This window comes from Arachis stenosperma, chromosome 5 (assembly GCF_014773155.1).
Source record: "Arachis stenosperma cultivar V10309 chromosome 5, arast.V10309.gnm1.PFL2, whole genome shotgun sequence".
In the NCBI taxonomy this organism is placed as follows: domain Eukaryota; kingdom Viridiplantae; phylum Streptophyta; class Magnoliopsida; order Fabales; family Fabaceae; genus Arachis; species Arachis stenosperma.
Window position 1 is genome coordinate 126,751,160 of NC_080381.1, and position 72,089 is coordinate 126,823,248.

The 72,089-nt window shown below is 34.5% G+C and overlaps 6 protein-coding genes and 1 non-coding gene across 12 annotated transcripts; 2 read left to right on the forward strand and 5 right to left on the reverse strand.

Annotated features, from left to right (window-relative positions):
• Window positions 1-10,158: 10,158 nt before the first annotated feature.
• LOC130982080 (uncharacterized) lies at window positions 10,159-16,721 on the reverse strand. Of its 4 annotated transcripts, XM_057905936.1 has the most exons (10): window positions 16,033-16,719; window positions 14,679-15,450; window positions 13,590-14,214; window positions 13,261-13,432; window positions 12,723-13,074; window positions 12,190-12,300; window positions 11,636-11,987; window positions 11,262-11,487; window positions 10,947-11,168; window positions 10,159-10,632 (listed from the first exon to the last, which is right to left on the reverse strand). In XM_057905936.1, exons 1-10 carry the CDS (start codon window positions 16,593-16,595, stop codon window positions 10,488-10,490), a joined length of 3,540 nt encoding a protein of 1,179 aa, XP_057761919.1. In that variant the 5' UTR covers window positions 16,596-16,719; the 3' UTR covers window positions 10,159-10,487. The 4 variants fall into 4 exon arrangements, 2 of the variants coding, with proteins under 2 accessions (XP_057761919.1, XP_057761920.1); XR_009087080.1 differs by lacking the exons at window positions 10,159-10,632; window positions 10,947-11,168 and having other exon boundaries at window positions 11,266-11,487; window positions 12,727-13,074; window positions 16,033-16,721; XR_009087079.1 differs by lacking the exons at window positions 10,159-10,632; window positions 10,947-11,168 and having other exon boundaries at window positions 11,266-11,487; window positions 11,636-11,990; window positions 12,727-13,074; window positions 16,033-16,721.
• A 5,241-nt stretch (window positions 16,722-21,962) lies between these two features.
• LOC130981342 (uncharacterized) lies at window positions 21,963-29,456 on the reverse strand. The gene is made up of 3 exons (XM_057904936.1): window positions 28,770-29,456; window positions 22,381-22,602; window positions 21,963-22,256 (listed from the first exon to the last, which is right to left on the reverse strand). Exons 2-3 carry the CDS (start codon window positions 22,579-22,581, stop codon window positions 21,963-21,965), a joined length of 495 nt encoding a protein of 164 aa, XP_057760919.1. The 5' UTR covers window positions 22,582-22,602; window positions 28,770-29,456.
• LOC130983417 (U6 spliceosomal RNA) lies at window positions 29,094-29,196 on the reverse strand. Its single transcript, XR_009087410.1, has one exon. It is a non-coding gene; the product is annotated as a U6 spliceosomal RNA (small nuclear RNA).
• Window positions 29,457-31,186: 1,730 nt separating the features above from the next.
• LOC130979963 (uncharacterized) lies at window positions 31,187-38,674 on the reverse strand. Of its 3 annotated transcripts, XM_057903538.1 has the most exons (10): window positions 38,428-38,674; window positions 37,954-38,141; window positions 37,821-37,876; window positions 36,392-37,616; window positions 34,182-35,535; window positions 33,507-33,786; window positions 32,999-33,106; window positions 32,634-32,912; window positions 32,025-32,168; window positions 31,187-31,857 (listed from the first exon to the last, which is right to left on the reverse strand). In XM_057903538.1, exons 4-10 carry the CDS (start codon window positions 37,596-37,598, stop codon window positions 31,669-31,671), a joined length of 3,561 nt encoding a protein of 1,186 aa, XP_057759521.1. In that variant the 5' UTR covers window positions 37,599-37,616; window positions 37,821-37,876; window positions 37,954-38,141; window positions 38,428-38,674; the 3' UTR covers window positions 31,187-31,668. The 3 variants fall into 3 exon arrangements, with proteins under 3 accessions (XP_057759521.1, XP_057759522.1, XP_057759523.1); XM_057903539.1 differs by having other exon boundaries at window positions 37,817-38,141; XM_057903540.1 differs by lacking the exons at window positions 37,821-37,876; window positions 37,954-38,141.
• Window positions 38,675-41,747: 3,073 nt separating this feature from the next.
• Window positions 41,748-42,311, reverse strand: LOC130981343 (uncharacterized mitochondrial protein AtMg00810-like). Its single transcript, XM_057904937.1, has one exon. It carries the CDS (start codon window positions 42,309-42,311, stop codon window positions 41,748-41,750), a length of 564 nt encoding a protein of 187 aa, XP_057760920.1.
• A 6,660-nt stretch (window positions 42,312-48,971) lies between these two features.
• On the forward strand, window positions 48,972-50,474 carry LOC130981344 (uncharacterized). The gene has a single exon (XM_057904938.1). The coding sequence runs from the start codon at window positions 48,972-48,974 to the stop codon at window positions 50,472-50,474; it is 1,503 nt and encodes a 500-aa protein (XP_057760921.1).
• An 11,325-nt stretch (window positions 50,475-61,799) lies between these two features.
• On the forward strand, window positions 61,800-65,802 carry LOC130983293 (transmembrane 9 superfamily member 3). The gene is made up of 7 exons (XM_057907511.1): window positions 61,800-62,166; window positions 62,737-62,777; window positions 62,898-63,480; window positions 63,576-63,713; window positions 63,822-63,978; window positions 64,080-64,564; window positions 65,319-65,802. Exons 1-7 carry the CDS (start codon window positions 62,012-62,014, stop codon window positions 65,536-65,538), a joined length of 1,779 nt encoding a protein of 592 aa, XP_057763494.1. The 5' UTR covers window positions 61,800-62,011; the 3' UTR covers window positions 65,539-65,802.
• Window positions 65,803-72,089: the final 6,287 nt, after the last annotated feature.

Here is a 72,089-nt window from a genome sequence, read left to right on the forward strand (position 1 = left end):
ATTGTGCACTTTCCTCCTCAACATCAAATTCAATCTTCTTGGAGGGGTTTTCTTCAATTATAAGTTCCCAAGGGGGTTCCGCATCTCCTAAGTCTTCAACCACTTCTTCCTATTCTTCAATGACCATAGGTTCCTCCAATTGTTCTAACACAAAGTAGCATTCCTCATTCTCCACCGGAGTTTCCAATCTCTCCTTCATGCTATGCTTTTCAATTGATTCTCCACATGTAACCATGGGAGTGCCTTGAGTACTCAAATATTGGGAGACTAAATTGCTTACTACCTTGGTCAAAGTAGCCATAAATTCTAGTGTCTCCCTTTGCATTTCTCCTTGCCCTTGAAGTATAAGGCTAAGGGTTTCATCCATTGAAGATTGGAGTGGATAGGAGGGTTCATTGTCTTGGAGAAAGGGTTCATTATAGGAAGGTGGTTCTTCTTGGTAAGGTGGTGGTGTGTATTGAGGTGGTTCTTGGGAGTAGTAATCTTGGAATTGTGGTTCCATGTATGGCTCATATGGTTCAAAAGGTGGTTGGTGTAGTGGATATGAATCATGGTCGTTTGGAGGTGTTTGGTGAAAATAGGCTTGAGAGTGTGGTTGAGGCTCATGTTGAGGATATGACTCATAGGCATATGGTGGTGGTTCTTGAAAGTCACAAGGTGATTCACCATAGCCATTGGATTGGTATGCATCATAGAATGGCTCTTCTTCATAGTGCATTGGTGGGGGTTGTTGCCATGAGGATTGATCATAAGCATATGGTTCCTCCCACCTTTGAGTATCCCATCCTTGATACACATCTTCATTATAGTCCTCATTTCCTACAACATGTTTATAACCAAACTCATAGCCAAGGTGAGAATTCATGATAGCAAGAGCAAATAAGAAACAAAAACTAATAAGAGATAATGAAACAAATACTAAGACTAGCAAAGACTAACAAGCAATCTAAAAAGCAAGCTATTCACAATATTCACATATATACAATAACCAATAACATAACACCATTGCAATTCCCCGGCAACGGCGCCATTTTGACGAATGGATTTTTGATGGTTTAGAATTTCACTAATGAAATCTCGTTGTAAAGTATAGTTTCTAAACCAATCACTAATCCTTTCATACAAAAAGTTGTTTGTCACTAAAACAAACCCCTAAAATTAATAAACCGAAGTATTCAAACCTCGGGTCGTTCTCCCTAGGAATTGTAATGAAGTGTCTTGTTATTGGTTGAGTTATTTTGGGGTTTTGACAAGAGGCATGAAAGATAAATGGCAAGAAAGTAAACTAACAACTATAAAAGGCTCTTGGCAAGGTATGAAAATTAGAAGTCCTATCCTAGTTATCCTCCTCAATTGTGATGAGAATTGTTCATTGCTACCACTTAGTTAACCCTTACTAAATAAAGGAAAGTCAAGTGGATGAATTGACTTGAGCCACAAGTCCTAGCCAACTCCCAAGGAAAGACTAGCTTTAGTGCACTCCAAACCAATTAGCAATCTCTCCAATTATCAATCAACAAAGGAATTAGATAACTCAAGTGTCACTAATTACTCTACCTAGGCCAAGAGGAACAAAATCTACACTAAAACTAAAAGAGACATTTTAACAAACACATAAAGTGCAATAAAAGTAAACAACATAAATTGCAAGAATTAAAGAGAGATCTAACTACAAAGGCAAGAGATTAACAATGGAAAAGCAAAGAAGAACAATTATTATGAATTACCTCTTATTGAATTGAAAAAATGTAGAGGGAACAATACTAGATCTACAACAAAATATAAGAACAACATAAAGGAAATTGCAATAAAAGAATGGAAGAAGAATGAATGTAACAACAAGGAATTGAGAAGATAGAAGTAGAAGAAGATGAATCTAAATCTAAATCTAAGAACTAAACCTAAACCTAATCCTAATTCTAGAGAGAAGTGAGAGCTTCTCTCTCTAGAAACTAACTCTAACTACTAAACTAAACTAATGGTTACTAACATGTAAAAGTATGAGAGTCTCCTGATTCCCCTTCAATCCTTGGCTTAAATAGCATCAGAAATGAGTTGGATTGGGCCCACAAGGCTTCTAAAATCGCTGGCCACATGTTGCTTTAAGTGAACTAGGTGGCAGCAACGGCGCGTGCGCGTACTTTGCGCGTGCGCGCCACCATACGTGTAGCAACCATGGCAAATCTTATATCGTTTCGAAGCCCCGGATGTTAGCTTTCCAACCCAACTGGAACCGCATCATTTGGACCTCTGTAGCTCAAGTTATGGTCGTTTAAGTGGGAAGAGGTCGGCTTGACAGCTTTCCGGTTCTTTCATTTCTTCATGAGTTCTCCAACTTTTCATGCTTCTTTCTTCATTCCCTTGATCCAATCTTTGCCTCCTAAACCTGAAATCACTTAGCAAACATATCAAGGCATCTAATGGAATCAAGGAGAATTAAATTTAGCTATTTTAAGACCTAAAAAGCATGTTTTCACTCTTAAGCACAATTAAAGGAGAAGTTATAAAACCATGCTATTTCAATGGATAAATGTGGGTAAAAGGTTATAAAATCCCCTAAAATCAATACAAGATAAACCGTCAAAACGGGGTTTGTCACTCAAGCCCTCCTTAAAGTCTTTTCCTCACCTTATCACACCATAATCTCGCTCAACCTCACCTCATCCCCGGCCGTCTCATCTTTTTCGTCTCGCTAAACACGGTGCCTTTTCTTCGTCCCCTGCACCGTCGCGTTTTGGCTCGTAAGTCGTTTTCTTCATCGCGGTTCCATGCTCAGCAGCTCCTTGCTCTGTGTCGTTGTCGCCGTCATGGCGTCCTCTGACAGGTTGGTAGTCTCCTCATTTCTCACTTCTCTACGTTCTGCATTATGTGATCTCTCTTTAATGATACTGGTCTTATTTCAAATATTGTATCGAATACAAATTTTAAAAATTCCAACGTATTTATAAGAATCGGACCGGATTGACCGGGTCAACCAAAAAACTGATAAATCTATCACCTGGTCAGTTCGGTTGAACAATCTGACCGAATAAAGAACAGAACCCAAAAGGTTGAACCGTTCGATTTTGATGAAAATCGAAAAATCGGCAATTTGTGTAACCCGACCGATTCAAAACTCTTTTTTTTTCTTTACCAAAATGACGTCGTTTTGGGTCTTAAAAAAAAATACTCAAATATACCCCAATACTCTATTCCCCTTAACCCTAATCCCCCAATTCCTAAACGGCACCCATTTCCCATAACCCCTCAAAGCTCCAGCCCTCTTTAAAGTCTTTTCCTCACCTCATCACACCATAGTCTCGCTCAACCTCACCTCACCGCCGGTCGTCTCGTCTTTTTTGTCTTGCTAAACACAGTGCCTTTTTTCGTCCCTTGCACTACCGCGTTTTGGCTTGTAAGTCGTTTTCTTCATCGCGGTTCCATGCTCAACCGCTCCTTGCTCTATGTCATTGTCGCCGTCATTGCGTCCTCTAACAATTTGGTAGTCTCCTCACTTTTCACTTCTCTACATTCTGCATTATTGCTGTTTTTTTTAGTTATTCTGTTTATATTATATTGTTAATTATAACTAATTGAATTTGTTGATTCTTGATTATGAATTTGTTGAATTTTTTATTATGAATCTGTTTAAGTTAATGACAGATTGATGTCTTTTTTTATAGTTATTTTTGTTGATGTTGCTGTGAATTTAGGATTGCTGAATAGAAAATAGGTGATGTGAATTTGTAATAGTTGTTGTTTTATATATTTACTATTTCATATTGTTTTAGAATGGCTTCAACAAAAACACCATCCTCACAAGAACAAGCATCAATTGAAACCCAAAAAGACAATAGACCAAAAACCACATGGAACCATTGTAAACAAGTTATGGAATTTGGAAAATTCATTTTGTTATGTATATTGTGAGAGGTTTATTAGCGGTAAAAAAATTCATTGGTTTAAGCTTTCATTTAACTAGAAGAGGAGGAGATATTGAATCCTATCAAAAGGAATTCATCGGCTTAAGCTTATTAGTAGTACCAAATACTAATTGATTTCATGTCTATCTTTATATTAGTTATTTTTAAAATTTGAAACTTGGTTGTTCATAAAATATTAATAAAAATATGTATTTTAATTTTTTTTTAATTTTTTATAATTTTATATTTTTTATTTACACAAAATCGATTTTATCAATTCAACCCGTAATTTATAGATTGAATCAATAAACTAACAAACTAGTAACTTAACCGATTTGATTATCGATTCCCTTCTTACAACTATGCAATCAACTCCAATCTCCTAACCAACCATCAGTTAATTTTTTTTCCCATCAGTTAAAGTAACACTCAAGCTTTTCAAAAGTCACTCAAAACATAACAAAACAACTCTACAATTGCCACTTGAAAAACCCTCATCCTTTTTGTTTATTTAAACAACCCCTACCCTCCCCTCATTGGCTTTGATTTCCATAATCTACCATTCATTCCCACACACACATATGCACAAATTTATTTCTTATGGGACAGGAATACTCAAAGGCCATAGCAAAATATATAGCTAGTTTTATTATTCACACATTCTGCAAAAGCTATAGTTGCCAATTGCCATGGCCTGTGAGTGTAGCTTTGCATATAACCAATTTGTGTGGGTAGACTGTAGATCTACTATGCAACGGTGATTTTAACACATTTTTAATTAGGCAGCGTTAGTCAACTTGTTTTTTGTTTAATCTAAAATCATTTTTTAATGCAAGTTTAGGGTTTAGAGGTACTTAGAATTAAAATTTAAAATTTATACTTAACATTTTAAAATTTGGAATTAAAAAAAAAATTGCTGCTACCTGATTAGACCGAGTATTTTTGTATAATCGTCATTAATTTCATAGTTTGTATTTTGAGTTATACTTCGAGATAGAAGCGTTACCTACCCTGCAAAGCGGGCTTCTGAAACTGAACCAACAATATCACCTTTGGAGCAATCTTAAATGGATGCATCTTCCTCAGAAACGCAATGGATGCACAATTCATTTATGACTGCTCCAAACGTGTAATTGTTGGATCGATACGTCTCCAGATCCACCTTTGCGTTTTTATCTATCAATCTGCGGATGTGGCTATGCTAGAATCTTTGACTTTGTCAGCATCTATACGCGTTTTCGATTAGCGATGCAGTGAGAGAGAGAGAGAGAGAGAGAGGAAGATGATAACGAAGGAATTCTTCAGATCTGGACATTTTATTGGGAAGGAGAAGGTTCAAGAATGCTGAATGCACAGTTCCATTAGCTCATTCTAGGAAAAAGAAACAAGGAAGTAGGGGTTCATGACCCAAGCCCAATTCTCTCATGAGCCCAGATGGAGGAGTCAGATCCAAATCTGCACACCCAACATTAAGAAAATGTCCAAGACCAAAAAAGAAAATATCACCATGACCCAAAAAAAATTTGTCTCCCGTTCTCCATTCTCATCACGGATCTCCGTCTCCGTAGAAAAGGAAGATATTCACGATTATCTAGGAATATTATTAAAAAAAAACACACAATTTAATACAATTCAACAAAGTTTAACATAAAGTAACACAATTTAAATACAAATTTTTTTGGTTGTTTTCACTATTTTCTAACCCACAAAAAATTAATCCATTGCAAATTTGAGGTCCCCTCAAAAAGTTTGTTGTCAAAATTTGAATTTCAAACACTTGTTTAAACATACGAGTGAATTAATAACTTGACCAATTCAAATTAGTTCGAACACAATTTAATATAATCCAAAGTAAACATTGAATATTTAACCCACACATTAAAAAAAAAATAAAAATAATTTTTAACATATAAAATAACATAATTCGCCTTAATAAGTGAGAACATTTTGTTAGAGGTAGATAATTCTAATAAAGAGTCTAATTATTTTCATCTGAACATGTTTTCTTTTGACCATTAGAAGTTGAATGGTAAAATTTGATTTTGATATATTATAAATGTTATTTTTATCTAAAAGTGTTCCTATTTTCTTTAGGAAAAAATCCTCTAAAGTAACAATATTAGTAAAGTGTTAAATTGATGCTTTAATCACTTTTAAATTTGTAATATTTATTATTTGTAAATTTTACTATCTTAATTCAATGGTGATTAATAATGTACTTTTATTTCTAAAGTGACAATATAAATCCCTTTCTTTAAATCATTACATTTTCTTATAAAAGTATGACTAAACAAATATTTTTATAGGAATATATTTTTGCCATCTTTATTAAAGTAGATACCTTTTTTAAATTCAAATTCGCAGAAATTTAACCGATTTCCATGAGATAATTAATACCAATACCATATCCTTGTCTCTATAACCAACATAGAATCCACCCTACTTTTATTAGCAAGTAGTACAAAATTAAATTTTAGTCCGTTTCTACCTATTTCTATAATTATTAAAATTTAATAAATAAAATTAAATTTTAAAATTTATATAACTATAATCATATATATAACATAAATTAAAATAAAAATTAAAAAATAATTAATATTATTAATCAATTTACTAATTATTTTATATATATTACATATAATATATAAGACAATTTACACAAATAAATTATTTGAAGATCAAAATTACACTAATTTTTTAAAGTGAATTAACTTACATGCATGTCTTAAAGTAAATCTATGCAAATTGAAACCATTAAACTCGATTTGCACATTTTCAATGTAAATCGAATACGCTATAATGGAAACACATGGTAAATCGAATCAACTTGATTGGATTTACTATATATCTGTTATATCAATGCTAAATCGAATTAACTTGATTCGATTTACTACTTCTGCAGCATATACATGTAAATCGAATATAATTGATTCAATTTACTACTTGTACATATTATTGACATAATTGTTTATTTATTTTATATTAACTTTAAAATATAAATGTCAATAAAAATACTTCCATTTGAATTCAAATAAAATATTAAAAAAATCAAAACGAATAAGAATAGAAATCCAATTTTTGTGTTTTAGTTCAAATTTCAAAAAATCTGTATTTTTGTAAATTTATAAATTTAAAATAGAACAATAAACAATTTTTAAAAATTCATTAAAAATCATCCTTTGACCCATTAACATATAAAAAATTATTATTGAGACTCTTGATGTTGAAAACATTAATATAAAGTATAGTCCTACAACTCTACAAGGTGGTAATTTAATTGATATAGTATTTTAATTATTTCTTAAATTACATATTGTATAAATATAGTTAGTCATTTATATTATATAACTATCTGTTACTTCTAACTCTAAAAAAATTCAATTTTTAACTCCTATAATCCTATGCCATCTTGAAGGACTATGCTTTATATTAATTTTTTCAATATCAAAAGTTTTGGTAATGATTTTTTAAATGCTAATGAATTAAAGAATGATTTTTAATAAATTTTTAGAAATCGTTTATTATTCCGTTTTGAATTCTTAAGTTTATAAAAATGTAGAATTTTTGGAATTTGAACAAAAATACAAAAACTAGATTTCTATTTTTATACGCTTTGATTTTTTTATATTTTATTTAAATTCAAATAAAGGCATTTTTTATTGACATTTATGTTTTAAAGTTAATATACAATAAATAAACAATTCCAATTATCTGTACAAATAGTAATATGCTGCAGAAACAGTAAATCGAATCAGCTAGATTCAATTTAAATGTAGTTAGTGCATTAGTAGTAATTGATTTAATTTATATAAAGTTAGTGTAAATCGAAGCATTTACATAAAATTAGTGTAAAAATGAACATGCATATAAGTTTTTTCATTTTAGGACATTAGTGTAATATTGCTTTTCGTTTGATTTGTTTGTGGGAATTACTCTATTATATATATATGTATCTGGGCGAGTAAAGGAATATATTACTTAAATTTGACCCTGACCCGTTCCGTCCTATCCAAAATCTCGTCCCACTAAAAATTCGTCCCGCATTGGATAAGGTAGGGGTAGGTCCTTGCAGATTCTAGTAGTGTTATCATCCTTAATCTCAGTAAAACCCTGCTTCCACATTTTCAATAATTATAAGAATTTTCTTGTTAAAAACTCGGGATAACTACTAGTAACACAGAATATTAAAAGCCTCAACAATACCCGCCCAATAAGACTCACAACCATAATGACAATATGACATATTAGACAAGCATGGTATATAAAAGAGGAGTTAATACTCGTATTGGTATCTAAAGTTGCACTCGCACCTCAAACTTATTTCCAAAATTTCAATTTATTCATTTTAATCCTCAAAGTTGACATTTAAGATTCTCGTTAGTCCCTTAACTATTTTTTATTAATGACATGCTGACGTGACATATTGACGTAGATGATTAATTCTACGTGTCTAAACATGTTAATGTTAAGACCTACATGTAGGGGTATTAAAAAAAATTAGTTTAACTAAGTTGAACTGAAAATGAACTAAAACTACTTTAAATAAACTAATTTTTTAAGAAAAAACTAAATTGAAACTACAATTTTTTTTATAAAAATCAGTTTGTTAAAAATCAATTTTCATGATTCAGTTTGATTATAAACCAAATAAAATTGGTACCAAATTTCATTGCAATAATATCAAAATTAAGCTTTTTTTCGATTGTTGATAGCGTAAAATTAGACCGATTAAAAAATAAATTTAAATTAATATCTTTGAATAAAATTTAATTAAATTGATAAATAAAAATTAAATAAATATTATTTAAATTATAACAAATTACACCATAGATACTTTTTTTATTTTGGGATTAAATTTTTTATACCTAATATACCATTATATCGACGTATCAAAAGGTTTCGCACATATCATTTTTTAATTTAAAAATTTTTAAATAATTATTCTAGGGACTGAGTCGAATATTTAATTAATCATACGAGTCGAATAATACAAGTACGTAATATTAATACACATATCTAGGAGATTGAGTACTTGAGATATGTATTTAATGTGTTTTGCATTATAGTACCTAAAATGTATAAAGTTACATATATCAGTAAATATTCTGTGCGTTATGAATTTCGGTAAATAATATATTTAATTAATTTAAATAAAAATTTTAGGAAAAAAAGAGATGGAAGAAAAAGAAGAAAGAGAGAAGTTAAAATTAATTTTTTATATGTTAAAAATTAATTTTAGCGTATAAACTAGTTTAAAGTGATATTATAAATTGGTTTAAAACCAATTTCTATATAAAAAAGCAGTTTAGTTCAATTTCTAAACTATTTAAAATAATTTGATACAGTGATACTATGGCCTTAACACAACTTGGAAACTGAAGTTGAGAAGAATTATTTCGGAAGCAAATTCTACTTTTGCTATTCATATGTTGGTCGGGATAAAATAGTATTCCCAGTCTCCGGAGAATTTGGTGAGAAAATTCAAAGACATGAGAAGGAGAGAATGAATTATCAAGATCCCCCATATTTTCAAAGGGAATAGAAGGCCGAATTAATTAGCTAAAAAGAGTTTAAATGTCAATTCGTGTGATAAGAATGAATGTCTATTTATATGGACGGCTCAGTTTTTTTATGATAAAAGGTACAAGTTCTCAAAATGAACCAAATTTAATAAAGTTTGAAAAAGTAATTTTTGTATACATATAAAAGCATGGTGACATACAACAAACACTCTTCTCTCTTTTTATACACTGCAACATATACTTAGTGAATATATATGAATCATTTATATTATATTGATATAATAATATTGGTAAATATTAATACTAGAATAATTTATTATACTTTTTTATTTTATATTTATTTTCTCTTCTTTATTTATTTGTTTCACAACACATTTTTAGTACAAGACTCTGATCAAAATTTAAAAAAATTCAGATAATAAATTTTCATTATATCAAAACTCTCTCATCTTGAATTTAATGCTCTTAATATATCTGAAAACAACTACTTATCATGAATATTAAATACGGAAATTCATCTTGATTTAATAGATCTTAAAAATACCATTAAGGCTAAAAATAAAGCAACGCATAAGATTAAAGTCAAAGCCATGGTATTAATTGCTTTTAAGAAATCATGAAAAAAACCCGGCTAACGCTACTCTATTTTCTGAAGCAAATGTGACAAATTATAACCACAGAATAGATAAATGACAAGGTTTTGATAACAAAAAAATTTATGTTAACAAAAAAGATCGCACTAAAAGTGAGATTTTTTAAAAAGAAATAATAAGCAAAATAAATCAACAGAGGATACATGTTTTCGTTGTGGTGAAAAAGGCCATTATGTACAGGCACGATATTTAGCAATCTTACCCAAGGATGACCTCTAAAAATTTTGCATGGCCATTGAGCAATTTTTACAATTTGCATCAGAATTTACAAGTTATGACCTTGAAGCATCAATTGCTGCTCACTAAAGCAACAATTCACAATATCTGGGGAAGGTTCTGCACATTTTGCAAACCCCCACAAATCTTAACGCAACTCTCATAAGATCCAGGCACAAACATAGAAAGAAATGTCACGATTCCTGTAGAAGGATCTCATAAATGTCAGTTCTCAGATTCAACTCCTTGTCACGCATAACTTCCTGCAGATCAGATAGCTCTTTCGCAGTAAGGACAGAGTTCAGTCTGAGAAAGCCATCCAACCATAGTCTCTTTGACCTGGTATGCATATTGAAATAAATATATAAATATCACAGGAGTAGATACAAAACAGGTACCAGGCATGCTTGCCCACAACACATTTCAGTAAAAGGTAAGCTTCAAGATATTGGAAAAGTTCATATTTCTAGGTCTGAATTCTAAATTAAAAACATTTGGGTTAAGGATGAGAGTCTAGTGATATGCTTATAGACATAACATTTTTGGGGGTAAAGTCCTAAGTTCATTAACACTCAACTCTAAAAACTAATTATTTCTACATCATCTAAGGCAACAGTTTATATCATTCGCACATCTAAAACACAAGTTCTCACCAGGGGCACGCATGGATAGCACGGAAGAAAACACGTCGAGCTGCAGAAGGATCCTTTACAATGTCCATTTCATACGCAATGTAGCATCGCCATAGTACCACAGAACTACTAAGTTTATCAGAACCCAACGCCCTTTCAAACAACCCACGGATTCTATGCCGTGAACCACCTCCAGACATCTCATACGATAATGCAAAAAGCCAGAGAACAACAGATGGTTTCCTGAAGATTTACATTTAAAAAAAAATGAGTGCTTTAAAAACTCATAGCAAAGTTTGAAAGTATAATACACAGAAAACTGAATAAGGATGTTACTTGTAACAATAGCCATCAAGCACCCGCCGCACTTTATTAGATGTTGTGTACAGATGGCCAACCTCCACTACACCTTTAAGAAGTTCTGGACTGAAGGGATACATCTGGAGTCCCTTGGAGATGGACTCCCAAACTTTAGCCAGACTTGATTGGCTCTGATGTCTCTGAAGCATCCTTATGTAATAGTTAAACAAAAATTCAAGTTGATAGCTATGGCTTCTCGTTTCTGCAGGTAGCAACAAAACAGACAAACAACATAAGCAACAAAGTCAACATGTATTAAGGAATATACAATGTCAGTTCCTGTAACAAGACAAACTGCATCTGTATGATATGTTTTCCTGACAAGAAACTAGCTACTAAAGATGCATAACCTGGAAGCACAACTGCAAAAGCTTGATCCATAACATCAATGCCTGCATCCCACCCAGAGGTGAGCTCCTCAAACAGTGCAGCGGAACATATTAGAGCGACAGACTGATCATTTATTATACCACGAACCCAAGATGATCGTACAGTTCTCAGTTTTTCCTTAAACCCTTGACGTGCTCTAAGTTGATGCAAACTTGTTGCTTGACTTTTAAATGGGCTATATTTTGTATCACTACCCAAGCATGACAATATATGTATTGCTCTATGTGAAGATTCACGATCATTATCAGATTTATTTGCAAGCTCCATCTCAGCATACCAGAAATATAAAAGAGGAGCATTGGACTGTCGTTCCTACTCCATAAAGTAAACAAAAGCAATTACAAAAAGAATAAAGTCTTAGGCATAATACCTGTGTAATACACAGAATCTGCATTTAATTTGTTATATTATAAGACAAACAGGGTCATGATCAGAGGATAAGATATCATCATTAAATCCAAAAACATAAAAAAATAACAACAAAAAGCAAAGTAGGATAAATACAAATACATACCACAGGAAGCCCTTCCACGGATAATAATGCCATGTCAAACACTTTTCTTGCATGATCAATGTTACCATAACTTGCCTCTCTTTGAGCATATATACCACATAATAGAACATCCTACATTAACCAAAAATAAGTACAGATAGTAAGAAACAGGCAGAGTAACAAATACTGTCCTACATAAAATTTGAAAAGCAAGGGCCTCTAAGATATTGTGAAGAAAAGAAAATGAAATAAAAAAGGATTTTATTATTTTTATGATTTTCACTTTTTACTTCACAAAACCTTGAAAAGAAGAACACTGAAAATAAAAACTAAACATGCCCTAACATCACTCTATTTTTATTTTCGCTTTTCCTCGTGGTATGCTCTTCAGTGTAACAAACAAAAACATAATGTTGATTCATCATAACAAGTATATCATTATATCAACAAGGATAGTTGTAATATAATTCTAGTAGATACTAACTCTTCTGTTTAGGAAGACACTTATTCATGTTACAAAAAAGAGAAATTGAGAGGAGAGGAAAAATGAGTACCTGCCTATCACTTTTTAAGAGAGACTTTGCTAAAGCTCGACATGGTGTAACCATGCAATTAGAAGGATTAATTTTTGTTACTAATAGCTCTTCAGAAATAAGGACAGCTTCTTCCAATATGTGATTACGTGGAAAAACAGTCAAGAAAAGTAAGACAGCATTGCGTAGAAATTTCATCATATCAGCATTCCTTGAGATACTGCCTGATAGAAAACCAAAACTGAAATCAGTAGGACTGCTTTGTTCTTTTGTCAACACTTCATGGGTGCTTTTCAACTTCTCTAACATAGATTCTGGCAGATCCTCAAAGCTAAGGACATTCTCTGTCCAAGTTGGACTGTTTGACGAAACCCTACAAAAGCAAGACAGGCAAAATGAGTAGCATTCAACTGGTTAAAATACAAATAAGCCCAAGCCACATCAAAGTAAGGAAGGACCCATCATACTATGCGAATCCTAGGTTTTGAAAACTGATCCCACAACCAACTGTGATGCAACCTAGGGAGTAGGAAAGGATATATAAGACCAAGAAGATTACAATTGAGATATCTTCCCACCATAGAAGTCAATGAACTGGGATACCAAAGATAATCGAGCCTCTGCTGTGCTCAAGGAGAATAGGTACTCATTCACATCTTCATATAAGACAGTTCTCAACAGTTGTTCATCGGCTTCTGCTTTGGGTGTTCCAATAGCAGTAGAGGTCATATCTGTTCATGGTTAATCAACATGCTAAAATCAGCACAATGTACGCATTGCATGGAGAGAATCAAGAAAAATTCAAGCATAGAAAACATGTCGTGTGTGCACACACTATGTAGCAATACTGTATAGGAGGGACAAGTGAATAAAGAAGGAGAACTCTACCAGATTTCGTATGCAGAGGCATCCACTGATCACAATCTCTGGAAGATTCTACTTCTGACCATTTGATCCAAGTTGAAGCATCATTCACTTCACCACCATCCCCAGCATTGACATCAATTCCTAGCATTTTCATCAAAGTTTCATTATCAACTTCTGGCTCAACATCTTCATCTTCATCTTCATCCTCATTATCTTCCATAACCAAATCATCATTGACTTCATCTTCAACTTTGGCAGCAACCTCCTTATCTTTAGACAATGGTTCTGACCAACCAGTCCAGCCACCACCCTCATTTTCACGTGAAAGCTCCTCTTTGACAATCCGCTGCCTAGTTTCCTCCTCTTTCTCCAACCAGGTGGACCAACCAAGAGCTCCTTCTTCTCCAACTCTAGCACCACCACTATTCCAAAAATATTCAAACAATCTTTGCTTACTCTGCTCTGTGAAAAGCAAAGGTGGACAGAACAAACTAAACTCAATTTCAGCCTGAAATAAAGCAGTGGCCAACTCCCTGTAACCAGCCTGCCATTCAAATCTGCAAAGACTGAGAAATATATCCACAAGACCAAGTTCTAGCTCAACAATTACAGGATCTGGCAAAGAGGGATCAGCACCTCGGTGAACCTGCTTAAAACAAAGTATTCACATGACATGAAATTACTTGGTGAAAACAGTCTGGTAAAGTGTGTAAAATCAACTACAAGACCTCAGACATACAAAGCTCATTAACAAAATTTCTTTCTTTAAAGACATATATGCTGACGGGACCAATTTTTTAACTCTTGTAGTCCATAGATAAGAGAAAATGGCACTACATGAGATTTCACTATAATCCAATTATGGCTCACATTACAACCACTCCCAGAGTTAATAAAAAATAAAGAAAAAGGGGTTGCTCAGTGAACAGTATCTCTCAATTTATTTTCTTACCCTGTTTCATTATCATAAATCCAAATAAGGGATCTGATCATTGTTTTCTATGGAATATGGCACTACCTATGCAATTAAGATAAATAACTCAACAGATAGGCAATGTGCAGTTTCAAGCACAAAATAGAAGAGAGGGTAAAGAATAAAATATTAAGAACCTGCCTAGAGTGCTTGCTGCATGAAGCAGATAGAGCTTCAATTGCATGTGCATACATCTTCCTAACCTCTGAAACCTTAAATCTGGAGAAATCTCTCTGAACAACATGCAAGAATTCTCTCCACAACTTATAGCTTCCAGAGTGTTGCACAAGTATCTTCTGCCATCTCCCAATTAGCACATCAGAGCTGTCTCTTGTTTGATATGTTTTCAAAAGGTAAAGCAATAGCACTTCATTGTCTGGGTTAAGCTCAACTGACTTTTCCAGAATGCTAATCTTCTTTTCAAGAGTCTGCAAGCGAGCACCTTTTTGTCGTTGCATCCCTGCAACCTTATCTTGGAACTCAGCAAAAGCTAACCAAACTTTCTCATCATCAGGATGCTCCCTTGTGAGTTTGTTAAACTCCCGAGTTTTGTTTAACATTTCATCTTCCCAAGATTCTTCAACCACTGATGCAGTTTTAGAGACAGAATCACTATCCACAGCTCGATGAGATGTCCCAATATCAGACAAAGGTATAAACTCGTCATCCGCCAAAACGGAAGACAATTTTGGTGCAACAAGACGAAGACGCTTAAAACTTTTGTGCCGTTCCAGAGCTATATACTTCCCAGACCAGTAACGACCAGCAGACTTCATTGTACCATCCAATGTATCCACATCGCTCTCTTTTTCCAAGAGAGAAACACTATGGTTCCGCCAATATAATCTTCTAACATTTAGCCCAGATAGTTTCGAAGGATTGTAAGGTTTGTACCGTGCAATATCCATTCTGCATGGTAGTTATAAAATCCTTCAGCATTCATTACTCATACTTCGAATAGCTCAGGTAAAAAGAAAGAACTCTTCAGGTGAATAAAAGTCAAAGGTTCAACACACACTTAAACTAAAATTCCCTACACGGCTACACATCAATGTAGTTGTTATTGTTAAATTTATTAAATCTGACAGAAGAAAAGTGAAACTCAGATCACCTCCCCATTTCTTTCTCTACTTCAACAAGTGATTTTATTTTCCTTTTATGGGTATATTAGCCCCAACCTGATTTATGGGCATACACAAATAAACAAACAATAGTTGCAACCCTATGGTTCATACTTCCTAGTTGGCTAGTTCTATGAATTTTGACCATGAAAATGCATATAGAGTACTACATTTGATTCTCGATTCCCAGTAAGTGAATCACCAATATGCCTAACATGACCAAATTTGCACCACACAATCTCCGTCATTCAACCAAAAAACACTAAGCACTCAAAACCTCAACAAAAGTCACTTGAAACAAACCACCAATGCAAGCTTACTCTAACTATTCAATTTAAAGTATGAAATTATAAAAAAAAAAAAAAAGTACCTATAGATGCAACCAAATGCAAGATTATCACGATCACCGTGAGAATCGAAATAATAGTCTTTGGCGGCGGTGGACGACTCTGAATCGGCCCAAGCTCGAACGCCCGACTTCCTCGAATTATAACTGTCGAGTCCGCCTCTCTCACGTGACCTATCGCGGTTCCGCTTCTTACTCTTCTTACTCCTCTTCTCCTTCTTATCTCTTCCCTCAGACTCGGAAGATTCTAGAATCTCGTAGGAAGAACGAGGAACGGCCTTCTCCTGAGCTCGATTTCCGCCATCTTCTTCGTGTTCCTCGTCGTCGTCGGAGCGGTGGCGCTGTGGTGGCGATAGGGCGGTTTCGCTGAGGAGTTGGGAGGCAACGGCGTCGTTTATGAGAGACACGTCGGCGGTGAAGCTGGAGTTGGAGAGCCATTGAGGGACCGTACTAGTGGCCAGCGTAGAGGACGAGCTTGCTGTGAGAGGGAACAGAGGGAAAATAGAAGTTGTTTCGTCGGTGGCTGCTGCGGTGACTTCCTCCTCCGTCGATGTCGGCGTCAGTTGCTCTGGCTGTTTGTTGTCCATCGGAAAGTTGGAAAGGGGAAACAGTGGCTACGGCTAATGCCTAATGAACGCACCGGTTGCGAAGGGTATAATCATTTTATTTAGGTGGAGATGGATTTCTGTGAAGTCGTTAGCTCCTACTAGTGAGATCATTTCACAATTTTAATTAAACTGTCATTGACTCTCGAATTATCTTTTATTTGTTGATATGAATATTTTGATTTGAAAGAATTAATTAAAGAAAAAGTATAGGTATATAATTTTTAATCAACCAACTTTAAATAATTATAATTAAAAATTATTAATTTTATAATTTTAAAAAATAAAATCTAAATAATCATTCATAAATGATAAAATTTAAAAATATTTATTAGTTTATTATTGATTAAAAGAGGTAATGACCAATTCGGTACTCGAAAGATTCAAATGCTGATATTTTGGTACCCAACTATTGTTATTGACAAAAAGGTACCTGAATGATTAAAAATTTTGCCAAACGTGTCCAAGTGCTTGCCGGAACATAGCTCCGGTGCGTACAATGCTTACGTGGACGCCGGTTTTTGCTGACAAGTTTAGTCTTATATTAGATGAAATTTATAATTAAAATTATGCTTATCCTATCTGGAAATTAACTTAACCTAATTGAACATTGGTTTAGCCCCAAATTAATTTTGCCCTAAAACCCAATTAGCATATGTTGTTACTAGTTACTGAGTTACTGTGGTTAGTGTGTCACTACTAGCGAAACTCAAAGGTCACGTAGAGAGGGAGAGACGTTGCTCTGGAAGATTGGCGTGAAGAAGAACGATACAAGGCGAGAGACATTGTCGAATCAAGGGTAACGGTTCTCAAGTGGCATCGTTGGATCACCATTCTTCGCAAGGAGCAACCCTACAAAGAGGTACGTTCTGCTTCATGTTCTTGGTTTAAGTTCTGATTTTTTGCATTTGCTGGTGACATCCTGTTTATTCATTGTATCTTCTCTCTACTATTTCTTAGATGGATCGTGTAGTTACGTTTGTGTATCATCACATGGGTTGCTTGAAAAGGGTTAGAGATGGGAATGTGATATACGAAGGGGGTTTAGTAACTGAGATACACAAGGTGAATGTGGAGACATGTAATTTATTTTTTTGTTGAGGGGTTGTTTTTAGACCTGGGTTACCCTGGATATAATGAGGCGTATTGGCTAGAACCTGGTTTCGAATTAGGTCAGGGTCTTAGAGTGCTTAGGACAGATGCTGAAGTGATGAGGATGTGTGAGAGTGCAATTAAAAATGACAACACTGTCCACCTCTATTTTGATCACCCATTGATGCCAACACTGAAATCATTGATGACGATGTGGTGTCTTATGGTAGCAGTGAGAGTGTGGTTGAGGTCAATCCACCTGGTGATGAGAGGGAAACTGAAGTTGTGAGTGAGGAAACTGGCGAGGTTAATCAGTTGAATAAGGCTTTGACAGTTGTTGTTAAGGAGACTTTGAATGAAGTTGTGATTGAGAAGGGTGTTGATGTTAATGAGTCGGATAAATGTGAGGATGGTGTTATGAATGGGGATAAAGAGACTGAACAACCTACAGCTCCAGAGAAAGTTGTTAAGAGGGTTAGAAAGAGGCATCCAAGACCACCACCCAGTGGTTTATCACAAGAAAGAAGAGTTGTTGAATCTGAACAGCCTGAGGGTGATCCTGTAGAAGCTGAAACAGTAAATGAAGAAACAAATGAGAGGAATGATGATGATGCACATGTTGCCAACGAAGGTGCTAACATTGAAGAACCATTGGTGGATGAGTTGAGGGCAGAGGAAGCAGCTACTCAGAATGCAGTAGGTAAAACTATTATTTCTATTTGTTATAGCATTTTTGGATAAGTATTGGGTTTATTAATCCAATTATTATGATGCACCTGTTGCCAATGAAGGTGCTAATATTGAAGAACCAGTGGTGGATGAGTTGAAGGCAGAGGAAACAGCTACAGAAAATGCAGCAGGTAATACTAGTATTTCTGTTTTGTTACAGCATTTTTTGATAAATATTGAATGATGGCTGACATATATCATCACCTGATATATTAACAGATACAGAAACACAAAGAAAGGAAAGGACAAATACAAGGAGAAATCATCCACGGCCTCAACCATCTGGGCAGAGGATTGTACCTGGAAAGGATGATGAAGCACCAAGGGTAGAGGTGCCTAACCCAAACAAAACAGATGGAGACATGGGACCTGAGATGTACCAATACGAATCTGATGAACTGTATAGCCCTCCTGGATCTGATGATGAAGATGAACCTGTTTTTCCTCAACATAACCCGAACACACCCTATGGGAAAATTACTCTGGAGTTGAACATGGAGTTTGAGACCATGGAACACTTTAAAGCAGCAGTGCAAAAGTACAACATACAAATAGAGAGACAGGTATTCTATCTTAGGAATGAGAAGAAGAGGTGCAGGGTGATTTGCTATGACCCCGACTGTCCTTGGTTGTGTTACTGTTCTAGGACCAACTATCCAGCCTCGTTTCAGATTAAGACATTTGTGGATGAGCATACGTGTCCGAGAAGCAACAAGAGTAAGTCAATGAGTTGTGCCTGGGTTGCTGAGGAGCTTGTGCCGAAACTCAGAATCCATCCTAACATGTTGCAAAGGGAGGCACATGAGTGGTTTAAGGTGGAGTATGACATCTCAGTTAATGAGAGGATGATGTACAGGGCTATGGATAAGGCCAAAGATGTTATTGAAGGAACGAAAAAGGATCAATACCTGAGACTTAGAGACTATCTGAATGAGATCATCAAGGCTAATCCTGGGTCAAGAGCCAACATGGGGACAACTCTACAGCAGGAAGGGTAGCCTAGGTTTAGGAACTTGTATGTTTGTTTGGCTGCTTGCAAGCAGGGATTTAAAGCAGGGTGCAGACCCTTCATAGTGTTGGATGGGACGTTTCTGAAAGGCTACTTTGGAGGGTAGTTACTAACAGCAGTAGGTCAGGACGCGAATAACCAGCTTTTCCCAATTGCATACGGTGTTGTCGATGCAGAAACTCGGGAAAATTGGAGATTCTTTCTCGAGGAGTTACATACTGACATAGGGGACTATAATGAAAATGGCTGGGTTTTCATGTCCGACCAGCAAAAGGTAATATGCAGTGTATTCAATCATTGTTGATCTTATATTCCTAATTGAGTATCTTAAGTGTATTAATGTTAACTGCTGAATTTACCCATGATTGCAGGGATTGATACCAGCATTACAGGATGTGATGCCAAGTGTGAAACACAGATTTTGTTGTATGCATATGTGGAGAAACCTGAACAAACGATGGAAGGATAAGGAACTTAAGGGAGCATTCTGGCAATGTGCAAAAGCAACTACTGATCAAGAATTCAAGGATGCAATGGGTAATGTGAAACGGATCAATAAACAGGCGTGGGAGTATTTGGATAAATTTGAGCAAGAACAGTGGTCGAGAAGCAAGTTTTCTAAATGGCCAAAGGTAGATAGCTTGATTAGCAACAACTGTGAATCGTTTAATTCAACCATTGTGGGTCTGCGGGGGAAAAGCATACTGACAATGCTTGAGGAGCTCAGGTTCTATATCATGAAGACGATGGCAACTCACAAGGACGCACTGATGGCTTACACTAGACATATAGCCCCTATACAAGTGAGTAGATTAGAGAAGGAAAAAAAAAACAAGCTAACTACTGGGAGGCACAGTGGTGTGGTGATGATGACCACAACGAATTTGAAGTCAGAAAGTGGCAACATAGAGTCAGGGTGAACACAAGAGAGAAGACATGTTCCTGCAGAAAATGGCAGCTGACTGGACTACCATGCTGTCATGGTATAACAGCAATCCAGAGGAAGAATGAGAAGCCTGGAGACTATGTCCATCACAAGCTCACCATCGAGGCATACAACAGGACTTACCAGTTTCACATTAACAGTATACCAAGCCAAGAGTATTGGGAGCACCATGAAGGGTTGCCTTGTCTGCCTCCTCCATACAAGAGGCCTATTGGCAGACCTTCAAAAAAAAGGAAGAAGGACAGCAGCGAGCAAGACTCTGGGAGTCAATACAATGCCAAGAGAAGATATGGCCAGATAACATGTCAAACCTGCAAGAGAGTAAGTCAAACAAATTTATTCTCTACTATCTACTTACATAATATCATTCAATCATACATAAACTGTTTGAATACTGATTTAAGTTATTCATTGCCTGGCTGCCAAGGTTGGACATAATAGTAGAACTTGCCCTGAGATATCAACTGGAGCAGCAGCTCAAGAGACTATGGAGGCTGCACATGCTGCACATGTTGCAGATGAGGAAAACCTCACTCAAAACCACCCAGAAAGTCAGCCTGATGAGGTAAACTTTTGTATTTTAGTTCAAACCTTATTCTTTCCAATATGTTGCACTTGGAACTGAGAAAGCCATGTTTTAAACTAAACACCCTACTGATACAGAACACTGAGGCTGATGTGTCTACTACAACAACTGCTGCACCCCCTAATGCAGCCACTACACCAGCAACCAGCTTAGGACCAGCACCTCCAGTGGCAGCAAGGCCAATAGGGCCAACACCACCAATACCACCAAGAAGAGGCACGGGCAGGACCAATCGAAGAGGAAGAAACCCAAGCTCAACAGTAGGGTTGCCAGCCATGTTGTTGGATCTAAAATCTCAGATCCCAGCCACACCAACCAATGCTGCAAGATCAAGTAGTGGGCCTGGGTCAATGTCACAAGGACCTTTGGTTAGGCCCACTCTTCAAGCCTAACATTCAGCCACATCTAGGCCACCAAGTGTGACTAGAAAAACCATGGCAGCAGCAAGCCCAGCCACACAGAGCAGGTTCACAGGCTTCATGTCCACCCCATCCTTGAAGAAGAAAAAGGCTTCAGCAAGCATCAAGAAGTGACCTTACTTTCTTGGATTTTCATTTTATTTTTAATTCCATGTTGGACCTGATGTAGATACTATGCAACTAAATGCCATTATGGCATGTTGAGTTTTTAGTTCCATGTTGGACCTGATTTAGTATTACTTGTTATAAACATAAGTGTCATTATGCCATGTTAGGTTTTTTGGGGCAAAACTTGTGTTATTCTGGGTCTAAGGTATGTTACTCTGGATACTTATGGATTATGATTTCATGCTATGAGATAGGTATTTTTATACAACTTCTGTTTATGCCATTTTTTCATTGATGGCTTACCTATCTTATATATAGCTTGCTCACAATTCAACAGCAATAACTCAGTCACAGAAGACTCATAAGAGTGCATCCATTAATTCATTTCAATTACAATTAGGAGAACATTACAAAGAAACAAAATTTTGTTCTTAAACTCTTAAAATTGACCATTGTCTTCCTACTTAGCCATACAAAGCAGACTCAAAACCATATTTAACCCAAACAATATACAGATAACAATCAACAACAACTCAACCCTCCTCAGCTGCTCCTTCATGTCATTCACCACAGAAAGCACCATCATCATCCTATCCCTTTTCCGGCCATCACTACCCTCCTGGTTGATTCTGTTTTTCTTCTTTGGGTCTGCTATGCCCACCATGTTGCTATTCTCCGAAGAAATTTCTCCTTCCACACATTGCTCTTCTATTTCATCCAACCATTGAAAATACCCACAACGTCCTTGTGTGTTCTAGCATGGCACAAAAATTTCATGAATCAGACAAGATCGGAAAGTAAATCTGAAAAAGTGGAAAAAAAGAAACCTAGGAAGAATGCATTATTTCGTCACATATACATCAACATTTTTAGGTTACCTTCCACATAGGGCAACGTAGAAACCATCTATCAGGGTTGCTACTTGTCTTCGACTTCAACGAAACCACCGGAAGGGGACAAAAGCAACACCCATCATAGATTTTACTACCAACTCCTGAACCACCATCAATGTCGAAGGCTTGAATGGATGAGTGCTTTCCCACGGTTCCATCTTTTCCACGAGGCCTAGCTGCTTGCATCTTCCAGATTAGGATCGTGCTCTACGAGTGAGTCAAGAGCGAAAAATTGGGTTTTAGGGCAAAATTAATTTGGGACTAAACCAATGTTCAATTAGGTTAAGTTAATTTTCAGGTAGGATAAGCATAATTTTAATTATAAATTTCATCTAATATAAGACTAAACTTGTCAGCAAAAACCGGCCTCCACGTAAGCATCGTACTCACCGGAGCTATGTTCCGGCAAGTACTTGGACACGCTTGGCAAAATTTTTAATCATTCAGGTACCTTTTTTGTCAATAACAATAGTTGGGTACCAAAATGTCAGCGTTTGAATCTTTCGGGTACTGAATTGATCATTACCTCTTGATTAAAATTTTGTTTGTTATCTAACGAAATTGTTAATAATATTATTAGTAAGGTGAATAATAATATTTTGAAATGTAAATTAAAATACTTTTTTAATACAAAATAATTTTTAAAATAAGACATCTTTTAATTATATTGAATATAAAAATATCAAATGATTTCAATTTTAATTTTTTGTAAAATAATCTCTAATAATTTTATTGAATATTATTATTATTATTATTATTATTATTATTATTATTATTATTATTATTATTATTATTTAGTGACTATATATATATATATATATATATATATATATAATATGATACAATATTATTATTCAATTAATAATAATAATAATTATTATTATTTTATTTTATTTTTTTGGATGAAGGATTGTTATATCTAATGAAAAAAATATTGGAGATTGATCTGTGTATTAACTTTTTTTGAGATTAAAATGTCTGTTTTTAAAATCTTTGAAGACTGATTTGGGTAATTACTCTGCTGGACAATAAATTAGGGATTGATTTGTCTGTCGGACTAAAATCTTAAGGATTGATTTGTCAGTCGGAGTAAAATCTTAGGAATTGATTTGTGTATTAATTTTCTTGAGAACTAAAATATCCGCTTTTAAAATTTTTGGAGATTAATTTGGATAATTACTCTTATGAATATAAATATTTATTCACATTGATTTTAAAAAATTTTAAATTAGACTAGTACAATAAATTTTAGGAAAATGATCACATATACTGGAGGAAAAAAGCGGAATATGGTATTCATGGTACGAAAAGTTAGCCCATTTGCATAGATGTTGAGAGGACAGAAATAACCTTGGTTGCAGAGGCAAAATGGCAACAAAGAGCAGCTCTAATTCCTAGTGGCTTAAAACGGGTGTTAGTGTGTGGCTTGTGGTTAAATGATTACTATAGACTCATATTATTTTAAAAAAAATATTTTCAGAAATACGTTATTTACTTATTTTCACTTTGAAATTTTGGTTTTGTTACAAATATAATTTGTGTTTAAAATATTTACATTTCTTTATTATTATATCTTCATTATAAAATATAATTGAAAATACTGGCAAAATTTTTTTAATAATATCCCCTATTTTAATTTAAAACTAACTACATTTTTAATTTTAAATTATAAGTTTCACAAAATTTATGGTTTGAATTACGATCTTTAAATTAGACTAAAAATATTTAAATTTTAAATCTTAATTTCATTTTAAACATAAATTCCATATAAATTGAGAGTATGTGTTGTCTCAAATCTTTTATTCTATTGTATATTTTTTTGAATTTTAATAGTTTAATTATTCTGTATTTATAATTTGATTGTTATAAAAGTATTCGTAAATTAAAAGTATTCATAGTTAAGAACTTAATCAGATCTTTAATTATATATTTTTTTAAAAAAATATTCTATTAATTTTAATATTTTTAACATAAAAATAATCTAATTACAAAATTAAAAATAGTATAAAGACTAAATTAAAAATTATAAATATTTAATTATAAATTTGATAAAATTATAGAAACTAATAAAATAATTAAACTACTTTTAATTATACAGTTTTCAAAACCGTATAAATCAACGCTAATTATTTTATATGAACTTGTCAATTTAATAATTCCTTTAATAATATAACCAACAGAAATCATAGTACTTTAATTTAAAGTTTGAAGAGATATATTTTTTATTCAAATTATTCAGAGTAATTTTTTTCACTTATTGATGATCGATTAAATTTGTCTTGAATACGAAAATATTGCATAATATTAAAGAACTCTATATTATTTTCAATTATTCATTTTATAATACATTAAAAAAAATTTCAACTTTACCCCACAAATAATTCATCCATATAATATACAATAAACAAATGAATACAAATTTCATATGCATTTAAATAGTTCGATTTCATGATAATTTCACTCAATTTTTTCTCTCATCAAAAATATTATTTTATCTATTACTGTATTTTGCATAATTTAATTCATCTCTTATTTTTTTGGAATATTGCTGTATTTTTTAAAAAACAAATTATCCAATTACATGTATAGTATTCTTTCCATTCAATTAGGATCATTTCTTATTCATTCCATGATTACCAAAAATTGTTTTCTTCTATGATTACACAAATATGCCTATTAGGCCTATTTCTAACAAATTGCCAACTCGGCTGTATGTTCAAGATCACGCGAAAAGCCGAAAACACACTATGACACCAAGTTTCATTGCACATGGTCAAATAAAATAATATAGGAAACATTTCAAGTGCACCGGGAGTACCGGTGTTCCAATTGTTTTAATTATTAATCTGAATTATAAAAAATATATATAATATATATTAATTGAAATCAACTGTTAAAGCAACTGGTTCAATTACATAGTCGATTTGAAGTCTACCATAAATTTCTTCTCTTTATGTTCACTCAAAAAAAACTTCCAAAATCTTAAACGTTTAAATAATTTATTTTATATCTAAATGATCAACATAGATGGAATATCATATTCCGCTAAATATAACGGAATAGAGAACCGCTTCCTAAATTTTAATAGTTTTGAGTCTCTAATAATTATTATTGTTTGTCAATTTGGTTCTCCCATCAACTTGACTTGTCAAATCCTAATGACAATGTCACACATGGCCTATTAACCAATTGAGTTAGACGGACATGTGAGATCGAGAATAAATTGATCCATACCTTACCAAACGTAAAAACATCATTTTTTAAGGATTAATCTAACTAATAATATCATTTGGTGCGACTAATATGTCTGACTATATTCATTTTCTATGATATTATGTCTTGTTCTATGTGATTGCTGAGTGTCATTAGGATTTGACGGGTCCCACCAATTTGACGGATGTAAATAATTATTGGAAATTCACAAAACTATTAAAATTTGTTGGAGAATAATACGTCTAGGAATATCTTGAAAACTAATTTAGATAAATACAGTATGTCTTTTTCTTAATTAAGTAAAATTAGGTAAGATTTTATATACAATTATCTTTATATAAAGTTAATAATTAAAAACTATTAAATAATTTGATAGATTTAATTAAATTATTATGTAATGGTTATCAGCTATCCCTGATCTGTGGAAGAGGAGGACATGGAGCTTGGAATTGTTATTTTCGCTTTGACCAGCAATTCCAACAAAACAATGGTATGGTACCAATGCATCACCAACAGAGGTTCCCTACTCCAATTCCATGCCTTCACCACCCTCTCCATCTTTTCATCAACCGCGAGCTTACTACACAGTGCCTACTTCTACAAATAATACTGCATGCTTTCCTGATTCTGGTGCTAGTCACCATGCTACAGCTGATCCATCAAATTTCCTATCCTCCACACCAAGCATTGACAGGCTCTATGGAGGTAATCGTACAGGTATCAAAATTCGTAACTCTGGCTCATCTTACCTTGTTGAAAAATTGAATAATGTGAGTTATAAATTGCTCAATTTATTATATGTCCCTCAAATCACTCAAAATCTGCTCAGTGTGTCTAAGTTTGCTGCTGACAACAATGTACCTCATACTGTGCTTGTACGTGATCAGTTTTTAAGAATCTGCTTCTCAAGGGCCAAACTAAAGGGCGCATATATGTGTTTAACAATCTGCTTGTTCCTAAAAATCTTTCTTTGAATAAAGAATCTCTCACTAGTAAATATCAACATAGCTATACCTAGTATGCCTTTCAATTCAAATTCATCTTCTTGTAACTCTATACTTTCTTCTAGTTCCAGTAATGAAAGTCCATTTTTTCTGAATTCCACTCGCAATATATCCACTAATGATCGTAGTTTTACCTTTGGTAACAATCAAAATAAAAAAAAAAAATAACAATGCTTGCTAGCTCAAATAAATATGACATATATGAACTATGGCACAAACATTTAGGCCACACTGACATAGCCACTGTTATTAAGATTCTTAAGTAATGTGGCTTGACTCTAACACCTAAATATGTGCCAAATAGAGTGCGTGAGACTTGTACTAAATCAAAAATCCACTGTATTCCCTTTTACTCCATTGACACACAATATACTACTCCCTTAGAATTGTTTTTGCAGATATTTAGGGACCTTCTCCCATCACTTCTCGAAATGGATATAGGTTCTATGTTTGCTTTGTTGATGCTTATACCAAATATTCTTACTTGTTCCTTCTAACAAACAAATCTCAAGCTCTAACAGCCTTTGAAGTGTATAAAAATTTGATGGAGATACAAACAAGCTGCAAAATCAAATCTATACAAACTGGCCATGGTATGGAATTCAAATCTATAGCTTTTACTTCATTTTTACAGAAACATGGAATAAGGCAAAGGTTTTCTTGTCCTTATACTCATCATTAACAAGGTAATGTTGAGAGAAGACATAGAAGTATCACTGAAATAGGTCTATCCTTATTATTTACTACTACTTTACCCATGATATTTTGGGAGGATTCATTTTCAACTGACGTTTATCTATTAAATAGGTTACCTACTAGCATTCTTAACTATATGTCACCCTTTGAAAAGCTGTACAATAAAAAACCAGACTATACTCTATTAAAAATATTTGGTTGTGTTTGTTTTCCTTTCCTAAGACCATATAATAAACATAAGTTGCCGCTTAGATCTGAGAAATGCATTTTCCTAGGCTCTGATAGCAGTCATCATGGTTTTAAATGCATGACTAATATTCTTCCATCTGCTACTAACCAAGACACAGTGACTACTGATCCCTCTTTTTCTCTTATGTCCATAAGTTCTATTCCTAATACCAGTAATATTCAGACTGTATCATTAATTCCCAGCCCTGAACAACAACAACACACTACAAATGACAGTGTAAGTACAACACAACATTCTCATAGTACTTTCCCATCTTCCAGGCCTCTACACAACACTAACATCATCCCAATAAGTGGAAAAGAGGTCTGTTTATCCCCTTACTGATAACACTGAAAATCATCACCCAATGGTAACACGGTCTAAATCTGGTGTAAGATAACCTATTATACATAGTGCTACTGTTACTCATGATTTAACACAAACTTTACCAAAGAATGTGCCACAGGCTTTGAAATCTGGTCACTGGAAGGCTGCAATGAATGCTGAGTATCAAGCATTAATGCAGTGTGAAACATGGACATTAGTTCCTCCACCTCCTAATGCCACTATCATTGGCAACAAATAGGTTTTTGCTATCAAAAGAAATAGCAAAGGTGATATTATGAGGTACAAACCCAGGCTTGTTGTTAAAGGCTTTCATCAAATTGAAGGGATTGTATGAACAAATTTTTTCCCCTGTAATCAGACCTCCCCCCCCCCCCCCCCCCCTTTTTTTAAGATTTGTGCTAAGCATTAGTTCTTGTATTAACACAATTATCCAAAAATACATGTAATTATTGATATTGATTATTAGATATGACTCAGAGAAAAGGGAGTGCCATTTTATGAAAGGACTATGCTATACAAGAGTCAAAATGAGTGTGTTTTTTAAGCTCCAATGAACAAACTATGCACACAGGGTATGAATAAATAAAATGTCGTGGATCTGGATGAGAATTAAAACTGAAAACTAATCAAAGTTCAACTCGATAGCATTTAGCTAGTTTAATCTTCTTGCTCATAAAAACTGCCAATTTCCTTGTCCACAATTTATGCTTGTTTATCCTGTGTCATAAACTACTCTTTTGACTTGTTCTTCACACAAGGATTTGATGATTTGAAACTTGCATTGATATATATCCCTTTACTCAAGTTGAGCTATGTACAAATGACAGATCAGTTCTAATAACAAGAAGCACTTTGGAAGAGCTAAAGAGGCAACAATAACTTACCAATGCTGTTCCCTAACCATACTTCTCTGTGCGGGATTAATAGTTCAGATGCGTGCCAGCTGAACGGTGGAGGATCGTTCTTGCCACGACCGTGGTCAGGATGGTCTCGCGGTGTTCTGACAGACCCAAAATTTTTTCTTTTATATCTTTTCGCCAAAGCAGAAACACTGTCGTTCAATAATTCCGCCATCCATTGACAATAAAGTGTAGAGCCAGGTAAAAAATTAAAAATAAAAGCAGATTTCGTTACATACTGCCATGGAAACTTTGCGCAATGAAAAGTGAAAACGAAAGAAAGGAGGAGAACGGGAACACGGGAGCCAAAAAAATTTGGACCATTTCTCGATTTGTGCGTGTCATCCTTGCGCAGGGGCCATGCTAATCTTCTCTGTATCGTTCCAATTTTATCGGATGTCCCCGAAGGGACGAGCCTTCGTATTCGCCTCTGATATATAAGTTATTGGTTTCTCAAAACTCGGGCCGATGTGAGACTTGTTTGCCATTGAGAGCAGCTGAAGAATATCAACAAGTTCTCAACCTCGCTTTATGGAAAATGAAGGAGGGGAATACAACTAGTTGTGTGGTTTGTGTTCATTTCAGTGGTTCTGCCTTGTTGGTGGTTGCATGCATAGCCATTTCAGGTTAGCCTTGGGGAGTTTAAGAGATGGTTCTTAAACACGGTTGGTCATGAAATATTTTCATGAAGTATTAATTGTTTGCTTGAGGTTGTATATTAAATATATTAAGCTATCTTATCCAAAGTTTTAGAATGTTCATAGAAAAATAAGAAATGATTAATGACATTGGCCATTTTTTTTTTAAATGCTATAGGAGCAATTTATGGCACTTATATTTCATGTGTAGTTAACCTAAGTGAATAATCCAAATTTATTAAAAAAAAATATCCAACACAATATAATGGCCGTGAGTGATTGGGATATGTATTTTATTTTTGCATTATCTGGATCCGGATGGGATCTGGATAGGAAGGCACTGCGCATGACGCACTATATTCGACGATGCTATTACAACTTCTACTATAAATTTTTCACATCCTATAATATTCTTACAAATGAGCTATATTTACTTGGTTATCATATGATATGTAACTAATTTTATTATTTATTAGGTAAATATTATTTAGTAGATGGCAATTATTCAACACCAAAAAAATATATTGGTCTATATAAATGTGAACATTATCATCTTATAAATTTTAGACGTTTATCTGGATTTACAAATCATAACAAAGTGTTCAATTATTATTACTCAAGCTTAAGAGGTACAATAAAGAGGACTTTTGGAGCATAAAAAAATAGATTTGCTATCTTACGACACATGTCTAAGTTCAAAATTGAAATTCAAGTTCAAATAGTATGTACAACCATGGCTATTTATAACTTTATTAGAAGCCATTCTAAGACAGATATTGAATTCAATCAATATGAATATGCAAACATTTTTGATGGAAAAGATGATATGTTGGTAAAAATTTTGATCAAACTTTAACTTTTAGCTCTTCTACAAAACTAAACCAAATTTAAGACTCGATTAGGGATCAAATTATTAATTACATGCAACAAAAATAATAGTGTTATTATATATTAATTTTGTATAGCATATTATATTATCTTTTATGTATTTTATTTATATTTTATCTTTTAATTTAATATGTATTTATACTAACATGTTAAACTATATATTTATTCATATATTATCTCTATTTTTTATATAAAATATCAATTTTTATGTTATTTTTTATTTAATAAGTAATATTAATTTTTACTATAAAATTGGTTAATAAAATTCATTCAAATATCTAAAACAAAATAATAGGATAATATAAAAATATTATTTAAATTCATGTTATACAAATTTATTTTTTATCAAAATAAAGTTTGAAAAATCAATTTGATGCAAACATTAATCCAACCACACATATCCTTTAAAAAAAAATCCAATATAAAACCCAAGTAAGATAGGACGATAGGTTCATCTTTGCTTTTGATTCGTACCAATGACTACTCTTAGTTTATAAACCATAATTTCATAAACAAGTGGTATCAAATAGAAGAAATATATTTACATGAACCATAACACTTCAACGAGAAACAAAAAAACAAAAGTTGGTGCAATAATTGGGGATAAACAAGCTAATTCATCTTGGCATCCATGTAATTAAACAATTATCTAATGCCATGCAATGCAAGAGTCCACAACCTTCGTTGAACTTTGAACCCATTTTTGCTACCAATATTAACTAGAACCATTAAAAACCAAATTGGAGAAGGTTCTTCATAGGCTCATAGCATTCCAACCAACAGGGACTTCAAAAACTTGCATGTGTCAACCATTTCTCATCATATTTCACCACCTTTGCTTCCAATTGGTGCTTCCAACAGTGGAATCAAACCCCATTTCAAAATCTTATAGGTATTCATTCTACTTTCACAAGATACTACTAAAATAAGCCTAAAAAGGATTATCCAACATCATGTACAAGCCAAAGATATCAAAGATTTCCCTCCCAATATCAGCAAACAAAGGAAAGAAAATCCGCAACCTACCGTTACGTCGTTCGAGTTAAAAATATTACATCATTGAGTCATGGTTAACTAGAATACAATTTGAAGAACTGACGAGGAGGAGGAGGAGGAGGAGGAGGAGGAGGAGGGGGAGGAGGAGGGAGACAAGCATTACCCGAGAAAACCAAACACCTTTCAGCGACGCATTTTTGCAGGGTTGTGAAAGGGCATAAATCTTTCCATATCATCTTTAAAATGGATGATGAGAAGCAGCAATAATGTATAGCAGCAGTGCCTTCCATCTCAATGTCGTATTTTAACCGACTTAGGGGGTTAAGCGTCATCATCAAAAGAGAAAGAAACTGCTGAATACTTCAAGATGATATGGGTTCATAGGGGTATGATAACCAAGGGTGCTTCAAGGCCTCAGCCGCAGAGGGCCGCTTCTTTGGGTTAACCTCGAGCAAATGAGCAACAAAGTCAATGAAACCTTGATCTCCCATCGGCAATCTATGCCTCAATGACGTCTTTTTCGGGATCAGGTATTCTAACTTGTTGGATTCCTGTGTAAAAAATATATCTTTACCGTCAAACTCTTTGAAGAAAGTAAGGGCATAGGTAATGGCAACACTTTTACATTTTTAACATGGCAAAAACTAAATTATAAAAATTTTTCTGGAATGATGACCAGTCTGTTTCATACACTGAAAATTAGAAATATAATTTGTACCTGATTCCGTTCATAAAGCATATGATTTTTGGTGAAGTACTTGTATGTATCTCGTCCCTTTGCAAGCATACTTTGATCAATTGGACCAATGATCCCAATCACCCGGGCGAGTAATGTTGCAGGGGAATCATTTTGGAAAAGAACCTACAACAAATTTAGTGGAGTGTCACATGGCAAAGACGAAGAAGGATACAAGATAGAGGATAACAGTTCCTCTAAACAAGAGCAAAAACAACCAAAAGAGTTATCTAAAAAAACATGGGTAAGAGAGAATTAAGCATCGGGAAAATAGGCGTATTATGCACTATGCAGTTATTATGATTCCATTTTTGGGATGTATAGTTATTTTTCACTTCCACATCTAAAACATGCTTCAAGTTTATTATTTGATGTTACTACAAAAAAATCCCAAACTTACTTGAGAAAGATTTCCAACATCTAGAGAACATCATCAGGGAGAAATAGACGTAGAAGAAAACATTTCACATGAGTAATTCCCGTGTGAACCAGAAATGAATATTAGGTACAAACTAATCGGTTGGAAGGATATATTAAATTTAATGCGATTTGAGAATACATATTTACCATCTAATCATATATTAAACTTACATTGCCAGTGCAAAGTTCTGCCAAGATGCATCCAAGTGACCAAATATCAATCTTCTTGTCATATGAAAGTCCCAAAATGACCTCAGGTGCACGATAGGACCTGGACTGAACATAGGAGCAAAGGTGATCCGTCTCAAAACAACTACTTCCAAGATCAATGACCTTCACCTCACATCTGCTATAGCTTTTAACCAAAATGTTCTCCGGCTTTAGGTCGCAATGTATTAGTCCAAGGCTGTGCAAAAACTGAAGTGCTTCCAAACACTGAATGGTAATTGACTGCACACACAATTGAAGAGTTTATAATGACAGTAGTAGGATAACAGTTAAGGAAAACTTAAGATCAAACACGTAAACAAACATACCTGTAATCTAGGCATTGTGAAGTAGACTTCACCGCCTGATTCTCTGTTGAATTTATGAAACTCGTACAAATTGGCTTTAAGTAGCTCGCATACTATTAACAAATGTTCCTGCATAACAAAAGGGGAAAGGAATGAAATGTGAAAAGTCAGTCATAGAACCACTAATCAAAAGATATTTAGTGAACTCTTGTTAGGAAGTTTAATTCATTAGACATAATAACATAATTCAACTCTAATTAAAATTTGAAATCAGCTGACAATTTATACCATGTCCTGTAATGCTATGGAAACTGCCAAAGCTCAAATTGTTATTAAATAACATAAGTTTTTGGAATATAATGGAAATGTGTAGCCCAGATTCGGTAACCATTTAACATAATGTATGGTCTAGAGACTTAACAGCAGAAGGGAATAACAATTCAGTAAATTAAATAAATAGACTTATATATGCAAACATGACCAAATAAAAAATTGATTGAAGATCAACAGCACATCCAAGATCACTTACTCTATAATAGAAATAATCATATAATCGCAGAAGGTGATACTTGTCAGCAGGATCATGCTTATTGACATACTTCAGAAGCTTGATTTCATCAAGGCTTTGGTCAAAGAAGTCCTTGTTGTTTTTTATAATTTTAACACAAACATCCATGCCCGTGTGCAGGTCATGAGCTTGTATAGCTTTGCTAAATGCAGCAGATCCCAGATACTCAGTGACATGATAACGGCCGGCTATTACCGAATTCAAAACAACATGGAAATGCTTGTCTTCCTCAAAGCCAGTTCTGATAGCAACAAACATAGGTTCAGATAGACTATCTTGGCCAAAGGAGGAAGGATATGAACAACAAAAAGAACTGTTTAGCTGACATTCAAAGGGATCAGCATGCATTGTTACATAGCTAAAGCTTTTATGTCCTATTTACACCTTTTGAATCTATGCAATCATGGCTAATGTACTATCTTTTATGTCCCATCTTTTTCCATCAAAAGAAAAAATTAAATACTAAGTATCTACCAAAAAAAAACTAATGGATCAATTCACTAATGTACCAAACTTTTCAATAGTTTCCAACATCTAGTAAAATATTTCTTTCCTCAAATACTTTGCAAACTTTTAAAAAAGGAAATAAAATAAAATTAATATACATATATCAGCAAATGTATGTAGTGAACATGCCTGTTTTTCCTGTGCACAATCTTCAGATTGAAGGTTTCAAACTCCTCCTCCTGGGCTTTTATTTGCCTTACCTGCTCTTGCACAGCAGCAGCCTCTTCATCATCTAGTGAGGCGCCTAGTTCATCTTCCCTTTCAGTGCCACCTTTTTCATCCTCTTCTAGCTTGGCATGATCTGTTTCAGTATACCCATAATTTGATAATGTGGTCGGGGAAGAGTTTGTTGACCTCACCATATTAGCATTATTATCATCCCTAGAACTTTTAACGGGAGAAGAATCGCTGCTCTTTCGTCTCCAAGAAGAAAGCATGTCATCGGTTCCCACATATGCATTAAGACGGTCATCTCTTTCGTCCACATTACAACTACTTGACCATAGAGCCTTACTGGGACCAGCTTGAATAATCTGGCCATCATTTAAAGTTTGGGGGAATGAGAAGTTCACATCATTATTCGTTTTCATCTGTAAGCGTGCATCTTTATCACCCCCAATGATGTATTTATTCAACTCACTCTTGTCACTTTTTTTCTTGCTTTTTATCGATTTGTTCGAAATGTTATCCAAATCATGACTGTGTTTGGAGCCACCAATCCCGACATCTCGATCACGGAAATATTCTAAATCCCCTTCACTACTACCCCCAATCAAACTTCCATGCACTTCACTGCCAAAGTCAGCAGCATCACTGTTAATCCCCACTCCAATTGACCTAACCGAACCATGCTGATCATCTTCCATACAGATATCTTCAAGTCGTGATCTTCCACTATCATTTAGAAGCTTCCCATTTCCTAACATGGTGCGATCATTTGTCTGGGAGACAAACCCCTGCCATACAGGTTCCACTCGCATCAAATTCAATTCTTCATCGTCAATCAATTGTCCATTGTATTGACCAATTGTGTCAATATCATTCGTTCCTCCATACATTTCAGTAACCGTAAGACCAATGGGATCATCCGAAACAGTGACTGGCTCGGCATTCTTCGCATGAAGATATTGCTCTCCAGAGAAATAAGAATCCTCCTCAGCAAAAGACTGATCATCATCGTCATCTTTGGCCGGACCTCTTTCCTGAGGATCTGGAACACTTCCATGTGTGGTCCCCTTTTCATTGTCACTAGGGTAATCAACTTCATGTGCCAAAAACCAGGCCTCATCCTCAATGGGTTGTCTCATGTACCCAACGTCGTCATCATCATCATATTCATCAGAGTCCCAATATTCATTTGGATAGTCAATAGATTCACTCAACCCATCGCCAATTGTTGCAAAACCAGATACAAGATCAGACGTATCCTCTACAATCCCTTGACTCACAGACAGCCAACTACCCCCTGAAGGCCTCCTCATACCTGAGACCCATGAAAAAGTCAAAGCCAGTCTTTGGGACAAAATAAGCATAATGAAATACAGGAAGCATTTTACAGTTTATTCAATCTTTGAATTTGTGCAAATTTCTTATGTTATTTCTAGAGGCAAAACAGGTCAGAAAACACCATTAATGCAAAGAGCAAACCTTCCTTAAAGTCAATTAATGCAAAGGGAAAATGTAACTCTTTAAAACAGAAAAGGAATTGAGAGAAAGATGTACCGTAATAAAAAATTTACATTATTTTCTATTGATCAATACCTTGTCTAATAACTGATGAGAGAAAATGAAGTCCTTGACATTAGGCAATGAATTTACTCACAAATAAAAGATCATACGAATAGAGTTCAAACAACAAAAACATTCAACGAAATTCAAGTTTACTAAGGAAAAAAATCCACAGCAGGAATTGAGTAAATCACCAATTGAACTCTAAAGTCAAAATGGCAACTAAATCCATTCCAAACATAAATCCTAACTTGATCAACCAAAAGAAAATCTAACAAGGACTAGCTAAATGAGTTACAGCAATTAGCATGAAATGAACAAGTATGTCAAACTGTCACAACTGCAAACTTCATAATACAAAGAAGCCAACTAAATAGATCTAACACTTGAAATATCAAGTCTAGTTTGCAAAGGAACATAAGAAATAGAACTACAAGAAACAACATCCTTAGACAGAAAAAGGGAAAATTGTCACCAAGCATGTAAATCTATCATATCAACATTTGAGTCCCAAAATAAAAGGAAATAACTAATTAAATTGCGAAGAATAATGGAAAGATATGATATTTTAACCAATTTAATAATATTCTTAAGATGTTAAAAAAGCTTACCTGCAGTTTTAATTTCTTGTCCAATGGGCACATCCAAATATGACCCAATAAGCAAAGTGTTGTCAGTAGAACCACTGAGTTTTGCGGACAGTCCATCGCGCTCAAACTTCTCCTCCCAATTAATAGCCAACTGCTTATCTTCTGACTTGATTTTAACAGGAGGAAGCCGAGGAAATTCTTCCTTCTGGTTCTCTGGTGAAAGAGGGAAACTTAGGCTGCTGAAATTATTCTGTTCGGAACTGCCTTGCAACTTTCCTAAGTACAAAGCCCTCCCCACTTCATCCACCTGCTCTTTTATTGCTGCTCTGGCATCACTTGTTTCTTCCTTTCTCTTCTCCTCTTTTCTGCCTAAATAAGTTGACCCATTATAGCTCGTAGACACGTCCCCTGTTCCCGTTGAGAACGGGAAAACAGTCTTCACGGAACAATCTTTCCACGGGTCCAATGACAAATTCACATTATCATCATTTCTCGACAAAGCATTATCGACCAAGTTCTCTTTCAGAGAAGAACTACTAAATTTTAGCTGTCGATCCAGTTCCCTAGGTTCTTTGCTTTGAATGAGCTCATACTTTGGTTCAGCAGTGGCTTTACTACTACTTCCAAGCCAAGTGGAATTTCTTTCCATAGGCACAGCATTTTCCTCCCCAGATTTTGCTTTCCTGTTGGCTGCATCAACAGCTTCACTTGTTTGAGATTTTGATTGCTGAGACATTGGGGTCTTCAACATATTACTAGCCCCACTCCCACCATAAGTTTGGTAAGGCTCCGCTGGACCATTTCCAGGGCCAAACTTCCATGAGTTCAAATCAAGAAGATTGTCCTCCGAACCCTTTGAGAAACTGAAGTTTTTGTCACTTGTTCCACCCACTTCGTTGGATTGATTACGCTCCCCTGTAGAAGCAGCAGCTTTCCGTTTGCTTTCAACATTATTTCTACTAGTTCCATACTCTATTTCCTTCACAATCAGCTCTTTAGAACCATCAACACTATCACGAGAATCCGAGCCACGGCTTTCTAGCACTGTCGTCCCCTTATCATCATGTGACACATTACACAATTCCTTTTCCTCTAATTTAAGCTTCTGAAGGAACCCATTCACATCAGAACGGTTGCCGAGTTCACTACGCAAGGCTGCCTCAGCCCGGGTGAACCGGTTCCTCCTCAGAAATTCCAAAATCACATCAACTGAATTCGGGTCTGACATTTCTAAGCTGCTACCAACCTAAACAAATAAAAACACACACAAATACTTCAAAAACATCCACAAAAGAACTTCCATTCCAATCTACAGATAAATACCACAACCAACAAGACGTCAATGCACATTCCCATATAGCAACAATTATTTTCTTATGAACACACACCCATTAAAAAATTTAAAAAATTCGCAAGGTTTGGAGAGAGAGCACTTCAAAAGCTCACCTACCTCTTGTACCAATCAAAACCAAGTGGCAGAACTATCATGAGTCCCACGTATTGCACCTAAAAACATACCCCAGAAACTAAATCCTTGTTTCTTCACCAACACAACAAATAGGAGGGGGGAGAGAGGAAAAAACCTTCAACAACCACAAGGACAGCAAAATAAAAATTATCAAACTTGGATTCTGTTCCTTAAAAACAACGAAACCTATGTCAAAGGATGCTTGCTGTTGCTTCAAAAAACAAAAAACCAAAAACCGCCAACACAAGGTGCCGGCCAAAGCTCTCGAGATAGATAGATACCCCAATCGCCGATCCGGCACCACTGCAAACACAAGAAAAGCTGAAATCAACGAAATGGGTACCACAGATCTTTACGCCAGTGCCTAAATAAAAGATTAAAAATAAAAAGCAAGGTTTTTGCGAAGTTGGGATTTTTCAGCGAGACCCAGTTGCCATCAAGATCTGTGCATTCACGTTCCTTAATCATTTACCGTCTTTTGGTGAAATACGAAGGAAAACGAAAATGGGGTCCCCCCAAAAATATGGGGTCCCAAAAAGAAAGGAATTTTTGAAATGGAGAGAGAGAGAGAGAGAGAGAGAGAGAGGACCTGGTAGCAGTGCCTATTCGTTGGTGATGGTGGTGTTGTTATTGTTGATGTTGTTGCGTGGAAAGGCTTTTTGATGGGTGAAGGTGGAAGATGGTGGTGGTGTTGGAGGGGTAGCAACCTACGCTTCCTCCCTTTGTTGTTCCTTTTGCCTCGCAGCTATTGCGGTTTGGTTTGTGCTGGTGAATTGAAAATTTTGAGGGTGGTGATGCTGTTTGCTCTGGATCAAAGGTTTTCACTATTTTGGTTTTTGTATTTTTGTGTTGTGTGAGAGACTAGGTTCCTTGGTGATGTACTTTTTTCTTTTTCTTTTTTTTCTTACGGGTATCAATTAAGTTTAATTCGAATCTTTGTTTTTTATTTTTATTTATGTAGTATAAGTTTTGGGAGAGCTATTGTGTTCTTTGATTTCAATTCTTTTAGCATTCAAGAATAGATTTTACTGAGGTTACTAATTGGGTAGGTAGTTGCAATCCAAGCTCAAATGTTTTTTACCCGTTTGGATTTGGAAGCCAAAATGCATATATTTAGGATGAGAATTCCTAATTGTTGGATAAAGTTTAAGATTTTTTTAGGTTAAAAATAGGTTTAGTTAATTACAAGTTTTTTTTGCAATTTCTCCAAATTTATTATTAGATTTTTATATTTTAAAATTTTCAATTTAAATATTATATACATAGAGGAGGGATCAACCAATAACATTTATACCTATTATAGTTACAATCATATGTATTTTAATATTTGATGATATTATATGAATAAGTTATTATCAAATTCAGTTAAATTGGTCTAATAGTTTAATAATTAATAATAAAAAAATTTAGTTGAAGAAAAAAAAAAGAAAAAGAATTAAAAAAACTTAGTTTTTACGTCACAAAAATAATTTATTCACTTAGTATTTTTTTTTTAATATGTTACATATAAAGAGAACAAGAAAGGGGATAAATGTTGTGCTTGGTCCTGATATTCACGGTTCTCACCAATTATTATTAAAACAATGCTAATATAAAGCGTTATACAAATTATAGTTTTATTAGGACAATTTGAAAAAGGTTTTATTAGGATAATTTGAAAAAGGTTAGTACCGCTAAAAATTGAACTTTTTATCTGATTTATATTGATTGAAAAGGTCAATACAAAGGAGAGACCTACACGGTTAGGAGTTATCAACTAGGAAGATATTGAATGTATGTTATGTAATAAAAATGTTGAATATAGTCACTATTTATTTTTTTGTTGTAATTTTTTTTTGACAGGTTTGATGTACTTAACTGTCATTTGTTGAAAGATAATAGACTTACCCAGAGACATTGAAAGAACATTTCTTTAACTGGACTGAGATATCCTTTTATAAGAAGGTATGTAAGAGATGGATGGTATATTTTTATGCAATTATTTGGAACCTCTGGCTAGAAAGGAATAGATGGATTTTCTAGCATAAAAGAAAAGGAGTTGATGAGATCATCCAAATGTCCTTTACAAATTACAAGTAGCAATTAGGTGTGGATCTTTTTTGTTGTTGATGGTAATGTCAGATATGACAAAAGATTAAATTTAGTATTATTTGTGTTAAGTAGTTTCTTTTCTTTTCTTTTTTTATATAATTTTTGAGCTATTTTCTTTCCAAAAAAAATATGAAGTATTATAAAATCAATGAGACATCCCTAATAATAAAGTGACATGATTAAGATTTTAATATCATCAAATAAGTGTTATAAATTGATTGATTGGATTCATATTAGTTAATTAATTTTATATTAGTAGAAACTAAAATGAGTTCAATTAACTAAATTAGGATATCTATTTAATTATATTAAAATGTTAACTATATCATTTTACTCCTAAAATATTATGCTGGCACTATAATGTTTAATGTTAATACTGTATTAACGGTAATTGAATTAGAGATAACAGAGACTCATAATTTATAAAATGGAAGACTAATTTAGTTATTTTAAAAATCAAAAACTATTTTGACGAAAATTAAAATTTTCAAAGAATATATACAAGGAAAAGTATATGGAACCAATTTTAAATCAGGTAAAAATGGAACAACTTAATTAATTATAAATATAGTAATTAATTTTATTTATTTATGATTTAAAATATTGGCTATTAAATGATATGTTCAGTATCATTGCAACATGAATCACGGAAACTGATTCAATTAGCTTCCATCTCTTCATCCTTCTCTATCTCTCCAAATGCTTAAAACATGATAAATCAGAAAACAGATTTAGATTCATCCAATTTACAAAGAAAATAAACATTCTAATGTCTAGTATAAGCACCATCCACGTAAAAATTTTAGATTCACCCAAAAATGTTTTGCTGATTTTTTACTGAAATCATCTTGGTTCCCTAGCATTATTGTATATATAATCATAGTTTAGAGGTTATATAATGTCTATAAGGTTCATAACTTAAATATACTAGGTTCATAAAACATGAAAGCTTATTAGAAGGCAACCTAACAAAGAGGAAAAATACATCTCAAATCGAACTTAAAAAACCTATTGCATATGACTTTCAAAAAGTGTAATAAGAATAGTTACAGTACACATTATTTGATGGAGGAAACTCACATATAATTGTCTTTATTTGAAATTGTTAGCTAAGAATTGTTAGATAATTTAACATATTTAATAAAATTATTATCTAAGAATTCTCATCTATCAACTTTACATAAAAACAACTATATTAGAGTTTTCACCTTATTTGATTAGAATGATGAGACTATTATAAACAAGAAGGGAATCTGAAGAAAGTGTTTTAGTATATTATTCAGGTTGAGAAAAAGTAGAATATACAAGGGGTATATATAGCTGCCAGAGGAATCAAAGTAATAAAAGTATAAAATTCTATAATTAATATACAGATACGCTATATAAATACAAATGATACTAATTGATCTAATTTTATTCTAATTATTCTCTTAACATCCCCCCTCAAACTCAAGTGGTGGGAGTTAAGGATACCATCTTGAGTTTGAATAACAGAGTCTGGAAACGAGCCTTCATAAAGATATCAACAGTCTGATCCAGTGTTCCAACAGCGATGGGACGAACAACATCAATAAGGATACGTTGCCAAACAAAGTGACAGTCAATCTCAATGTGTTTGGTGCGTTCATGAAACACATCATTATGTGTAATCTGAATATCACTGTGGTTGTCACAAAAAATATTAGTTGGGGATGACTGAGGAGCACCCAAATTTTCGAGAAGCCAACGAATCGAGATAATTTCAGCAGTGGTGTCAGCTAGAGCACGCTATTCAGCTTCTGTGCTTGATAGAGCAGTGAATGTGTGCTTCTTTGCTCGCTAGGAAATGAGAGAGTCGTCAAGAAACAAACAATAACTAGTAGTGGAACAACGATCAGTGGTATCACCAGCCCATTCAGCATCTGAGTACGCCTGAAGGAATAAAGATGAATGGGCATAAAAATAAAGGCCATAGAATAGGGTGCCTTTGATGTAGTGAAGAATGCGAAGAACTGCCGCATAGTGAGTAGTACGAGGAGCTGACAAGAACTGGCCAAGAATATGAACCGGATAGGCGATATCTGGTCGGGTGACAGTTAAGTAGACGAGTCCTCCAACTAGCTGTCGATAAAGAGTAGGATTATCTAAAACAGTGTCATCCATAGGAGTAAATCGAACATTAGGCTCAAGAGGAGTAGACTCAGTGCGACTATCTGCAATTCCAGCTCGAGCAAAAAGATCTGAAGCATATTTAGTTTGAGAGAGATAGATTCCATCATCGGTGGATATGACTTCTAGACCAAGAAAATAGCTGAGAAAACCAAGATCTTTCATCTCAAAAGTACGGTAAAGGGACGCCTTGAGATCAGAGATACCATCAACATTATCTCCAGTAATAATCATGTCATCAACATACAAAAGTAGAAGAACAACTCAACATTCGCTTTTACGAATGAAGAGAGCATTCTCATGAGGGCTGCAAGTGAAACTAAGATTGTATATGGTAGTGCTGAACTTGTCAAACCATTCACGAGGAGCTTGTTTAAGTCTATTAAGAAATGCATTCTTCACGTCTATCTGACTGAGAGACTAATTTTTTACTGCAACAATGGCAAGAAGAGCTTGCTAGAGCAAAAGTTTTTTCATAGTCAATACCATACTCTTGCGTACAAACCTGAGCAACCAATCGTGCCTTATAACGATCAATAGAACTATTAGAGCGAGTCTTGATCTTGTGTACCCATCTACTTTCCACAACTTTCTGATTAGAAGGAGGATCTACCAAATCCCAAGTGTGTGCTTTTTCAAGTGCCTATATTTCTTCCTGCATTGTTTGTTGCCAATTTGGATTTATAGAGGCTTCTCTGAATTACTTAGGTTCATGTTGATGAAGAATTGTAGAAAGAAGAACAGTAATATCTAAGTTATCATGATAACACAAACTGAATCTACTAAATACACAAAAATATGACTATTTAGTATTTTGCAATAAAAAATGCGAAAGAAAAAAGTGAAAAACATGGACGATTAGTTTTTGAGTGCCTTCAATAATCTTTCTTCTTCTCTTTTGGTGTTTCTTGTTGAAGATTTCAAATGTAATTCTGATATTTCATTGAGTTTTTGCAAAGATTTTCTAGAGATTTTGAAGAATTTTTTCAAAGATTTTTAGAGATTTTGAACGTTGTTTAAAATTTTTTTGTTGCAGTTTTGAAAAAGAGAAAAAAACTATTTTTTATATTAATGTGTGCAGCTTTAAAACAATGACACGAACGTATGTGTACATACTCTTTTTTGTGAAATTAATTTTTATTAAATCTGAATCAATTATTCAATTTAATTGAATTTAATTATTAAAAAAACTTATAATAACTCTTATTTATCATTTTTATAGAAAAATTTTTGTCTAGATAGTCATTATATATTTATATAACTGCCTCTTAGTTACAATTAAATGAAGGGTTTTTTACTTAAATAAATTGTATGGGAATCAAAATTACCTGATTCCCCTGAAATGGATTCTGCAACATGATTACCCTCTTTGTATTACTATATAAATCGTCCTAGGGTGCATAGGGTTATGTAAAACGTGAATCATCTTAGCCTAGGACGATTAATGTATGAACTTGTAAGGCAAATAAAGCGTAAATCGTGCCAGGGTCTCTAGGGTTAGAAGAAGACTATAAATCGTCCCAGGGTGGTAGGTTTCACGTGATAATGGGGTAAACCTCATTGGGCTGACACGATTTATGCCTTATTGAGACCCTCTTCAGCCTGACGCGATTTATATGTTGGTTCGTAACACTAACTGGGCTGAGACGATTTATGCCCAAGTTAGTAACCCTAAGGAGGTAAGGACGATTTACACATGCAGAAACTCTATAAATGAAGGAGTTTCAAACAGATGAAACACACGGGACATTTGTTAAGGGTGTGAGAGATGGCGGAGAGTATTTTCTTGTTAGTGCATCACCGGGGAAAAATTGATGAAAACACAAGTGAGGGTGTAACTTTTTCGAGCAAAAAGCAGATAGGTGTGTTTATAACTCCGTCAACGACGTTGATGGATTTGCACAGTAGTATATTAGAGAAGGTTGAAAACTGTGGTAAAAAACGCGTGAAGCAATTATTTTTTCGTATTTCGATATCATTGAAGCAAGGTTATGTTAAGTTTGGGAAGTACGTGATGTTGGGTGATGACGACATGCGAGTTATATTTCACAGTCAAGCAAGATTTCCCGACTTAGGCGCGCTGGAGTTGTTTGCTAGAATGGTTGACATAGAGGGCAGCAGCGGGGGATCTGCTCCGAATCTGCCCACTAGCGTCATAGAAGGGACTTCCACCGCCGTTCCAACAGGGCAACCGGCGACTCCACTTGTTTTATCCCCGTCTTTTGCTACTGATTTGCTTGTCCCGGGTGATGACTTGGGTGATGACTTGGGTCCTTTCTGCCTAGCAGGTGCGACAACATGACCCCGAACTGGAGCATCTACGGGAACTCCACCCGCCCGAGGATCCAAGAGTAGACGATCATGTGAAAGGAACCTACGTGCTACACGGAACCACCAGTCGAGATATTCAGCAGACGGACGGAGGTCTGGAACCAACTGAAACAAAAGCACACTCTGATGTCTCTCATCCCAACACTGATGCCATGTGGCGAATACCTCAGGAAACCACCTAGTGGGTCCTCTACCATCCTTCAATAACAAGAAGTCGATGTTGATAGATGGCTCTGGGATGTGCTGAACTCCCCCGAGCTGGGATAAAATCCTATCAACTTGATGCCACTCTATTGACGCAAAGTATATCAACGCAGTGGTCGACTTCCATAAAAGCGTGTGGTCAGGCCGGAGTATGTCAGGATGGACTACTTGGATCACCTCAAGACTGCTATATGGCATCCAAATGAATTGCAACATGGAAATTAGTCAACATTACCAACCGAGTATATGAAAACAAAAATGCAGAAAATAGCATTATAGACTTTCAAACTTACATCATCGCCAGTCATCCTATCTAATCTGTGTCGGGTAGCAATCACACGGGGTCCCTTCTCAAGCAGTTCAGTCAAACCGGTTTAATCAAGTGACATTGGTTTAAACCAGTTCACTCTGGGTTTTACCGCACCCCACCGGTTCGTTGCCTCATCCGGTCAGATCATCATATCAGACCGGCTCAGGATCCGGTTGCCCAGTTTTCCTCTCAAACTGACCGGTCTGGTCCGGTTGAGTTCTGCTAACAATAGTAACAACAGCAATTTTTTGGGCATTCTGCCATCAGAAGCATCGATCTATCATGAGCGAATTCCATAATCTATTAAGAACCCTGATTTCTAACATCTTATACTAAACCAAAAACTAACTAAATCACTAAACATGGTATCGGGCAACGTCTTAATAAAAAAATAGTCTAACATGCATATTCAGCAAATACAATATTATCCAACATACTATAACATCCAACATATTAATGTACTTAACATACCCATGGCATCGACTCAACAACATTAGAAAATTCAAAAACTTACCTCTTGATCAATAAATCCGGCAACATGCGCTATGCCGTTCAGGCGGTACATATCTCCTTCGTTCCCGACCATTATCACCGCCGGACGATATACTTCCTCCACCAGCCGGCCACCGGCGGCCCACTCCCACCACCACCTGCGCCATTCACCCGCCGCTGCCTACTACCAGTTGCACCTCCGTCGCGGGCTGGTCCCCACACCCGAAACACTTCTCACTCCAAACTTCCTCTCCGGTAAAAATGGTGGCTCCCAGACCTCCTCACCTTTACGCCGCAGCAACTTCACCCTGCACTACAAAGATAAATCGTCTTTACCTCCTTAGGGTTACTAACTTGGGTATAATTCGTCCCAACCCAGTTAGTGTTACGAACCAACACATAAATCGCGCCAGGCTGAAGAGGGTCTCAATAACTCATAAATCGTGGCAGCCCATTGAGGTTTAGCCCATGAACACGTGAAATCTACCACCCTGGGACGATTTATAGTATTCTTTTAACCCTAGAGACCCTGGCACGATTTACGCTTTATTTACCTTACAAGTTCATGCATTAATCGTCCTAGGCTGAGATGATTCACGTTTTATATAACTCTATACACTCTAGGACGATTTATATAATAATACCAAGAGCGTAATCACGTTGCAAAATTCGTTTCAGAGAAATCAGATAATTTTGACTCCTATACAATTTATTTAAGTAAAAAACCCTTAAATGAATCCATATTTGTTTTACCCAATTTTTATCGTAGTTCAATTAATGTTTTATGTTAAAAAATTAATTCTATAATATATATACTAAGATTCAATTACTCAATTATATTTATATATTTAATTTATATATGTTTTCAATTAAATAATTATTTATTAAAATAATTAAATTTATTATATTAGAATAATAATATTTAAATTATATTCTGCCAACCTGTGAACCTATTTCCACGTGTCATTATCTCAACGTGGATCTAGAATTAGATCTAGTCATCTACTCATCTGAATTCAAGAAACGTTTAATAACCATGTCCCTTGCGTTGACTGCAATATTTCACACACTCTCACATCCCTCTCATCAATCACATCTTAACACGTGGACAGTAACACCAACATTTGGACGGTCAAAATTTTAAGGAAAAAACAATAAAGAATCAATCATTTTAATTTATATTAACTCATCTTTTTAAGTTTTAATCAATAACTTAATATTTTAAATTTTAAGGGTTTTGTTAATGAAGCTTTTTTTATATATTAGATTATGAGTAATAAAATTTTTAAATATGACTTAAATTATGTATTATATATTGTTATGGACATTTTGTCTTTTAACAATTAAAATATAATTATCAAAATTTATTATTTTTGACCATTTTAATCATTAATATTTAAAAATATAAGATAAAATATATTGTTGAATTATTAACCTAAAAAGCTTAGACTAAATAAATTAAATTAATAACTAAATAATAATAAAAAATGATAAATTTTAGTAGTTTCTAATATTTTTTTAAAATAATATTTTTTTATAAAATATCAGTGATATTTTATTTTTTAATAATTAAAAATATTTTTTATATTTTATATTATCATTATAGTAGGATAAAACACTAAAATGATTAAATATTTTCGTATTTTATACTAAAATTATCCATATGTAAAAATTTTAGTCTTTTGTTAACTTGTATTTCAAGAGCATAAGTTAAAAACATTATAAAATAAATATTTTATAAAAATTGTTGAAAAAATAAACTTTTTTATATTTTTAATACATTAAATATATTAAAAATATTAAAAAATTACTATTATATTTTAAAAAATGTTCTTAAGACACATATTAATAAAATTTTATTTTTAATTCAACAGTTTAATATTAAATTTTTAGTTTATACTTTTAAATGTTACTGATTACTATTAGTTAAAAATAATAAGTTATGGAGCATGTAACTTTACCAGTTTTAATTACAACACATATGATATGCGGTATTTAAAATGTTGGGTAAAACACCAAAATAAATCAATGGGAGAATTTTATTACCCAAATTAGCCAAAACCAAAATTTTTTCAACAATCCACCAACGAGCAAATATATATAATTCGAATCAACTCGATTCGAATTGTAAATGCAAGTAATTCGAAACAACTTGTTTCGAATTACCATTGAAATAAAAAGCATGTAATTCGAATCAAGTAGATTCGAATTATCCTTTATTAAATCGAATCAAGTCGATTCGAACTAGTAGCAAAATGGACCAATACGTAATTCGAATTAGGTCGACTCGAATTACTAAGGAAAACAAAGCATTAGTTAATTCAAATTCAGTTGATTCAAATTATGTGTATATAGTTCGAATTAGGTTGTTTCGAATTAGTGTGTTCCAGGCCTATATATATATGTGATGAACGTGAGTTGCTCTCAACATTGAGGGGTCATATGGCTGGTGAGGACAGTTTTATAGTGTTGGTTCACCAAAAAGGATCGATTAAGAGAAAAATTCGGTCAGGTGTCAAGTTCACCGATAAGGATCCTCTCTGTATTATCGTGAGTTCTACGACGAGCTATGATGACCTTGCTAGGTCTGTACTGGAAAAACTTGGTCTAGAAGATGTTAAAAGGGTAAAGAAGTTTTTCTATCGCATTCCAATCATGGTGCTCCAAGATAGCGTGAAGTATGATAGTTTCACGATCGGGAATGATAAGGACTTGCAGGTCATGTTTCTTTGTCGCCGACAGTTTCCCGAAGTTCGGACACCGGAGCTGTTGGCAAAGTTGGTTGATGTGGTGTCTAGCTCGGGAGTTCGAACCGGAATACCAACACTTTAGCGACGGTTGCCGGTTCTAGCTCAAGACCTGCCGTTGCATCTTCCTCAGTCCCTGCTTACGAGCCACCCGCCCCGCCTGTTGCCTCCCCTTCGTTCGCTGTTGATCTCAACGGCAGTGTTGGCGACGAGGTTGGAACAGCGGAACTTGTTCCTACCTCTGTACACTGTGCTGCACCGGCTGGGGCTGGAGATGGATTGTTTGATGATGTAGAGGACGATGATGTCGAGCCGGATATGATTGCTGATGATAGTGGCGATGAGATCGGAGCGAGTGAGCCTGTCGGTGCCGGTGGTGGCTCTAGCTCTGGCACGCAGCAGTACCTTCCACATTTTTTATCTTTGGACTTGGATGCCATGAGGCAGCCGGGGGTACCTGGGGAGGCTGCAGGATTTGGCGCTAGAGATGCTGAAGGGTCAGTTGGTATGACAGAGTTTTAGGTTGGTCAGCAATTTCAGGATAAGGATGATGCCCTGTTAAGTGTGAAGACTTACAGCATCCGCCGAGGTGTACAGTACAAGGTTGTGGAGTTTAATTATCGCCGTTACGTTGGCAAGTGTTCTGAGTTCGGGAATGGGTGCACATGGTTGATTCGGCTGAGTCTCCAGCAGCGCAAGGGCATATGAAAGGTCAAACGGTACAATGGACCGCACACTTGTCTCGCCAGCCCTATCTTCAGTGATCACAGGAGTTTGGATTATCATGTGATATCGGTATTCATTATGCCAATGGTTAGAGCTGATCCATCTGTTAGCATCAAGGTGCTCCTAAATGCGACTGCGTCGCACTACGAATTTATGCCGACCTACAGGAGGGTCTGGATGGCGAAGCCGAAGGCTGTTGCGCTCATTTATGGTGACTGGGATGAGTCTTACAATGAGCTCCCACGGTGGGTGTTAGGAGTGCAGTTGACAATGCCTGGTTCTATTGCAGTTCTTCGGACTAGCCCTGTTCGAGTTGGGGGACAGCTGGACGAATCTCAGGCTTATTTTCACAGACTGTTCTTGACTTTCCCACCATGTATCAAGGGATTTCGTCATTGCGAGCCGTTGGTTAGTATTGATGGGACCCATCTCTATGGCAAGTATGGGGGTACTCTGCTTGTGGCGATTGCACAGGACGGGAACTCCAACATACTCCATGTTGCATTCGCGCTAATCGAGGGTGAGAATGCTGAGTCTTGGTCATTCTTTCTCTCCCACCTCCGTCAGCACGTTACACCACAGCCAGGTCTGCTCGTTATCTCTGACAGGCATAACGGCATCAAGGCCGCTCTTGAGGCTCCCGACGGTGGCTGGCTACCTCCGGCTGCATACCGAGCTTTCTGCATTCGGCACGTAGCAGCAAATTTTGCCCTCACCTTCAAGGGTAAAGACGCAAGGAGGCTTTTCGTGAACGCTGCCTATGCTAAGACGGAGGTCGAGTTCCATTACTGGTTTGATATTCTTCGCTCGGAAGATCTGGCGATGTGTGAATGGGCAAACCGGATTGAGTATTCATTGTGGACACAGTATCGCGATGAGGGCCGAAGATTCGGTCACATGACGACAAATATATCTGAGTGTGTGAATTCAATCCTCAAGGGTGTGAGGAACCTTCCTATATGCTCGTTGGTTAAAGCAACGTACGGTCGGTTGGCCGAACTTTTTGTTCGCAAGGGGAGAGAGGCGGAGGCCCAGCTGGGTACGGGACAACAATTCAGTCAACACCTTGTTAAATGTATCGAGGCCAACTTGAAGACGGCAATGTGCTTCACAGTTACTTTGTATGACAAGGACAACTCGGAGTACACGGTCGCAGAGACCACTCCTACTAGTTCTTTCTCCCTTGGTAGCTACAGGGTGTCACTCGGATCTCACACATGTGATTGCAGATACTTTCAGGCACTGCATTTTCCTTGTCCGCACGCACTGGCATGCTGTGCTTACTCACGAGTCACTTGGCACTCCTATGTCCACCCAGTCTATCGACTCAGTAACGTTTTTAGTGTTTATCAGATGGGATTCAGACCTCCAATCCCAGAGTGTTTCTGGCCACCATATGATGGGCCGACGGTAATATCGAACCCGAACAAGAGGCGTGCAAGGGAGGGTCGTCCCAGATCTACTCGGATTCGGACGAACATGGACGAGGCATATCCAAACCGGCCTAAGAGATGCAGCTTATGTCGACTCCCCAGACACACTCGTTGGAGCTGCCCACAGGTCGGAGGTAGCCAGGGAGGACAGTGATAGATGGGTAGGGTTGGTTTTGCGTTGTTTGATTTACTACTGTACTATGTTTTGAATTTTAGTTATGTAAGGTTAAAAAATTTCTTAGTTGCAAACGCTTTGTATGTTTGTTGTTTAAAGTAACGGAACTAATATAAATAAGCAAAGTAACAAGTAAAAGTGATTCGAATGAGCTTGGTTCCAACTCCTTATATAGGGAACTAACAAGTAATTCGAATCAACTTAATTCGAATTACCTTTCGAATCAACTTGTGAATAATTCGAATCAACATGATTCGAACTCTATTGAGTCACGTTTCCATACTAATTCGAAACGACTCAATTCGATTTAGCCACCATTAATTCAAATCTACTTGATTCGAATTACATGCTTTTTATTTCAATGGTAATTCGAAACAAGTTGTTTCGAATTACTTGCATTTGCAATTCGAATCGAGTTAATTCGAATTATATATATTTGCTCGTTGGTGGATTGCTAGAAAAATTTTGGTTTTGGCTGATTTAGGTAATAAAATACTCCCATTGGTTTATTTTGGTGTTTTACCCTAAAATGTTTTATGGTCTACCAATAATAAAAAACCGATCTCCCATGGCTGTAACTTTTGAAAACTAAGAGCCTAGCAGGTAAACAAATAAATTAGTCTAGAATAAACTATATCGTTAAATAAACTTTCATTTGACTTCTAATTTTTTTTTTCTGAAATAACTTTTAAAAAGAGAAATAATATCGTATTTTTTTAAATTTAATTATTTTATTAGTTTTTATAATTTTATTAAATTTATAATTAAATTCTTATTCTTTTAATTAAATTTATATATTATTTTTAATTTTATAATTAAATTCTTACAAATATAAAAAAATATTAAAATTAATAGAATATTTTTTTATAACTTAAAAATATACTTACAATTAAAAATTTAATTAGATCTTTAATCACATATTTTTAAAAAATAATATATTTATAAAATTAAAAATAATATAAAAATTTAATAAAAAATATATATAAAAATTTAATTACAAATTTAATAAAACTATACGGATTAACAAAATAATTAATTTTTTTAAAAACGATTTTAGTTGAAAAATATGTATCGAATAAAGAGTCGTTTAAAGGTATTGGCTGCTATTTTGCTCACCCTTACACATGTTTGACTTCACTTGAATTTCTCGTGAGCCTACTTGTCACTTCTCATGGCTGCCTCTCGAAACGATATACTCATAATTTCTGATTTTGAAGAGAAAGAGGATGGAAGGCAGGAATAAGACCTGAAGAAATTAAAGGAAGGAGCCTCATTTTTGTTCGAACACACATGTCCAAGCTTGGATGAATATCCTTTTATTTTAGATAGTTTAATTTTTCCCTCCATGTTTTTGGAGTATAACTTGTTTTCTTGTATCACTTGTTGGGTATATTATTATGAAAGGATGACAAAATCTTATATTTGTGTAGTGGTTTCAAGGCACGATTAGATCGCTTTTTTTATAGAGATATTTGTCCCCACACTTAGTTGCTATAGGGTTGATGACAATACTCTCCCAGGATACAATGAAACCTAAGAAATTCTTAATTAGCAATAATAAGAAATTCTTAACTCTCTTGAACAAAGAAAACTCTCAATAGTTAAAATCACATGTACACTTAGTACTTGTTATTAACCTTTTGTTGCACTCTACATTAAATAGTGAGTAATTCATATATATACATGCTGCATGTATTAGAATCAAAAGTCACGTAACTTATGAATAGATGTAACCTTTGGTTATTGAATAGTTACAATGGAAAAGATGTGACTTTTGATTATTTCTTGAATAGGTACAAAGTACCGTTAACATATATTAACAAGTTTTCATAATATATATGTAGGTACACAACCGTTAGAGAAAGAATTGAACCGTAAATGGTAATTATTTAACCGTTTATTTTTAATATTAATATATTAATTTGTAAATACTCTTCGATCCTCCACTATTTACAAAATTTAAATATTATATAAGTATATGCATAAAGAATATGTCACTAAGATTAAACATTCTTTTAGTGTAAATTTTAAAGTTCTAACGAAGTAATAGGTGTCTAATCGATTAAACCTATACTCCATATGCTAGTACCAAAAATTACACACATTACTTATACCCTCAAAGTTCAAGAGTTTAAAATTTTAAGCACTTATATGGCCTTGTGCTCATCCTGGTTTCATAAATATTTACGAGAATAAAACCTCTAAAATTCTCAATTAGAGCGGCACCACTCTTATATTCATATAGGTGGAATCTTTTGATAGATAATATTATCATTCCATTAAGAGTTTAAACTCACCCTCCTAATTTATTGTACATAGCACTAAATCCTATACCTTAGTGCTCCAATTGCTAAATAACTTGTTATTACCCATTAAACCTTGAAACTAGTGGTCTACTAGAATAAAGTTGGATTCCCATCACTTAGCAATAATAGGTTTTAATCCCATTTTAGCAGTAGTTTCTTTGATTTTATCCCTTGACAAACTTTTAGTCAAAGGGTCTGCTAAATTTTCTTGAGATCTTACATAAGTGATGGTAATTACACCATCATCTATTAGTTGCCTCACAAATTCATGTCTCAAACTTATATGTCTAGGCTTTCCATTATAAACCTTATTATATGCTCGAGACATGGTTGATTCACTATCACAGAAGATTAAAATGGTTGTCGTCTGCTGTGGTCACAGCTTTATATCATATAACAAATTTCTTAACCATTCCGCTTCTTTACCTGCGGCTGATAAAGCTACAAACTCAGCCTCCATAGTAGAATGTGTAATACATGTTTGTTTCTTTGAGGTCCAACTTATTGCTCCACCACCTATGGTGAAAATCCATCCTGAAGTGGATTTGTTGTCACTAAGATTTGTAATCCAACTTGCGTCGGAATAACCTTCTAAAACTGCGGGATAATCACTATAATGTAATCCCAAGTTTATGGTTTTCTTGAGATAATCAAGAACTCTTGTTATAGCTTTCCAATGTTGATTGCTAGGCTTTCCTGTAAACCTTGATAATTTGCACACAGCAAATGCTATATCAGGTCTAGTACAATGCATTGCATACATTAAACTTCCTATAGCACTAGCATATTCTAATTGTGCTATAGGTCTTCCCATATTTCCTTCTAATTTAAGATTAGGATCATACGACATATTGGATTCTTTAATTGTGAGATGATCAAACTTTTCCAATACCTTTTTGATATAATGAGATTGACTTAAAGTAAAGCCAACTTCATTCTTATGCACCTTTATGCCTAATATTGTATCAACTTCATTCAAATCCTTCATCTTGAATTTAGAAGTTAGATACTCCTTCGTTATACGAATTCCTTCTAAATTTGTTCTGATGATTAACATATCATCAACATATAAACAAATGATTACTCCATAATCTTTAGTAAATTTTGAGTAAATACATTTATTCGCACTATTATGTGAGAAGCCATTTGATAACACCACTGAATCAAACTTCTCATGTCATTGTTTAGGCGCTTGTTTTAGCCCATACAAAGACTTAATTAATTTGCAAACTTTCTTTTCATTTTCGGGTAGCACATAGCCTTCCGGTTGCTCCATATAAATTTCTTCATTAAGATCTCCATTTAGAAAAATCGTTTTAACATCCATTTGATGTATATAAAGCTTTTGTATAGATGCTAATGCTATAGGAGCCCTAATAGAAGTCATTCTTGCCACAGGTGTGTAGGTATCAAAATAGTCTAGACCTTCTTGTTGTCTAAACCCCTTGGCCACTAACATTGCTTTAAAGGTTTGTAATGAACCATCAGTATTATACTTTCTTCTAAATACCCACTTACATCCTATAGGCTTTGATCCTGAAGGCAAATCAACCAAGACCCAAGTATTATTAGATAATATTGAGTCCATTTCATCATTTATTGCTTCTTTCCAGAAAGCAGAATCCCTTGAAGCCATAGCCTCTTTGAACGTTTGAGGATCACCCTCTATGTTCATCACAATAGGAATCTTGTTTGTTACAGAATTCCTAGTTCCTTCTACCAAAAAAGTGATAGCCTGAGAAGAAATAAAATCTGGACCCAAGTCCTTTTCTTTTCTTACTCTTAAGCTCTTCCTTGGTTCAATCAACTTTTTGTCGCTTAGACGTTTATTGTTTTGATTATTTATTTCTTGTGAAATATCAATATCATTTTGGGGATACTCTGAATTAGAAGTTGAATCATTGATAAATTTATTTTCAATAAATTCTACTTCTCTTGATTCAACAACTACATTAGACACTAAGTCTAATATTCTATATGCTTTAGAATTTTGAGCATATCCTATAAAAGTGCCTTTTATGGCTCTTGGCCCCAATTTGGTTCTCTTTTGATCAGGAACTCGATAAAAGGCTAAACACCCCCACACTTTAAGATAATTTAAATTAGGTTTTCTTCCTTTCCAAATTTCATAAGGAGAAACCTTTCTATGTCTTGATGGTATTCTATTATGGATATGACATGATGTCAATAATGCTTCACCCCACAAATTGTAAGGCAATTTTGCATTTAGTAACATTGAATTTACCATATCCACTAAGGTACGGTTTTTCCTTTCTGCCAAACCATTTTGTTGCGGAGTATATGGAGCGGAAGATTCATGCACAATACCATGTAATTCACAAAAGTGATCAAATTCATTAGAAAAATATTCTCCACCTCGATCACTACGAAGAACTTTTATTTTCTTATCATGCATATTTTCTACTTCCATTTTATATTTCTTAAACATTTCAAAAGCTTCATCTTTATTTCTAAGCAAATACACATAAGTAAATCTAGAACAATCATCAATAAATGTTATGAAATATCTTTTTTCTCCTCTAGTAATATTGCCATTTAGTTCACAAATATCACTATGAATCAATTCTAATAAATGTGTATTTCTTTCAACCTTAGGAAAATGTTTCTTAGTAATTTTGGATTGTATGCAAATATCACATTTCTTATTAAAATCCTTGTTACTAAGATCAATATAGTTATTCTTTTGCATATATTCAATTGATTTGTAATTTAAGTGTGCTAATCTACTATGCCATAAATCACAAGAATCAACAACATACAAGGAAACATTCACTTTATTAATACTAAGTTTAAACATGCCTTCAGTACAATATCCTTTTCCTATGAATACATCATTCTTAAGTAATATCACTTTATCGGATTCTATTACAACTTTGAATCCTTTCTTACACAAGAGACTAACAGAAACTAAATTTTTTCTCAATTCTGGAACATGAAGTACGTTTATTAAACTTAATTTCTTTCCAGATGTAAAATTTAATTCCACAATTCCTTGACCACAAATTTTGGCTGAGTTGTCATTGCCCATCAAGACTTCTCTATTGTTCACTTCTTCATATGTTTTGAATTGGTTGCGATCATTGCAAACGTGAACAGTAGCCCCAGAATCTAACCACCACTCAAGTGATTTTCCTTGTGTTGCTATGTTGACTTCTGTAACCATGCCAATATGCATGTTTTGTACTTTTTCTGCAATCATCGCAATTAGATCCTTCTCTTCCACTAAGTTGGTCTTTGGAGCTTCCTTTTTCAGAAGTCTACATTCTTTGATATAGTGTCCTTTCTTATGACAATGATAACACTCTCTTTGTCTCTTCTTATCTTGCTTTGAATATTTAAAGAACTTTCTTTTCTTCTTATTGGTGTTGTTTTCACCAATATGATTCACTTTAGAACTTTGAGAAAGATACGCAGCATCACGTTTTCGAGTTTCCTCCTCTATACATATATGCCTTAGTAATTTCTCAATTGTGAAGTCTTCGCCAAGATGTAAAAGTTTCTTCCTATAACCATTCCATGATGAAGGCAATTTTGAAATAATTGCTCCAACTTATAATGATTCAGGGATCACCACTTGTAGATCACGAAGTCTACTTACAAGGATTTGTAATTCATGAATTTGATCCATGACAGGCATAGTATCATTCATAATAAATTCAAAATATTTCATCATAATAAACTTATTTGTTCCTTGTCGTTCGGTATTGTACTTTTCTTCCAAAGATTTTCAAATCTCCAATGGTGATTGAATTGACATGTAGAGATCATAGAGTCGGTCGGATAAAGTGTTGAGAATATGACCTCGACATGCAAAAGTATCTTCATCACATTTCTTCTTCAATTGAATGATCTTTTCTTTCTCTTCTGGTGTGACATTTTCAGTGGCATCGGCAATTGGTGTAGTCTTTGGATCAATCACATATGCAAGATTGAGAACCGAAAGAAGGAACATCATCTTGTCCTTCCAACAGTTGAAGTTTGTTCCATCAAAGCGATCTAACTTGACAAACTCTTGATTCATGACTTTGAACGTGGTGTTTTGATCTTGTGCCATCTTCAACAAATATCTCTCTAAAATTGTTGGGTATATTATTATGAGAGGATGACAAAATCTTATATTTGTGTAGTGGTTTCAAGGCACGATTAGATCGCTTTCTTTAGAGAGATATTTGTCCCCACACTTAGTTGCTATAGGGTTGATGACAATACTCTCCCAGGATACAATGAAACCTAAGAATTTCTTAATTAGCAATAATAAGAAATTCTTAACTCTCTTGAACAAAGAAAACTCTCAATAGTTAAAATCACATGTACACTTAGTACTTGTTATTAACCTTTTGTTGCACTCTACATTGAATAGTGGGTAATTCATATATATACATGGTGCATGTATTAGAATCAAAAGTCACGTAACTTATGAATAGATGTAACCTTTGGTTATTGAATAGTTACATAGGAAAAGATGTGACTTTTGATTATTTCTTGAATAGGTACAAAATACCGTTAACATACATTAACAAGTTTTCATAATATATATGTAGGTACACAACCGTTAGAGAAAGAATTGAACCGTAAACGGTAATTATTTAACCGTTTATTTTTAATATTAATATATTAATTTGTAAATACTCTTCATCACTCATTTCTTTGGATTATCTAATGAGTAGGTTTTGCTAGGTGTACATGGTCCGACCGGATTCAAAGATTTAGTCTAACTTCGAATATTTTAGAGACTAATTTGGTGTGATTTTATCGGGTTTAGGACTAGGTAAAGATCTAAAAAATAGACTCGGTTATTATTTCGGGTCGAGTTTAGATCATAGCTCGAGTCATCTGAATTCGGTCTGGTTGTCCGGTCATCATGCACAGTTAATATTGTGTTATTAGTAATGGATGATGGCTATTCTTATGTGAAATTTAAGTATTGTAAACATTAATATTTTGTATTATTAGTCATTATAAGATTATAAGTTAATATTTTATATTTAAAATGCATAAGACTTTAGACTAATGGCATAATATTGTGTTATTTGTATTGATTTAAATATTTGATGTTATTAGGTAATATTAGTATTGATTATGGTTATGCTTTAATTTTAGAGGAGGGTTGGTTCTTGCTATATTTTTCTAAGTAAATTTTACCATGTCAAATAATGGTTGGAGTGTTAGAAATTTGGATATTTTCACATGTTAGCTTACAAGAAGATATCAAGGTAATTTAATGTAAACGACCTGGTTTTCACCCGATATAATCGTGGCCCGAAAGTGTATAGGTTTCATCGAATTTAGAGTCGGGTTCGGGTCTAACAAATAGGCCTGGTATATATTTCGAGCTACGTCTGGATCACATCAAACCTGATTTCACCCGACCTATGAACACTCCTAAGTTTTTGGAGATAAAGAGCATGATTTATCTTTTTATATCATAATTAAGTTTAATTATTTTATTAATTTTTATAATTTTATTAAATTTATAATTATAATTTTATATTTTATTTTTTTAATAAATTTTTTATATTATTTTTAATTTTATTATTAAATCTTTATCAATAAAAAAATTAGAGTTAATAGAATATTTTTTATAAATTAAAAATACACATAATTAATAATGTAAGTAGATTTTTTATCATATATTTTTAAAAAAAATATTATATTAATTTTAATATTTTTTATAAAAAATTAATTATAAAATTAAAAATAATATAAAAATTAAATTAAAAAAACTATAAAATATCTAATTATAAATTTAATAAAATTATAAAAATTAAGAGAACAATTAAATCTAACTATTTATATATATGTGTGTAAACATATAGTGATCATCCAATTTAGGTGCACCTATGAGAGAAGGAATTGGAAATAAAAACATTTTAGTGTCATTTTCGAGTACTTTTTTTTATCACTTATTTTGGTAATTATGTGATGTTATTAGTTGGCGTTGGGCTATTTGACCTTGAGATGATTTAGAATATGGTTTAATATGTCTTATAGTACTCTTTTGATGCCTGTATGGTATGTAATTTGTGAGGATAATAATCTTTAGTAGATGCTACATCTTCTGCTTTTACGACGAGTGAATTCTTTGTTTTGGAATTTTTTTTTTTTTTTTTATATAGACTTATGGTTACATTAAACAAGATATTTAGCTGATTTCTTTGCTTTGAAAAAAATTATAATTTTTAAATAAGTTTTTTATGTAGACTTATGGTTACATTAAACAAGATATTTAGCTATATTATTACTATAAATATAGATGTATATATTTTATATGATAAAGAATTATAAAATCAATTATAATTTAGTATATAAGGGTTGTGTGTAAAGAGTCTTCATTATTTAAAGGGTATTAGATTCAATTCTCTCTTATAATCATTTTGGAAATATTTCTTAAGGTAAGCATGAAAGCATTTCAATCATAGAAAACTGTTAGAATTGGAGTAAATAATCCAGTTTGACTTAATTAGTTGAGAATCAGTCACTAAATCGATTTGGTTTAAGATAAAAATTGTTTGGTAGTAAATTGATAAAAAAAATTTAAAAAATTGATAATATTGTTAAATAGGTATAATTTTTTTTGCAGTTAACCGATTTAATAATAAATAAAAAAATTTAAAAATGATATATTTTATACAAAAAATGTTATTTTATTATATACTCAAATTCTAGTTAAATATTTGAATTTATGAACTTTTAACTCTATTAATTCGACAATCAATTTGATTTTTAGAATTTTAATTTTAACAGATAGAATCGAATAGTTTACTCGCATTCAATTCAATCATATTTAATAATTAAGTTTATCTATGATGTGCCTTTAGCCCACATATTAAAATTATAAAACAATTTTTTTTTTTATTCAAACTATAAAAAATTTAAGTTTTTAATATATTTATTTTATATTCATTAAATAACAACATTTAAAACTTTTTACTAATAATAAGTTTATTATATGCCCTTAAAACATATATTAGCTAACCTTTTAATAATTTTTGCTAATATATAGGTACAACTATGAAAATTAGTTGTCGGAAAGGATACTTTTTGTTCAAAAAATATAAATGTACACGTGAATAGAACATATGCATATAGAATATACCGGTATTTGAACTGAGAATTCTCTCAAATTAATTTATATGTATAAGCACTTACTTTGGCAGATAATAAATTTATATGTATTGTCGATACGATAAAAATGAAATAATTACTCTTAGATGAATAACCATCACGAAACTACAAATGAGGTCACAACGAGAGAACAAGTGGCTGCAATTGAAGAAATTGAAAAATTCGTCAAGGTATTTAAAACACAAAGTGACAAATTCCAGGCTCGAAGACTTTGTACTTTGTAGTGTCTAGTGCCTTAGGCTTGGAGAGCTCTCAAGTCTGGAATGACTCAAAATTTGTCTTGCTGGAATTTTTGCATTAATTTTCTGCATTATTAGCCTCTCTTGATTTTCGTATTCATGTATCAATGATTCAATGCAGTTTGGCACAAAAATTATAGTAGATTTTGATACCTGTACTTATCATCACTATTATCTTCAATTGCTCCCTTCATTATTTCCAGATTTCATACCCATTTCATCTTGTTTAGTTTTTGCCAAACACATACCATATAATTATTAATTCCTACCTACATATACCATCCAATTCCAAAGTTACTCATGTTTTGCTATTCTTAATTTAGCGAGTCAATACATAACATATATCGTCAACGTGTCTGAATATATATATGCTATGCCTTTGTTATAAAGGAAAGACAGAAAAAAGACTTGATTTGCAAGTGACCCAAATCAGAAAAGTACCATAATCCAGATCTATTGTTGTAATACTCTCTCTGTTTTAACATAATATTAGCTTGAACAAAAAGTACAACGTTAAAACCTAGTATAAAACTATGTAAAAGATAAACTTAGTTTTAATTAAATAGATATATAATTAATAGTTATTTGATCATAAATAAATTAGGAGTATTGTTTTAAAAATAATTAATATTGTCTTAATATCTTAACATAGTTACTAAATAATAATTTGTCGATATTAAAATTATTTAATAAATATCTTTATAAATTAAATACTAACAAATCTTAAAAAGTATACACGGTCAACAACTTAATAATTAAGTCAACAACTACCATAATTTGGTGAGGCATACTAGTTAATTGAGAACCAAATTGTTAATTTTTTTCCTTCAGAATCAAATGTCTTTTAATAAAATCAAAATGATTTAGTCAAAGAAAAAAAATGATTCACAGTAAAAAAAAAAAAGAGATTAGGACCATATTCCGTAGCGTCCTATATGCCAATGAAGAGATAAAATTGTTCTAATAACTTGGTGTATTAAAAAGTAAATGAATAAAATAAAAATGTTTTATTAATAACAAAAATAATTACAATATATTTGTGTGTATATATTTTTTAATAAAATAAATAAATTATTAAAATAATTAAAGTTTTATACAGTAATTATATTTTTTTATAAACACAATATTTATATTTTTATTATATTATTGTGAATATTTTTTATATTCAAAATATTTATAAAAAGAATATAATTTTAATATTTTATTAGTGTAAAATAATTATATATTATATATATATAGAATTATATAACATATTGTCCTATCAATAAAATTATAAGAAATAATTTAAAGATTATTAAAATTTATTATTTTTTTATCACGTAATTAATTAGTTATCAATTTAATTTTTTAATTTAATAATATATTTTATTTTATAATTTTAAATATTAATAATAAAAAATAATAAATTTTAATAATTATTTAATATTTTTTAAAAATAATTATATTTTATATTGACGGCATTAATACTCGTCTAAAAGATGAATGTAATTGAACGAATCGGCATCAAAATTAAATTTTCATGAAAATATTAGGGAATAAAATTAAGAAATGAAGGTAGGAGGAGAAATGGGTAAGGTAAAACATCAGGCATAAGAGTGTGGCGGTGAGTCTGTGTCACCTCACTCACCCCTCTTCAATTTTATTTTTTGGTTCCTTCTTCCTTCGCTTCGTTTCTTTGTGTGTGTTTATTAACCCCTTTGCTTCTTCTCTTCCCTTTCGTCTTTTCTCTTCAAACCTTCTCTTCTCTCTCTTTCTCTCTCTGACCCTTCTCTTCGTAAATCGAAGAGGTGGAAGAAAAAGAAGAAGAAGAAACTAAAACACAACAATGAGGAAGAATCATCACCTGCTTCCTCTTCTGTTGCTCTCACTCACCTTCCTCTCATTCTCCACCGTCAGATCCGATTCCTCAGATCACAGATACAAGGAAGGAAATATCGTCCCTCTATACGCAAACAAAGTTGGCCCTTTCCACAACCCAAGGTAACTCCGATCTGATCTCTTCCACTGTAAATTCTTCTCCGCCTTGGAAAATTCTTAGCTCTTCAGTGTGGCTCTTATGGTTCAGTTATCGAACTTCGGTTGTTTCTCTGCTTAGCTTTGATCTCGCTTTGTAGCCGCTGGATCTGTCGTTTCTAGCTTCAACTGTTGTGAACTACTTGCTTTTCGTTTCTATTTGTACATTCAAAATTAGTGTTTGAATTCGTTGCAGAATGTAGATTTATGTAATTGTGTGCTGAGATTTTTAACTGATGTATTGATATATGTTTGATTCTAATGTGTATCTATGTAGATTTTGTTTATGATTCATTTTGGATTTGTACTTTTGTAGGAGATTTATAAGCGCACGTCTTTAATTTCTGGTAAATGTGTGTTCTTTTATAAATGTCTGAATGTTTGAATATGTTTAGTGTAGATTTATAATTTGGTTAGTTCAATACCTCGATTTTTGGTAATAATGTGCTTTTTTATATAGTATTTGAATTTGTCGGTGGCTTATGAGTTGATTCATTTATTTAATAATAATTATTTTTTCCCCATTAATTTTTCCAGTGAGACATATCGATATTTTGATCTACCATTCTGCCTGCCAGGTTGGTTTTCTTTTCATTTTTCCCCCTCAGGTCTTTCTTTAAGTGTTCAATCAGTTGTTTTTCCTTTTACACTGGTTGTGATTTCTTTAATTTTGGTTTTGTATTTGGATTTGGTTACAGATGATTTGAAGGAGAAGAAAGAAGCTCTTGGTGAGGTCTTAAACGGTGACCGTTTAGTTAGTGCTCCTTACAAGTTAGAGTTCCAGCAGGATAAGGACTCCGTGCCAGTTTGCAAGAAGACACTGAAGAAGGAAGATGTGGCCAAGTTCCGAGCAGCAGTTCGCAAAGACTACTACTTCCAGATGTACTATGATGACTTGCCCATTTGGGGTTTCATTGGGAAAGTTGATAAGGAGGGAAAGGATCCAAGTGATTACAAGTACTACCTGTACAAGCACATTCACTTTGACATATATTATAACAATGATCGCGTCATTGAGATCAATGTGCGAACGGATCCAAATGCACTTGTGGATGTCACGGAGGATAATGAGGTTGAGGTGGAGTTCTTGTATACTGTGAAGTGGAAGGAGACTAACACCCCCTTCGAGAAGCGGATGGATAAGTACTCACAATCTTCATCGCTACCCCATCATTTGGAAATCCACTGGTTCTCGATTATCAACTCATGTGTGACGGTCCTGCTGCTGACTGGTTTCCTTGCAACAATTCTGATGCGGGTCCTTAAGAATGACTTTGTCAAGTATGAAGCATCTTTACACCATCTTTTATGCGTGCTTATTGATTTTGTCTAAGGTACTTATACGTAGGTGTTATCCTTGATTCATTTCTGAATAGGTATGCCCATGATGAGGAAGCTGCTGAGGACCAAGAAGAGACTGGTTGGAAATATATTCATGGAGATGTATTTAGATTTCCAAAATACAAGTCTCTATTTGCTGCTGCCCTTGGATCTGGTACCCAATTGTTTACCCTGTGAGTTTCTTTTGGCCCCTCTGAATGTCTCTATTTAGAAGCTTCACTTCAGGGAAGTTAATTTTTAATTTTTCATATCAATAATTCGCATTACTGCATGCTTTGCAGTACGGTATTCATATTCATCTTGGCACTTGTTGGAGTCTTTTACCCATACAACCGAGGTGCTCTGTTTACCGCACTTGTTGTCATTTATGCGCTCACTTCAGGAATTGCTGGCTATACAGCAACATCTTTCTACTGTCAATTAGAAGGATCAAACTGGGTATTTATCTGTGAATTTGCCCTTCTATTTGATCCAGTTCCCACTGAACCGGCATTTTTTTGGCACTGGCCATTTATATTCTAGTTTCTTTGTCATGACAGGTTAGGAATCTTCTATTGACTGGATGCCTCTTCTGTGGACCATTGTTTCTCACATTTTGCTTCCTGAACACTGTTGCAATTGTTTACAATGCCACTGCGGCCCTCCCATTTGGTACAATTGTGGTTATAGTTCTGATATGGACACTTGTCACATCTCCTTTGCTTGTGTTGGGTGGGATTGCTGGGAAGAATAGCAAGGCTGAATTTCAGGCTCCCTGCCGTACAACCAAGTATCCAAGGGAGATTCCACCTTTGCCATGGTATCGGGGAACAATTCCCCAGATGGCAATGGCCGGGTTTTTGCCCTTCAGTGCAATATACATTGAACTATACTATATATTTGCCAGTGTTTGGGGTCACAGGATTTACACCATCTACAGTATACTGTTCATTGTCTTCATCATTCTCTTGATTGTTACTGCTTTCATTACTGTGGCATTAACGTACTTCCAGCTTGCTGCTGAGGATCACGAGTGGTGGTGGAGGTATGAAATCACTGTCCTTCCCCCGCCCCCCCCCCCCTCTCTCTCTCTCTCTGTTAACTTTCCCTCTATGGTCATGGCTTGATTGCTTATTATATTCTTGATAGCTCGTGAATATGGGGTGTGTGGACTGAATTTTCAATTAGCTGTCTCTTGGTAGATGTATTATTTTGTTATTGAATTGAGGTATATGGGTTCATTCCCTCCCCCCTCTTTCTTTTTATTTTTTAACTCTTAAAATTGATTAACAGTTTTTTCAAATGAAAGTGAGCTGTTTTTAATGGTCAATATGCATAAAATTTTGAAGACAATTATAGGAATAATGCTGTTGATGAGTTTCTACAAACTATGCAGACTCCATAACCTTATTGGCTTTTACCAATTTTATTTTGATAGTTTAGTTTTTAAAATGACATTGGTGATTATTCATGGATAAGCATTCTTCTTTCCTTGTTCTATTGTGTTTAGTTATCTCGACCTTATTGTGATGGTAAATATGCGCGTTCAAAACGGATTTGTTAAGAGATTTAGATAAAGTTATTTGAACATGGATATGATCTATTACAGAGCATATAGTGTCATTTGATGCATATATTTGATATTCACCTAGTGAGATAAGGTTTAGTTGGTAGTTCACTTGTAACTTTCTATGCTTTCAAAATTTAATACATGCAGTTCATTGACCGAGTGTATGCCAAATTTATGGTCTTCTTTACCTTACTTAACTTTGACCAATTTGTTTCTTGTTTCCTTACAGATCATTCCTCTGTGGTGGTTCAACTGGCTTATTTATATACGCCTACTGTCTGTATTACTACTACGCTCGCTCGGACATGTCTGGATTCATGCAGACGTCATTTTTCTTTGGATACATGGCATGCATATGCTATGGTTTCTTCTTGATGCTTGGAACTGTCGGATTCCGCGCGGCTTTACTCTTTGTCCGCCACATATATCGATCCATCAAGTGCGAGTAAGACATTTTGTCCTGACCGATCATCATCACAGGTCCTTTAGAAGAGCTGTTGTCTTCATTTCATAGGCATTCTGTAGAAAATTATAGTAATTTTGGTGTTCCTTTCTGTACTATAAGGGGAAGCTGGGTTGGGTTGGGTTGGTTCGGGGTTGTTTCTAGCTTCCAGTTGTTAGATCACCACAAAGGGTGCTTTTGGAAAAAACGTCTGTACTACCATATCTTTAACCAAACACTTGCAATACCTTCATTTTCCTCTATTTTTGAACTTTTGCTTCATATCCCCAGTTTTTTAATGCGTAAACACACCTCAGTTTGATAAATTTGATTATGTTGAATCCAGAATACGTTACTTGTGAACAATTGAACATCTTTGTATTTAAACTTTCAACGGGAAAATAATACGTTACATGCCGGGCCGTGAAGTTACTAGGTCAGTTGTTAATAAATGTCCACCGGAATTAGGAGAAAATTTGTATGGAGATAATTATAGTATCTCATTGTCAGATACGTAGAGTGAATCTTTTCAGTTGAAAAGTCTAATTGACCAAAGCGTATATTGAGAAAGTATAGAGGAATTATATCATCAGCTAATTTCAACTTCTTTTTAAAAAATAGGATTTTAAATTTTTAAAAAATAAAATTATAAATAATTAGGATTAGTGCTACAAAATTAGGATTACTGTAACATAACTCTCTACTGAATATCATCGCATAACTGTTGCGGTTGTGATTCTGCCGCCACTCTTCTATGCGCTGTGTCAGGCCAGCTTGCGTGAAATCCTTTCACTGTGAGTGGCGCGTTCGATCCTTGACGTCGAGTTCCACTTGGCGTGAGTCTCCGTTGTCTGAGATTGTCGCGGAGTGCGCTGGACCTCGCCGTTGTCTTCCTAGCGTCGATTTATCGTTCCCGCGATGCGCAGCTCTCCGTGCAACGTATCATCAGCACAATCAATCCCTTCTGTGGAGCACCTCTTCTTGTGTCGCCAATCTTCCTGTCAACACCGTCTCGTTGACGCTCCAGGTTGTTGCATGAAGTAGTCGCAATTGCAAGCTGTTAGCTGATATAGGTGCCGCTCCAACCTAAATATTTATGGAAGTAAGCTAGTGAATAGTTAGTTAGAAAGTAACTAAGTTACTGTAGTTAGATGTCCGTTAGTGTGAATTAGAATTAGCCATAGTTAATTGAGCATAGTTAGTCTGATGTATAAATACTGCATTGTATTACTCTTACAAGCATGACTCTCTATTATTCTTCAGCAATTAAACTTCATTCACTTCCATACCTTCTCTCTGCCACTCTTCTCTCACACCTTCTTCCACTTGTGCAACCTCCTCTAAGCTCTAGATTTTATCATGGTGCGGTGAGCGTGGAGGTTGTGAGTGTGACGAGAATTTGAGTTAGCAAGGGGGAAGATAGGTTGTTGCTGAGGGTTCCTGATTTGGCCCAACTATGGCGAATGAGGAACGAATAGCGAGTCCAGGTACAATGCCGATGGAGAATGAGTTCTCCGCCAGTGAATTTCAGAAATTTACGAGATTCATGAATCAGTTTTCCAAATTTCAAGAATTTCAAAGGAGAATGGATCAATCTCCGGTGAGGAGCAGAAGTGCGATCTTGGATCTAGAAAGTCCTTTCTACTTGCATTCAGGTGAGAATCCTGGTAATTCCATAGTTAATGTGACTTTGAATACCTCCAATTACCATTCTTGGGTTAGGGCAATGAGATTAGCACTAAAATCAAAGGATAAATTGGCGTTCATTGATGGATCTTTACCGAAACCTGATGAATCGGATGTGAGTTTTTTGGCTTGGAAAAATGTAATACCTATGTGATTGCTTGGCTAAATTTGCCACTGAGTAGTGAGATCTCTCAGAGTGTGATTTGGAACGAAAATGCCTGTGATATGTGGAACGAATTGGAACATAGGTATCATCAGGGAGACATATTCAGAGTCGCTGAATTAGAAGAGAAAATGTATACCACTAGGCAGGGGGATCTAAGTATCACTGCTTATTTCACCAAACTGAGAACAATTTGGGAAGAGATTGAAACATTCCTACCAATTCTAAAATGCTTATGTGGTTCGGAATGCATTTGCGGCTTAGGAACTGTGAGGAAGTATCGAACACAAAGACAATTGGTGAGATTGTTAAGGGGCCTAAATGACGAATATAGCATACTTCGATCGCAGTTGATGCTTATGGCACTACTACCTGATGTCAACAAGGCATTTTCTCTTCTCACTTAACAAGAACGACAGTTACATTCACCCGAAATCAGCGATGCAAGAGCTCTCATGAGTTCATCTGATATTATTGAGGGTGAAAGGTCCGAACACTACTCAAATGCTGCTGGCTACAGAGGTAGAGGACGAACTGGAAGAGGAAGGAATAGTAGAGGAGGCAGAGGACCTCGCAAGCTGTGCTCTTATTGTCACAAAACTGGACACTTGGTGGATACTTGCTACAAGAAGTACGGACCACCACCACACTTGAAACAACCTCTGAGAACTATCAACTGTGCAGCTGCCTCACTTGGAATGAAAAGTGAAAAATTCAATGGGGAATTGCAATTTTCATCCCAGAAAGGAGACAGTAAGACATCACATCTTTTACTATCTCAAGATCAAAAAGACACATTGATTGCACTACTCCAACAAGGCAATATCTCAGTCCAATCAACCTACACCATCAGGTATTCCAATATACACCTTATCCATGAGCTCTTATATTTCACACATTTTATTCTCAAAATCTTTTTCACTACACACCTGGGTCATTGACAGTGGTGCAACCGATCATGTGTCATTTTTCTTTAGAAAATTTCTATAGTTATCATCACATAAAACCAATCCTAGTTAAGCTGCCAAATGGACATGAAATCGTAACTAATATTGCAGGGACAGTAATGTTTTCTAACAAATTTTATCTCACAGGCGTATTATACATTCCATATTTTACATTTAACTTGCTGTCAGTTTCTAAAGCTGCCAAACAGTTATGTTGTCATTTTTCAATATCTGATACTGTTTGTGAAGTATAGGACAAGAGTACCTGGAAGATGATTGGATATGCTAAAGAAAGTGGAGGTCTATATATACTGAACATTCCTCCATTGAGATCACAACCACAACATCATATTGCATTGTCATCAGCATCTCATTTTAGACACACAGGTCCACTTAATGCACCATTGGACATGAATAACATAGCAACCCTGTGACATTTTAGATTAGGACATATACCTATAGATAGAATGCATGTAATAAAGAGGAGTTATCCTCTTATAGATTGTACTGATAATGTACAGCCGTGTGACTTTTGTCACTATGCCAAATAAAAGAAATTACCCTTTGTAAACAGCTCTTCAAATTCTAATGAAATTTTTGATTTGGTTCACCTTGATGTTTGGGGACCATTAGCTACTCCATCAACTGCTGGACATAAATATTTTTTTGACAATCATTGATGATAAGAGCAAATTCACTTGGCTCTATTTCATGAAATTAAAATATGAGGTTCCAGTTTTGATAAAAATAATTTTTAGCTTATGTCCAAACACAGTTTAACAAGATGGTAAAGTGTTTTAGATCGGATAATGGTTCAGAATTTAAACAATGAAACTTACAAATATTTTTTGCTAAAAATGGTATCATACATCAAACTTCTTGTGTAGAGACACCCCAATAAAATGGGATGGCTGAGAGAAAGCACTAACACTTTTTAGACATGGCTAGAGCACTCATGTATCACTCTTTAATTCCAACCTGTTTTTGGACAGCTGCAGTTGGGCATGCTGCTCATCTTATAATCCGAATTTCAAATACAAACTTGAAAAATCAGTCACCTTATGAAGTCATTTTTGAAAAACCTCCAAATTTAATGGAATTGAGAATATTTGGGTGTCTAGCTTATGCCACTACACTAGCTACTCATAGAAGAAAATTTGACAAAAGAGCTAGAAAATGTGTCTTTCTAGGATATAAATTCAACACTAAAGGATTTGTTCTGCATGATATCAACACACGAGAAATCTTTATTTCTAGAAATATACAATTCTATGAAACTGTATTTTCTTTTCAAAAGGCCTTTAACTCCAATACATCTGAAAGCAAGCTGGTAACAAATGGCATTAATCCAAGTTCAAGCCTTCATGATTTGTATCCTTATGACAGCTTGCTGCATTTTGATTTGCCTAACACTTTTACCCCTACTACTTACCCTCATACTTCACCTATTCCATTCGAATCACTAGTAGAACCTTCACCACCTCACTCATGTTCGAATGATGCATTTGCATTACATGATAACCCCACATCCTCTAATGAGTGTGACATACATCCCCTGCACACTCATATTGCATCATCATCATCATTAACTCCACAGCCAGCCCCCCAGAAAATCATCTAGGACTAGAAAAATACCTGCATACATGCATGACTATGATTGTCCCACCATTCCATCGACTTTGGCATATTCATCCACCAACAAGTACCCTTTTTCGAAACATATTTCTTATAATAAACTGTCTCAAAATTTCAAAAGTTTTTCATTAGCGGTGGCAGCCATCTCTGAGCCTAAAACATATGATGACATTGTGAAATTGTGTTGTTGGCGAGATGCAATTGATGCTGAGCGCCAAGCTCTTGAGAAAAATAAAACATGGACTATTACTAGTCTGCTTCATGGGAAGAAAGCTATGGGATCAAAATGGGTTTTTAAAGTGAAGTTTAATGCGGATGGAACTGTCGAACGGTATAAAGCTAGGCTGGTGGCGAAGGGCTTCACTCAAACGGCCGGATTTGACTATTTTGATACCTTCATCCCTATTGTTTGCATGACTACATTAAGAGTTCTACTGTCTGTTGCTGTCCCGAAGCGTTGGTTTCTCCAGCAATTGGATGTGAACACTGTTTTTTTTCATGGCGACTTACCTGAAGAAGTGTACATGTAAGTTCCTCAAGGTCTAGCAGCACCTCCAGGCTCAGTTTGCAAACTGAACAAGTCTTTATATGGCTTCAAACAGGCGAGCCGTCAATGGAATACAAAACTTGTCTCTGTGCTCACTGAATCTGGCTACACACAGTCCAAGTCAGACTATTCCTTATTCACCAAATGAACTGCTTCAGGTTTCACTCCAATTTTAGCTTATGTTGATGATCTTGTCTTGGCAGGGGATGATGCCAATGAGATTGAAAACATCAAATCAGTTCTGGACACCATATTTAGCATCAAAGATTTAGGAAAACTCAAATACTTCTTGGGGATGGAGGTTGCTTATAACACAAAAGGGCTTGGCATTGTATCAAAAGAAGTACACAACAGATCTCTTGGAGGAATTTGGCCTATTGGAGGCAAAACCTGCTTCAACACCGATGGACTATTCAGTGCATCTCTCCAAGACCTCAGGAGCGCCCCTCACCGAGCCCACTTTGTATAGAAAGCTTATTGGCAAGCTCCAATATCTTACCAACACCAGACCCGACATTGCTTTTGCAGTGGGAAAATTAAGTTAATATTTGGAGTCTTCAACTCAAGACCATTACAAAGCGGCTCTGCGAGTTCTACGTTACTTGAAGAACGCCCCAGCCACGGGTCTCTTTTTCCCTCTTGTTACTGACTTCAAACTCACTGGTTTTGTTGATGCGGATTGGGTGACATGCCCTGATACCAGGCGCTCAGTCTCTGGTTACTGTTTCTTTCTTGGCACAACGCTGATCTCTTGGAAGAGTAGCAAGCAGCAAACTGTGCCGAGATCGTCTTCTGAAGCGGAATATCGAGCCTTGGCCAATGCCACTTGTGAATCTCTCTGGCTTCTTCGCTTGCTACATGTGCTTGGTGTGAGTCATCCCCAGCCTCTTGTTCTGTACAGTGATAGCCAGTCTGCTTTAGCCATGGCAGCCAACCCGGTCCTGCATGAACGAACAAAACACATAGAAGCAGACTGCCATATAGTTCGCGACAAAGCAAATGAGGGAGTAATCAAGCTGCTACCCGTAACCTCCAGTAACCAAACGGCTAACCTCTTGACAAAGATACTGGCACCAGGACCATTCCACTCATGCGTTTCCAAACTAGGATTGTTGGACATTCTCAGTCCTCACACTCCTAGTTTGAGGGGAGATGTTAGCTGATATAGGTGCCACTCCAGCCTAAATATTTATGGAAGTGAGCTAGTAAATAGTTAGTTAGAAAGTAACTAAGTTACTGTAGTTAGATGTCCGTTAGTGAGAGTTAGAATTAGCCATAGTTAATTGAGCATAGTTAGTCTGATGTATAAATACTGCATTGTATTACTCTTACAAGCGTGACTCTCTATTATTTTTCAGCAATTAAACTTCATTCACTTCTATACCTTCTCTCTGCCACTCTTCTCTCACGCCTTCTTCCACTTGTGCAACCTCCTTTCAGCTCTAGATTTTATCACAAGCACTCCATAGACAAGGTAGGTAAAGCCGCTTGTGTACGTTCTTTTTTTTTTATTTTTTTTCTTTGACTTCGGATCGTTTTTTTAGTAAATAAATGAGTGGATGCTTGTTTCCTAAGTTTCA

Bases quoted from the DNA above. Each gene is read 5' to 3' on its own strand.
- LOC130982080 (XM_057905936.1), bottom strand. From the start codon at position 16,595: ATGGACAACAAACAGCCAGAGCAACTGACGCCGACATCGACGGAGGAG. The intron at 11,988-12,189 runs GTATGTATTTGT...TTTATGGAGTAG, and splicing joins CCGTGGAAGGGCTTCCTGTG to GAACGACAGTCCAATGCTCC. The intron at 11,169-11,261 runs GTAACATCCTTA...GTAAATCTTCAG, and splicing joins CTTGATGGCTATTGTTACAA to GAAACCATCTGTTGTTCTCT.
- LOC130981342 (XM_057904936.1), bottom strand. From the start codon at position 22,581: ATGCAAGCAGCTAGGCCTCGTGGAAAAGATGGAACCGTGGGAAAGCAC. The intron at 22,257-22,380 runs GTAACCTAAAAA...GTGCCATGCTAG, and splicing joins TACGTTGCCCTATGTGGAAG to AACACACAAGGACGTTGTGG.
- LOC130979963 (XM_057903540.1), bottom strand. From the start codon at position 37,598: ATGTCAGACCCGAATTCAGTTGATGTGATTTTGGAATTTCTGAGGAGG. The intron at 35,536-36,391 runs GTAAGCTTTTTT...CATGGGTCTCAG, and splicing joins ACAAGAAATTAAAACTGCAG to GTATGAGGAGGCCTTCAGGG. The intron at 32,169-32,633 runs GTAAGTTTAATA...AATTTGTTGTAG, and splicing joins CAGAACTTTGCACTGGCAAT to GTTCTTTTCCAAAATGATTC.
- LOC130981343 (XM_057904937.1), bottom strand. From the start codon at position 42,311: ATGATTATTACTGGAGATAATGTTGATGGTATCTCTGATCTCAAGGCG.
- LOC130981344 (XM_057904938.1), top strand. From the start codon at position 48,972: ATGGTTAGAGCTGATCCATCTGTTAGCATCAAGGTGCTCCTAAATGCG.
- LOC130983293 (XM_057907511.1), top strand. From the start codon at position 62,012: ATGAGGAAGAATCATCACCTGCTTCCTCTTCTGTTGCTCTCACTCACC. The intron at 62,778-62,897 runs GTTGGTTTTCTT...ATTTGGTTACAG, and splicing joins TCTACCATTCTGCCTGCCAG to ATGATTTGAAGGAGAAGAAA. The intron at 63,714-63,821 runs GTGAGTTTCTTT...CATGCTTTGCAG, and splicing joins GGTACCCAATTGTTTACCCT to TACGGTATTCATATTCATCT.